The 72,089-nt window shown below is 32.3% G+C and overlaps 1 protein-coding gene across 2 annotated transcripts; it reads right to left on the bottom strand.

The window, feature by feature from the left end:
• Positions 1 to 17,069: 17,069 nt before the first annotated feature.
• On the bottom strand, positions 17,070 to 51,038 carry LOC127701996 (calcium-activated chloride channel regulator 1-like). 2 transcript variants are annotated; one of them, XM_052205971.1, is made up of 14 exons: positions 51,022 to 51,038; positions 47,156 to 47,262; positions 43,641 to 43,923; positions 36,631 to 36,754; positions 33,367 to 33,529; positions 30,762 to 30,894; positions 27,920 to 28,029; positions 25,401 to 25,622; positions 24,348 to 24,635; positions 22,479 to 22,697; positions 21,616 to 21,889; positions 21,097 to 21,261; positions 20,612 to 20,821; positions 17,070 to 19,595 (listed from the first exon to the last, which is right to left on the bottom strand). In XM_052205971.1, the coding sequence occupies exons 2-14, from the start codon at positions 47,249 to 47,251 to the stop codon at positions 19,189 to 19,191; spliced, it is 2,694 nt and encodes an 897-aa protein (XP_052061931.1). In that variant the 5' UTR covers positions 47,252 to 47,262; positions 51,022 to 51,038; the 3' UTR covers positions 17,070 to 19,188. The 2 variants fall into 2 exon arrangements, with proteins under 2 accessions (XP_052061931.1, XP_052061930.1); XM_052205970.1 differs by lacking the exon at positions 51,022 to 51,038 and having other exon boundaries at positions 47,156 to 47,465.
• Positions 51,039 to 72,089: the final 21,051 nt, after the last annotated feature.

The following is a 72,089-nucleotide window of genomic DNA, read 5'->3' as shown; positions in this document are numbered from 1 at the left end:
TAAACTTATACTAAAATTATATACTACCCCTACCTCCACTTTTGTACCTCCTAAGAATTAAATTTTAGGCGCTATCATTTTTTTCTATACTGGTAACATTCTCAAGTTATGTCTCTATGAGATGATATCTGGAAACCAGTACGTTAACAAATTAACATATCTATGAATATGTTACATCTCCCCAAAAGATGCGTGGCTTGTGAAACAGCTGTATTTACAAAGTGCAACCTAGAGTTAGATACATGTATTAAAACATTATTTACTATGGATGCTGCATCACTACTCTATATTCATATATGATTCCTTTCGCCATTTTTTTTAAGAGTTAAAGGGTACTGATTGGTCATATACCAAAGCATTATTTACTGTACCGAATCTAATTTACACTAATTGGGCACCTGAAGTTCTTTTTGTGTTTATCATACCCATCGAAACAACATCAGATACAAAAATTTAATAATACTTTTAGATATTTGGATGATATATTGACTCTCAATAATGACGACTTCAGTATGTACACTAAAGAGATTTATCTTGCTGAATTGACTTTGAATAAAGCTAATACTAGCAATGAACACTGCCCTTTCCTGGATCTTGATATCTTTATTTTTAACGGAAGCTTAATATTATGATTTACGATAAAAGAGATGATTTTTCATTTCCTATTGTTAATTATCCATTTTCAGATGGTGACGTTTCCTTGGCACCATTCTATGGTGTTTAGAATCATGTGCAAAACAGTGTAGCCGAGACCATTGATTGGCGCGCTAAAATATCCCATTGACTGGGTCAGATTAGGTGAACGTTCGTCTGTAACGCCCACAACTCACGACGTATTTATTATAGACATTTAAACTGTGGGGTCACCAAAGGGTCTCAACGCCTAAATAAAATAATTCGAAAAACTAATCAGGAATAACCTTTGTGTTTTGATTTATATTGAATACTTAAACGTTCTTTACTTGTGTTTTTGTTATGTTTTGATAATGAATTTTTATGATATCGGACGTTCTTTCAGCAAAAAAGGATTTAACTGGCTTTAAAAGTTACAATGGATGTGTTGATTATTATCTTTTTTTCGGACGTCAAAGCGATTTAACAATTGCGGTTGTCCAATTATGTCATCTTTTAACTTTTATCTGGTCAAAATTTTATTTTAGAACGAATGCATGATCAACTTTAAAAAGTGTGCAAACACAATACATATAGACAAAATATACTTTTTTCCTGTCTTTTTCGTACTTGCAAGTTATTAGACAGTAAAAAGGCTATTTTGAAATTTGCATTTACGTTTTTGTATAGTTTGGTGATCTTTTCTGCTAACTACTATACTTGTGAAAAACCCTTGGCAACAGAAACATATTCAGCTTTTTTTTAATCGACCCAATTTACATAGTAATGGACGACTTCGTACATTTTATGATCGCAAATAAAATATGTATATAAAATACTGTGCACTGTAGTTCGTATATATACTGAGACCCTTTGGCAACCCCACAGTTTAAAGTGTTTATAATAAATACGTCGTGAGTTGTGGGCGTTACAGACGAACGTTCACCTAATCTGACCCAGTCAATGGGATATTTTCGCGCGCCAATCAATGGTCTCGGCTACACTGTTTTGCACATGATTCTATATATCTCAACTTGTTCGATTCGCTCGCGTATGTAACAACGAATTTGATTTTAACGAAACAAAATATCTGTATTACTGAAAAATTATTACACTAGGGTTTTCGATATGTCAAACTTGTCAAAACATTTACTAAGTTTTATCATCGTTACAAGGACACCATTCGTAAATATAAGCCAACATGCAGACATCTTATACATTCAGGTATTTCACATCCCATCTTTTATGATAGTAGTCTATACAAAGCACAAACATGTCGTTATTCACCAAGCTAACCAAACCTTTAAACAGACTTATTCAGAAGGGATATAGTTACGATACTGTTGTCAGGTTATTAAAGATGGCATTTTTGGGGAATTAATATTGATTCACTCATAAAGTCTTTGCATCGGAAATAAACACATTTATTCTAAAACCAGTTGTTGGCATGATACGGGATATGTTCTTCTCATATATTTTATGATTGTACGATACTGAACCCCTAACGGGAGGGATTGTGCTTGATATTCATATGATGAAGACATACTCTTTCAATCAGTTTAATTGAGGTCTGGAGCTGGCATGTCAGTAACTGCTAGTAGTCCTTTGTTAATTTATGTTAATTTAAGTTTTCTATGGAGTGTTTTGTATTCCTTTGTTTGTCGTTTTGTCGTATTTTCCGTTTTTTTTACCATGGCGTTGTAAATTTCTCTTAGACTTATGAATTTTGAATGTCCAATTGCTATCACAAAAGCTAAATTGAATATTATGTATAAGTCAAATTGAGCAATTCTTCTCTTAAAAAATCCACCGCTTTTTCTTTTAGTTAAAAAGGGTAATTCTACGACTGTCTCTTTTGGTGTCAACATTTTAATACAAATCAGCTACAATGATTTTTTGAAGTTATGTTTGAGATTTTGAGTGAGCCATTATTGATACATTATCACACTACTGATAAGTTTTCATGATTAAAAAAAGCATTTGCCATAGTATGTTATTTATACACTTATATCTACAAGATAAACAAATCTGAAAATATCGCACACATTAACTCTATATGGAGTAAAATTTCATAATAGCAGAGGGACTTTCTGCAAAGCACTTCGGCTAGGCATACTTTGTAATACAGATGTAACATTTGCTACCAGCTGTTCAAATTTTCGCAGGATATTATTGGCGATGTAAAAGAGGCAATTGCAACAATAATCAAAACAGTCTTTCCGGACCATAGCTATGTTTGAATAGCAAGATTCAGTGACAAAGGTAAATTACTGAAAGAAAAGACAACGATAACCTCAGATTCTGATCAAAATAAGTTGACGACTAGTTTACCCAGCACAACGAGCGGGAAGGTGCGGGATTACACACATGCTATCAGGTAATTCAAGTTCATGACAACAAACAAAGTAAAACCGTAAATAAAAAATAATTTAAAAGGCGTTGATAATAGAAAAAAAAGAGAATTGGGTATATTTTAAAAGAGTAAATGTACATATCTACGATGAGTTTATTCATATGTAAAAAAATACGTCGTGGCTGTGTTACACAGTATGTTATCCGAGAATCAGACAGAGGTGACTGTGTTACACAGTGTGTTATCAGAGAATCAGGTAGAGGTGAAGGTGTTACACAGTGTGTTATCAGGGAATCAGGCAGAAGTGGCTGTGTTACACAGTGTGTTATCAGAGAATCACACAGAGGTGACTGTGTTACACAGTGTGTTATCAGAGAATCAGACAGAGGTGACTGTGTTACACAGTGCATGGAAGTATTATATTGACAGGAACTACAACGATTAAATAGCATTTATTTATAACCCGGGTAGCCCTGTAGAAAAGATATGGAAACTGTCTTATTAGGACGCTGTCGTTAATTTCTTTTGTGACTATCTGCGATGCCGCGGTCATAAATTGACCAGAGGTACTTCCTATTAATCACGTGGTTATTATCGAGACAGCTTAACATCATTACCTGTCGGAAAACACCTAAACTTATTTCAATCGCGTCGGTAGACCTTTATTCGTCAACAACTTATTCAAACAAATCGACTGATGCATAAAAAATAAAAATCGGCCCAGAATTAATTATTCTACAACGATTTGAAATGGTGAGTTACATTATTTTATTAGTCTGTGGGTTAAGTTTAAATCGTGATTAAGGTGTGTTCCGGTTACCGCCGGTTAACAATACATATATTTGATAAATATTAAAACTGTGAAGTTTCGAGTAATATATATTGTTAAGTTACTGGATAAACCTGGGAAGTAGAAATTTCCAGTTTACAATACGAAAATTAATCGAGCAAGTAACAATCAACAAAATACAGCAGAAGAAAACAGAGATCTAACTACGTGATATAGCTATTTATTTAATACATCTCTGTCCCATAAAATATGTTATCAATATCTGTCAAAATGATACTGGTAAATATTATTGAACAAGTCGCACAAGGGTTTGTATAGTGTCACTATACAAATCCTTGAGTCGCAGTACTAAAAAAAATTCAACACATTGGGATTCAGCTGAACATTCGTATATACCAACCAATGATCTTACCCTGGATTTAGAGCGAAGCTTAATAATTCCTACATTGATCTAAAATCTCTTTGGTCTTTTGTTTTTATCAGAACAATCATTTACAATCGTCTTAAATATGCAGGAAATGTGTGCCACTGGAGTAAACAGTAGTTATATCTAACATTATATCTGATCCAACATGTAAATGTGGTTTGGATATTGAGGACATGAACCTTTTTTTCTTTGATTGTCCTTTCTATCTAAATGAAAAGCTATTCTTTTTAATGGTCTCAACTGGCTTCCCGACGGCTGCGAGTTGGACTTAAAACTATTGGTTTTTGGAAAAGAAACTCTTTCCTATGATCAAAATGTGCAAATTGTTAAACAAGTATTCAATTTTATAAAGCGATCAAAACGATTCCTCGTAGTATAGTATCAGTATAGGTAAAACGCAAATCATCATCATTATCATCATCATCCTAATCTCTGTCGTTCTTTCCTCATTCCCTCTCCTTTTTTCAGTATAGTTTAGTAATATTTATGTTGTTTATATTATATGATGCATGCTCATGGTCAATTTGTATTGTTATATATATATTGTTTTGTGGAGAAGACTTTATAAGTATGTTTTACTTGTGTCTGATCCTGTTTTGCTTTGAGCAAATAAAATATATTTAAACTAAGTACTTATATAATCATATAGTGCAATTTCTACCGAAAAATAAATCAATAAATTTGGTACATATTTCCATCGTCAATGTGTTTTTCTATAGAATTAATGATGACTCGCATTAATCCATCAATCACTCAATCGGCACACATATGCAGATGTAGGTAACGGAATCTGCCGAGGTTTGCCGATTGCTGTTTCCTAAGAATTTATAACAACTTTCGATTTCTTCGTTTATTTCCGTAATCCCGAAAGCAACCGAGAATAACAATATTGTAGGGCGCCACACGCTGGTGTGTAAATAATGTGCCATGTTTCAAGCTAATTAACATGTCATTAAATTGCACGCGGCATCGCAGATGAAACGTTTGTAGTCGGGTCGTAGTAGTTCCTGTCAATATAATACTTCCATGCACAGTGTTATCAGAGAATCAGGCAGATGTGTCTGTGTTACACAGTGTGTTATTAGAGAATCAGGCAGAGGTGGTTGTGTTACACAGTGTGTTATCAGAGAATCAGGCAGAGGTGGTTGTGTTACACAGTGTGGTATCCGAGAATCAGGCAGAGGTGACTGTGTTACACAGTGTGTTATCAGAGAATCAGGCAGAGGTGGCTGTGAATTATAAAACAATACGTCGTGGCTGTGTTACACAATATGTTATCAGAGAATTAGGTAGAGGTGGCTGTGAATTATAAAACAATACGTCGTGGCTGTGTTACACAGTATGTTATCAGAGAATCAGGCATCATTACTAAGTACACAATTGTAGTTTTAATTGTCATGCAAAACCTGTCATCTGGTGCATTCAAATTGGTACCGTTTATGTTATCCAATGCTCTAGATGGCCTGGCTTTGAAAATGCACACATTGTGTTGGTGTTTTATCAGTTTAACCAGCGGAAAAACCACACCTTTGCTTAGGTTTGAGTATTCTAAATATTGGTAGGATGTTTTGTTCTCTTTGTTTGTTAGTTCCCAGATAACAAGATAATATTCCAGTATTTCATCTAATTGAAACACAAGTTTCTATTTTTTATAAGTACAAATGTATAGATACAGTACTGTAAATTAAGACACAGTCAAGTTTATATTTTCATAAGTATAGATATAGTACTGTACGATGTTAGTCAAAATAAGAAGCAGTACAAAAGATTGGTGTACACTCTAATTGGTATATAAATATTTTACCTGTTACAAAACAATGTTAACAATGAGAGAGAGAGAGAGAGAGAGCGAGAGAGAGAGAGAGAGAGAGAGAGAGACATTGTGAATTGATTTTATATACTGTGAGCGGATCGGTCATTTATCTGGCAACTGATGGGAAAGAAAATACATCACCATTTATCAAAGACTTCCTGCGAAAAAGGAATAGTAGTATTTACATTGGCAATTGGTAACTCGGCAGATGAACAATTGAATAACATATCAACTATCACAAGAGGATCCAGCTATTATCATTCAACTGTTATAAATAATTCAACAGCATTAGCTGATGCCATTATTGAGCCTTTTACAGACTCTACAAAAGATAAAATTATACGAGTAAGCATTTAGTTGGTAATATATTTATATCATGTCAAAATAACAATAGAGGCAACTATAATCAAAAGTTGTAAAAGGACAAAGGTATAGTGTTGTGTCACCATACTTCATTAGACAGCGAGCAAAAAGTCATTAAGGAAACAATATGAGTCCTTTGTACAATGAAAAAAAAAGATAAGAAAAAGAAATCATATTTGACACTCGTGTTCATGTACAGAGGCGGTAAAACATTTAATAAAAAAATTACCTGTATACTATAAAATATTTGCCCTAAATGTTTTGTGTTTATATGACAGAAATGATTCCAAAAGAATATTCCTTATTCATTCAAGTTGTACGTGTATTTGGGTATGATCCAACTTTTCACATTATAAAGATTCGGTTTTATAAAATATTTTTTCGAAATAACAAGTACAACCAAAATAAGTTCTTAATATTTGCGTTCAGCAAAAAATGACGAAGAAGAAATGTTTCACGACTCTGATGAACATAACTGAGAAACAAGAAGCCCACCAAAAATCAGATGAACTTTTTTTTGGTCCAGAAGACTCACTTGCCCTATTCTTAAACAGAAACTGTACGCAGCTTTATTCAAACAGAAGAATGAGATTGTTTCCAAATTATATTTGAGGTTAAGTTCTCCTCATTTCCTTGTATTCAAGCTTTTCTAATAGTGGCGTAGCGAAGTTCTGCGTGCTGTGCACGCAGAAACCACTTGCAGGGGTCTGGGGCCGCCTAAGGCCCCCTGCGGGTCAAGGACAGAGCCCTGGAAAGCTATGAGATTTAGCAAATACACAAATTGATCCTTATGTTAGAAATTTATCTGTTTCATTACAGAAGCTCAGCCAAGTTGTACTACCTTAATTTAAAAAAAAATTTTTTTTGCAAGTTGGTCGTGTTTCAAATCCCTCGATAATCGAACATGAGTATTTAGTTTTATTCAATCCCGACAGTTTATATACAAACAGTAGAATATTACGTATGCTGGTAATTTGCCTTTTGAATATACTAGAGTAAGTAAAAATAATATTTAAATAATCTTTTCAAACAATGATGTTTTCGTTTACTTGTATATCATATGTTTTTTACGAGCCGGCCTTACAACTTGGTTAATTCACATTCTAAATTGAGACAAGCCTCCCAATTTTGAATGTCAATTTCAACTGATAAAAAAGCAAATAACAACAATTTATAGTTCAAATTTATGCAAGAAACATTTTTCTGTTTTTTTGCATTGTCAAATATGTCAATCACTTCTTTCAATTTTATATCAAAAGTCAGAATGAATGTGCAACAATGCTAGTGAAGATAACCGTTCTTGTCCCATTGTTGATCTCAAATAATTTTTAAAGCGTTTCAGGACGCTGTAAGATCGTTCAGCTGTTGTGGTTGTAGGAGGCATCGTTAGAAGTATTTTCAGAATACAGTAAACATTTAGATAAAGTTCTTTGTTCGTCATTTCTAATGTTTCACAAAGTTTCAAAATCCGATTTTGTAATAAAAAAATCTGTTGGTCGTTCGATTTTCTCCTCATTTCACAGAAACAACTGCAATAATACACGGGTTTCGTGCTGGTCGTACTCAAACTCGTTGTTAAAGTATCCAGAATTACTGAGAAAGAATGTACCTTATATATATTAAAATTTTTGTCGCAATTTACGGACTTAACATGAAGTAGTTCTGTAATTTACTCGGAGAAAAGCTTGACGGACAAGATGAATGCAATATACATTGTATCCCAACTCAACTTAATTTCACATTAATATATATATATATATATATATATATATATATATATATATATATATATATATATATATGTATTTATTTTATGGTTGTCGCTTGTTACTGTATTTCATATTTGTGTTCGTTAATTGTTTTGTATATATATAAATCTGGCCGTAGGTTTTCTCATCTGAATTGTTTTACACTGGTCATTTTGGGGCCCTTTATAACTTTACTTTGCAGTGTGAGCCTAGGCACCGCGATGAAGATCGCACCGTCACCTATGATTACTTACATCAACGACATAGTGTTGGTCTTAGATAGCGAGTTGTCTCATTGGCAATCATACCACATTTTCTTATTTGTAGATGTATATATATACATATATATTTGACGGTCGTTTATTACATAAATCATGCATTAACTACATATTTGAATGGCATGTAAAACAAACAAAATTTTTTTAGCACGAAAGATTGTATTGAAATATATATGTCAGATTCAGTAAATGGTTTGCACTGTCTACTTACCAAGTGTCTTCCTTTTTGAAACTCGTATTGGTATAAATCGTTTGGGTTTTTTTTTTCAATTTGTAAGAATTGATTTAGTATTACACTTGTCATTTGACCGTTTATAAGTTGCTAGCCTATGCGGCGTGAGCCTTGGCTGAGAGGTGTATTATATATACATTTTGATAGTTTAACTTTACTAACAGGAAAGGGGAAATCGTCTACATTTTCCAATTTTGTCTAAATTATATTTATTTTTAAATTGTTGTCTCTTATCATGATTCCTCTGTTAAGATCACCAATATCGTAATCTTTATGTGGTGACTCAACCGTATTATTAACCTCAGTTTCTGACGCATCATTTTCACTAGATTGTCTTTTCCGGAAAAAAAAAAAGAATCAGTGTTTTGACACGATGCAGCAACTTTCTTCATATTGAATGTTAGCGTAAGTCAAACTTTGGAGTATTATAATAACGAATTGATATACGTATGTAACTAACAGCCAATTATGGATTAAACAATGTTTTTTTATTTATATATTCTTTCTCTCCCCTTTTTCATCTTTATAAAAAAAAAAATAAACAACATTTTTTTCGATATTTTGAGTTGTGCACGCAAGTGCGTCGTTGCGTCAATGGTAGATACGGCACTGAAATGTCCATTTTATAGGTAAAACGGATTTAAAAAACAACCACAAGACCAAGAAAAACAACATGAAATAATACCGCATCAAAGAATGCTCTAAGTTACTTAACACAACCGCAATTTGTTTGACTTAGAAATCATACCCTTTTAACGGTAGATTCGATGGCTGTACTTATCTGTTTTCTGTATCAATTTCAATCTAAGTTTTACTTCGTCAAGGTTTCCTACAGACACCTTGATAACAGAATGTATTTTGCCATTTAGTTTTTGTTATTTCTTTTATTATAAAGACGTACAAAAAAAAAATAAAACAGCAAAATTACCGAACTCCAAGGAAAATTCAAACGAAAAGTCCATTATCAAATGGAAAAAGCAAAACCTCAAACACATCAAACTTATAAAGTGTCACTAAAGTTGGCGTTAGGGACTATCTTGATCTTGCTATATGGTATAACCCTTTTAGTTCATCGTTGGAATAATTGTTTTTTTTTTTAAATATACCGTGAGCACTGCTCAAAAAGACCCCCCTAAAAAAAAAAATAACCGAACCAACAAAACAAACATGCACACACAGTGGTACTCATTGACACAAAAACATGATTAATTTTGCACTTTTTAGACTACCTCAAATTTAACTAAAATGGTGGCCTCGATTTTTGAATAAATAAAATTCTATAATCATCCAAAGTGTGACAGTTTTCAACGAATAAAGTTTCATAACTCCGCAATGTCATATCAGATATTTATAAAAAACAAAAGGGAGCTTAATATTCAATAGATATAAACAAGCCACCAAATTTTCATGAAAACTGCTCAAATCATTTTTGAGTTATTGTCCGAAAAACTGGAAAACACCCCTTTTTACGAATAAAGACCCAATACTCGAAAACGTAAAATCAGAAAATTTTAAAAATCGAAAGGTTACTTATATCAATATATATATATAAACAATTTATTAGCTAACGTAAACCTAGAATGTAATATAAAAGCATAATTATTGCGTGATTGATATTTTATTATTTTTAATAGGTTTTGTCAGGTACTGGCGGACGCCTTTAAATAGATGTATAGAAGTTTATTTCTGACTAATTATAATAATAATGCATATTAATCCATCGAAATACATTTTACTGTGATTTTGTATTCACGATTAATGTTGGTGATAAAGAAACCTCTTTTTATTTATGGGACTCCAAGGGTCGACGTGGGTAATACTATACATTATGGTCAACTGAACTTTAACTTTTAGTATATTAACTGTTAAATATTTTTGTTCTGAATATTAAATATTTGTCACTTGACGTTAAGCAACAACAATCAATCTTTTTTTCAAGATTTTATGCGACAATTATCTGATGTTTTTACAATAAAATGTCCTTTTCTGGAACGCTTGTTTACAACGGGAGAGCCTATTGTGATGAAATATTTTTTAAGATAAGCGTTTCTGACCATTAACGAATATAACAGTTAAGTTGCCACGACCCTCCGTATACGATTTCTTTAACATGCATTTAGTAACACGATATATAGCGGAACAGCGGAGATTCCGCTAGGGCTCCCCCTCGTGGTTAGGCAGGAGAAATTCATTCACCACAAGAATTCGTACACGTTAATACCGAAAATATACCACTATACGATTACGTGTCCATTCTTATCTTTTAGAGTACATACAAACTAAGACTCTTTCATCTTGCAATAGTATTAAAACATTTGACTTTTCTACACTTTACACAAGTATTCCCCATTCCAAACTAAAAGACGTATTGAAAGAGTTGGTCCTGCTTTGTTTCATAAAAAAGAATGGCCAACGTAGATAAAAGTATCTTGTCTTAGGGAGGGATAAATCATACTTTGAAAAAATCACTCTGATTCAAACAAAAAATTCTCTGAAACTGACATTATCAAGATGTTTGATTTCTTGATTGACAACATATTTGTTATGTTTGGAGGAAGTATTTTTCAACAAACAATCGGCATTACCATGGGAAGAAACTGTGCCCCTCTTCTTGCCGACTTGTTCCTTTATTCATATGAAGCTGACTTCATACAAGAACTTCTTAGGAAGAAAGAATAGAAGTTAGCAGTATCCTTTAACTTTACTTTCCGCTATATAGATTATGTTCTTCACTAAATAATTCAAAAGTTGGTGACTATGTTGAACGCATCTAACCCATCGAACGTGAGATAAAGGATACAGCAGATACAGTTACGTCTGCCTCATATCTTGACTTACATCTAGAAATTGACAATGAGGGTTAGTTGAAAACAACACTTACGACAAAAGAGATGATTTCAGCTTCCCAATTATGAACTTTCCATTTCTATTTAGCAACGTTCCAGCAGTGCCTGCATACGGAGTATATATCTCCCAGTTAATACGATATTCCAGGGCTTGTATTTCCTATCATGATTTCCTCGATAGAGGGTTGCTGCTTACAAGGAAGCTATTAAACCAAAAGTTCCAAGTAGTGAAGTTGAAATCATCCCTTCGTAAGTTTTACGGACGCCATCACGAGTTGGTTGACTGTTATGAAATATCCGTTTCACAGATGATAGCGGATATGTTCCTAATGTCGTAACTACAATCCCGTCCCCTTTTCCCGAATGTGACCTACCAAATTAAACTTATTACCGGTTTTGTACTAACATGAGCAACACGACGGGTGCCACATGTGGAGCAGGATCTGCCTACCCTTCCGGAGCACCTGAGATCACCCCAGTTTTTGGTGGGGTTCGTGTTGCTCAGTCTTTAGTTTTCTATGTTTTTTTTTACTATTGATTTTCTGTTTGTCTTTTTCTTTTTTAGCAATGACATTGTCAGTTTATTTTCGACTTATGAGTTTGAATGTCCCTCTGGTATCTTTTGCCTCTCTTCTATGTCAGCGCAAAAAGTAGAAATGGCTTTTCAAGAGGATGTAGCTAATGTATTGAAGGGATTAGGATTATCCGTTTGTTTACAAGATATGGTTCACGCAATAACCGTTGAAAGTTCGTATTAAGTTTTTAAGGTAAAGGTCAATTTAAGAGATATGCATACAAATTTGTTATTAGAATAAAAGGATATTTTTGGGGTTATCTAAAAGATAGGATAAGTTATGATACAAGCTTAAATATTTATGTTTAAAAATAAAATCATTTGTTAAAAGTTTGAAGTAGCTAGTGTTTCGTTTAAAAGTACATATGGTAAAAACTAAAATATCTAATAGTATAACATTTTTTTCTCATTAATAATGGTTTTGGTTCATATTTTGAACTGTTTTCTAACGATAAATTCAATCATTCTAGAATATACAAATTGTATGTAAAATGAGTTAAGCACGGTATATGAAGATTGAAATAGAACCCTTTTGATGTGGTCCGTGTTGCTCAGTCTTAAGTTTTACTATGTTGTGTTTATTGTACTGTTTATTGTACTGTTGTTTGTCTGTTGGTCTTTTTCTTTTTTAGCCATGGCGTTGTCAGTTTATTTTCGAGTGTAAATGTCACTTTGGTATCTTTCTCCTCTCTTCTGTAGATGAAGTTAAGGGTACATATGTTTGCGATGTCATAGCCATTGTTGATTATGGTTTACGCAGTTGGGAAGTGCTTTAGCACGTTTGTTTAGAGAAAACAAATAATCTATATATTTAGAATCCAACCCCTTCTTCGGATGATTATCATAAGTGGTGTTAAGTAATGAAAATGATGCAGGTTGTTGAATGGTGTTAAGTTATACCTTTATTACATAATGTTTAATGAATAAGAGAGAATATCTTCAGAAAATAGCACATAATTTGTAAAAATTGATATGTTTGGCCCTTAAGGATTTTAAGTATGTAGGTGGTAGATTGATATTTGTAACCAATGAGAGACATATTAGAACTTCAAGTATAATAACAAAGTGTAAGTGAAACGGATAATTGATATAAAATGAAACCTAGCATGAAAGTCAAATGGAAGTTTTTGTCATAAACACTTGTGAGGTTAAAATAATAAGAATAAAATGGATAATTTAGGATTTATGAAATGAATTTTAAGAAATGTGTATTATTCATAAATGAGCATATTAACAACAATGAATTGTTTTAAAAGATGTGAGATCAGTTTTAGATAAAATGATTAAAAAAAAGTTATTACAGATACATACTGCAATTTATAAAAAGGATAGGCAATAAGTTTGTAAGTTTAATGCAAATTTTAAAAAGATATATAAAAAAGAGAGGAAAATTTCGGAATAGGAAGACGATATATCATTAATAGAAATATTTCAAAAGGATTTTTTTTGCACAAAATGATGTTGCAAATAGTGTTGTGCAGGACGTAGTTTAAACTTTTATCACAGGAATCTGAAGTTTTAAAGATTAATGAAAATAGATATGTCTATTAATAGTGTTAAGATTAACGAAAAACAAAAATGAAGAAGTAAACGTACTACAATGGGTAACAAAATTTAGTGACACATAACTTTTAGTAAAAGTTTTTGTGTAGGTGTAGGGTTCGGTTAAATGTTTGAATTATCTTTTGCGATTGTAAATTTATATATAAAGATATATCTTAGTCTTGTATAAATAAATACATATCATTGTTACATGTAGGATTGCTCAAAGGGACGCAGTTGTATAGTTCATTATTTTTGTTAATAGATTTTTTGACACTTTGTTTTTCTTTTTAGTCTAATCATATAATTCAGCATTAAAGAGATCATGTTGTTTCCTAAGATTAAAAATAAAATTTCATTAAAATAGCACTACAAAGTGAACTAAAGGCGATTAAACAAATCATTATGGTTACTTAAATTGTGAATTTGAAAAGTTTAGGAGAATTGAAAAAGTATAGTTTTTCCAAATTGGGATAAGTTTATCAGTTGGGTTAGGTGCGATCTTTATTGGATAGCCAAATTTTTGTACTGTTAATATAATAGAAATAATCTTGGTTAGCGAAAATAGAAAGATGTAGGTTCGAGTTCTGATGCCACAAACAATGGGTACCATATAGTATCAACTCTAACTGTTGAGATAGATGTGACGGATTCCAGACAGATGTGTCCTCTGCACCATTGATCAAGGACGAAGTAAACTAAAGACCAATACTACGAGTCTATTGAGAAACATGTACCAAGGGCTAATTACGTTGACAACTTAGTAGTTGGACTATATTGTTTGACCATCACAACGTTGCAGAGAGAACTAACTAGCGTAAGAAAAACCTTGTAAATAAACTGTGTATATAAAATTGAATTGCGAACCTTTAGAAAAATATGAACTGTTATGATGGTCGCGGAAGAATTTTTACAAGAAACTTCCCAGATATAACATTACTACTTATAACCGTATACATGTAGGAAGATGGAAACATGATGAACAGTAAATTTAAAACCAAACTTTCGTTCTTGTTGCAATTGAATTTAACACAATTTGGATTCGAGCAATACTCTAATTATTACATACATACAAATGTGTATTTCATTAACAGACTTTACATTTTGTTACACAATCATATTTGACATTCGTACATGTATTACCTCAATTACTCTGATACATGTATCCTGCAGCAAATTAATAACCTTGTACAAACAAGGAAGATTGAACAGTATATAAAAACTAGGAAAGAAATAGAAAGAGGAGATTCCGGAAGATATCTTAAACTGAACATGTTTAGTCCGCCGTAGGCTCATTTGCCATTTTCCAAAGTCATGTCCGTAATCACTGCCTAGACTCAGACGTATAAGAATTTTACATATGGTATAGACTATGGTCATTGAAAACCTTGACATGACTTTGTAATTATGTTCTCAATATTTGTCTTTACTGTCTCATTGTTATTGACTAAACATGTAACTCATTTTACGCAATAAAATGTGTATATTTATTTCATGTTATTTGCTCAAAACTTTATGAAAATTAAGTGATTTTAAAAGTTCGTGGTGTAATAATTTGTACAAGTGCTGATTTGTGCTTACAAGAAAACAGCGTGTCTGCATAAATTTAGAAATAAGTGCGTACAACAGATATCGGGATTATGTTAGTCACGTAAAAAAAGATAATAAATATATATTTACAATTAAAAAAAAGAGCCCAGTAAGTTTTATTAGCGAAATTTTAAACCCGAACGTTGAAGTATTAACAAGAAATAATATATTCCCGAGGTACATAAGTATAACGACAATTGAATGTCATTTGCGCATGTGTAATACATGTGCATGTAGACGTATTCATTTTTAGTGCCAAAAATTTATGTTGTAAAGCGACGGCTTCATGTATTTAATTCTAGTCTGTACTTCATACTGTAAACATCGTATTCTATGCAGTACTCGAGCTGGTCAACAAACAAGTTTGTGTTGTGTTTTTCATTCAGTAGTTTGGTTTAATGTATTTAGTGGAAAGAAGACTAAGTACAATACCTTAGAGAGTCGATTTCATTATAATGGTCAACTGCGTGCTTTCTATTGAAAAAGAGAAAAAAGCTAATTTTGCTGAATTAAAATTGCAACAAACGTCAAATCAAACAGACAAGTCTGGAAAACGTAATACATTTTACTACTTAGCGGGTTCTCGGCTGACTACTACACTTTATTCGTAACGTAAATGCAAGCGGATTCCAGTTTATCTAACTACCGACAGAACTTGATAAAATTCCGCACCCGATTCAAGTAATTTCAAGAGCAAATAATTCGACAGTCAGTTAACACTTTTGACGGTCCAGTCTATTATTTTTGTAAGGTTTATAGTGCTTTTAACCCTGGTTATTTAATCTTATTTTCTTTTTAACAATAAGCCTGTACGGTTGAAATCATGACTATACGTTCTGGTGAGGAAATTTTTTCCGAAAAAAGTTAGTTTAAATGAATTTTGTTTTCTTTCAAGTGTACCCTGAAGTAGTTAAACTTATCACATTGATCCCCACCCTCTAATACGAGATTGATGTGTTAACAGTTTGTGATGGTTGTCCCTTTTCCTTAAATATCACAGCGTAGACCTTTCCTATTTTCAAAAACAAAACTGTTTTTTCTTCTTTGATGAGTTATAAAAAGCTGTAATTTCAAAAGCAAGACCTCATCATTTTTCTTAATCATGCCATTGTCCCACCATTAAATATTAAATTTCATGTATTTTGTCCGATGTTTATGATAGCAATTGTTTAAGTTGTCTAAATGAATTATGTCAACCTTTACGTAGATTAACAGTTCCACAACTCCATTTTTGTGAATTTTATAATACCATGGCTGATTCTAAACAGTTGATCAAGTTATAAATGCAAAAACCTCAAGTTTGACAGACTTTTGAAAATTACATATGAGTGTCTATCCAAAATTCATAACCAGAACTAAATTTATGTTGGAATTAAAGTTGTATATTGTCTTTCTGATACATATTATTTCATTTGATTACTGAATGACGCCCTTCGGTACATTTTTTTACAATAACATTAAAATGTTGTATCAAAATGACTTCAACAGTAACACTTAGCGCCGAATTCCTTTTTGATTTTATTGAAACATATTGAAAATTAATTGAAAAAGTATATGATAATTATATAGACACTCCAATATTCAAATTCCAGTATTTTTTTACAACTTTCAGATTTTGACTTTGTGAGTGAATCAAATTCAATCATATATATACAGTGGAAATATTTCATATTCATTCTTTAAGTCTCAAGTCAATTTTTGCATGAGCAATGTTTAAACATAATGTTGACAGAATTTGACGTAAAACTTGCACATTAATAGCAAAATGAATCGTTACCTGAAACTATCGATGATGCCATGTATAACGACTATACATTCTATGCACTAAAAGGTGAATATATCTATTGACAAGAAAATCCTTTCAAGCATTTGACAAACAAAAAAAAAAAACAACAAAAAAATAAGGAAAAGACAACACTTTATTGCTGTTTTATATATGCGTTTATAAGAAATTATTTTTTAATAGTTATCAACCATTTCTTCTATACAATAATATAATAAGCAAATTGTGCATCGGACTCCGTGTATTTAGTATATTGTACGTTTTATCTCAGTTGTTCATTGGTCGGAATTCAATTATGACGTCAGATTTTCTTGCCTTCCTCAGATTTTACCAGTCACGTTTTTTTTTTTAAAGATTATTGAATATTACAGATTATTGAATATTCATGATTATTGAATATTAAAGATAAAGTTCACCTTTATATCGTCTCAAAGTCGTAAGAGAAAAAGTTTCCACAACCGAAGCTCGTGCAATACGATATTTCTCCACTAACGACAGTTAAATTTTAATCGCTCGACAAGCCTCATGTTAAAATTTGAAAAGGAGAAGGTCCGGTAAGTGTCTACTTCAGTCGATTCAATTAGTTTATGTAAAGGATTTGAACTGATTTGGTCATTAGAGAAGCTCAAATTCACGCTTTAATTTGCAAAATCTATCAAAAATGCCATAAAACGTCATTTTTCAGATGGTTTTTGTCTAAAATGGAAGTGGCCGCATTCGTGTTCAGTCTCAACCTTTATATATGTTATGTATTATCATCAAATACAACATATGTTTAAATATTAAGACTGAACACAAATGCGGCCACTTCCATTTTAGACAAAAACCGTCTTAAAATTAGCACAAATGCTAAAATTGTGAAAATTTCAGTAATAATGGATGAATGATGCTATTACTTGCTGCATGTGCATTGTATTGTAAAAAAACAGCCCATATTTATGGAACAGAAGTATTCTTCTTTCCAATAAATAGCTAAAAGTTTACATTTTAACATATTGGTAAAAATGCTATATTTTGGGGCCAAAAAGGGGTCTTACCGGGCCTACTCCTTTAATTGTTTTGAGTGGAGAAATATCGTACCACACTTGATGCGTTGTATAATCTATATATATTATATATTCTATATAAGAATATATTTACACAAAAACTACATTCAAGTTCATATATTATTCCTATGTAAACCATAATAGTTCAACTTTATCATTTATCTAAATACTAAAAGCCAATGATTGATCGATTGATCATGTGACATAACTACTGATGGTTCCGTAGCCTTTAAACTTTGACTGGTATACGTCATCAAATCAGGAATTCACCTGCGTTCACAAATATTCATGATTGGTTTATGTTTTTCTCACAACAAAACATGTAGATATTACAAATAAATGCTCATTATTTCAATGAAATTTCATTGATAAGATTAATATATGAGCTTCTTCGGATAGAAATCGACATTATGCAAATGACTATCAATATGTTTGTTATTCTATTCCAGGTTGACAAAATCTCTATGGAAAGTCTGTAACTGTTTGAAAGTTGAGTTGTTATAAGAACTCTACAAAACAGACCACAATTCATCTTTTATTGCGTATTTGAATGTTCCAAAATCTACTACATGTACATGTATATATGCACTTGCATAAGGTCGATTATATGAATAGATAAAGTATGCAATTTTGTACTCGATAGTGTCAGGGTATGTATACAGTAAATACGTTTCAAAAAATCGGAGTCATACAGAACAACTCAACCTTCAAATAGCTGAAATTTGGGGAAAGCATAACTACGAATTTCATACTCGTAAACATTACTCATCTGTTAGGCATTGTTGAAACGAACATATTTGACAGCATACTGTCATGGAATGTAATAGATTATTGTTCTAGTCTTCAGCTAAGCATTGCATTCGAATTTACTTGGTCAAGAATCAATTTAATTACAAATCATAGATCTGGAACTTTAGACTTTTTTATTGATAAATGTTTAGTCGTAGTTTGGCTACAAATATTCTTATAATAATAATAATAATAATTATAAAAATAATAAAAAAAAAAAAACCAAAAATTAAACAAATAACCTTGATTTATATTAAAACTCATTAATAACTAATCTAATCTATCTATTTTATATGAGAAAAAAAGAAATCGCAATTGCCGTTAGTAATGTTTTCTGTTTCAACGGAATATTTCTTAATTTATTTGTGTTATTTTTAAGCTGATGGATAAAACTTTCAAAAACTATACTGGTCCATTAGAGCTTCCGCCGCCTCTTCTTTTCCTAACAAAAGTAACACAGGACACCAGGACAATAATCAAAATGAAGGCCACGCCTGCCGATATACCAACAAGAAATGCACTCCGAAATCCAGAAGACCAAACACTTGGTTTTTGTTTAAGCCAATATGGATCAGTGATTACCGAAACAGTAACAACGTTCGAAATATCTCCGGTATTATTAAAATCATCAATAGCTCTTACAATTACAAAGTAGGTTGAATTTGTGCCTACGGTGTTTAGTTTGAAAGTGAAGGACTCCCCACTTCCGGCCTCGTTTGGGATCTGTCCTGAATGTAAAACTACTTGTTGATCTGGAATGGTTGTAATTTTTGTGAAGTCTTCGGAAATTCGTAAATCATATGCAATTGCTGAAAAAATAAAAATATAGTGTTTTTAAAATGGGAAAGGAGTAGGTATGATATGAGCCGTTTTTGTTTCAAATCGTAAAATTTTCAACGTCTTTAAAAATAATTTTAATTATTATTGAATAAGATGGGTGGTAGTGTCTAATATTTTGTTGAGATTTAACATTTGTGATAACATTATAATGTTATAAACATGTTGGAACTGACATAATTGACCTAAAACGTGCAATTTGCACAAAATTCTTGTAAAAAATAAACGATAGTAACAGCTTTAACCTTAAAGATAGTACACCATCCTATTGAAAAATATACTTTTGGACAAAGCTGTTCTCATTTTTCTCATTTGAATGACAATATCACGGAATAAGGCTATTTTGACAGTTTCTGTAGTTTCCTTAAAATTCAAGAAGTTTAAAAGGACAATGAAAAGCAAATATGTAAATATTTAATGAATATGAATAACAGAATTATTTGTTGCTAACATCTGAAGTGTATTTTTTGATGGATTTATAATACATTTTGAGATTCGATTTCAAGGGATCCTTAAAGTGGCATTTTACTTTCTCCTTTCAAATTGATGACTTTACTAAATCCCATGCAAAACGTTCCTTAAATGTAAAAACGTCAGACTGTAACTTGCGTTTCATGACGTGTCATTTTGTTGAAAGTTAATATGAGATTAACACTGACTGGTACATTTGATAACTTGATAAAACTATGAAAATATAGGAAAATTATTGGAATCATCACTAAAATCACCTTTGATAAGACTAACCCAGTTGTACAGTCTTTAGTTTTCTATGCAGTGTTTTGTGAACTAGTGTTGTCTTTTTGTTGTCTTTCGTTTTTTGCCATGACGTTGCCAGTTTCTCTCAATGTATGAGTTTTGGATGTGCCTTTAGTATCTTTAGCCTCGCTTCCAATACAACGGTATAAAAATTCTTAAATTACATAAATAAATATGGGAAAGTTTCATTAACGAATTGATGGTAATAGGTGCAATTATCAATCAAAGATACCTGTCCCAGTATCAAAATCATCACCAACTGCCGTCCATCCTAATGTGAACATGTTATTATCAGTATCTACTTTACTGAGATGTAACGTCAGTATTGGAGATGGTGGGATGACATCAACATCGCTGTCAGATTGGACATAGTTGGAGACAACAACTTCATTTGCCAAAGTAACTCGCATAAATGGACCAATCGACTCCTCTTTTAGTTCCACTAAAGAAAAACAAAAATATTCCCGTTTACCAAAAAAAATAGTACAACTGTGATCAGTTTGAGAAAAAATCCCTAGTTTCCAGTTTTAAGAAATCCTAAAGATTAATTTAGTTATTCTTTTATCCTTATTAATCTATCCACAATAACATTTGTATTTTACTATATATAATGATCCAAAATGAATTCACCGTCTATTTGTTCGATGTTAAATATCAACGACTTAATCAATTCTGACTATATACTTAAAATTGCATAGGAACATAAAACAAGCAGACCTTCTTCATAGGCTTCTGAGAAAGCCGTCGATACAGGTTTAGAAATAACGACAGCTGCATCATATCCTTCTGTAACTATTTTAATACTATGTCGACCGTCGGCTGTGATAAGATTTGGTAGAATGTATCCAGAATAAATACCATCTCCAGCTTCAACATCTGCACCTATAAAAACATCGTAAGAAATTCTATAATATGATGAAAAGAATCTACAATTTAGAATACAACCTAAAACACACCGTTTCCATTCTACAATCTATTAAAATCTAAATCTGATATTAAAACGAGACAAGGAAATAAAATATAATAGAATCAGATCAGATCAATACATGACTGTTTTCATATCAGATGTCACAACAGCCCTAAATCATGGTATCAGCCCAAGAGCTAAGGCCTATTTACTCAATCTCATAGTTATGTCTAGCCTTAATAAGGTGATTAGTAGATCAGATCAGTGTTTCCTCAACTTATTATATTCGGGACAATTAAGAGCTTCTTGTTTACAGTTTGAACACTCACCAACAGCATTATCCTTCAACAGCAAAGACGATGATTGCCCATTTTGATTTTCAATGTAAGCTATAACAGAGGCTCTGATGATTGGGTTAGCTCCCCTAAGTACAGATACATATAATGGAAACTGTAGGTTTGATGTGAAATTAAAGTTGGATTTTTCAGTCATTACGTCTGTTTGTAGAACACCTGCATTAATATGCCTGGCCCTTGATTGAATACTTATCGTTCCGACCACTCCATTGAAGCTAGATGTAATCCATACCATATATTCACCAATCTGAAAAAAGTCTCGTATAATTGATATTTACTCACTCTCAACAAATGCAATAAAACAACTGTAGTTAAGTGGTTGGTTCACTCTACTTGCATGAACAACTAACTTATGAACCCAATACATACTTAATCGGTTGTTCAATCATACAGAATAAACAAAAGGCCGAACTCCAAGTTAAAATAAAAAAACAGAGGGCAGTCCATTTAACCTGACAAAACGAATGAAAAAAATGATTTATATTGACCTTGGTTTTATTTAACTATTAGAATTAAACTTGGCAAAACTGATCACCATTACCGTGAAACTAACAATTATTTATCAATTTAAAGTCGTGGTTTTAAAACAATACAATATTAAAGTTTAAGCTGGAGTCAATATTCAAGATAAAAAGTTAGTATGGTTGAAATCACAACGTTCATTATCAAATTATAGGAAAGAACCGAAAGCCTAGGATTTAAAGAAAGATTTAAGATTTAAAACAAGGTGAAAGTTTAGCATCCAGGAAACACAAACAGCAATTTTCTATGTTATTGGAAGATATTCTGCTTTTGCTGTACTTGTTCGTAAATGTATAAGTTTGATAGATACCTACCCCTGCGATACCAGGAATCTTTACGGCAATACCACCTACATCTGAAGAAGCACCTATAATTGTATATACGTCTTCCTCATGGGAAACAGTCAAATTCACATTACGTAAGTTCTCTGCAATCATCTGAACTACAGTTTCACGACCTACTGTTCCATCAATATAAAACTTTTCTTCAAAAACGTCATTTTGGTCTTTTGTGTCAACATGAACACTTTTGATCTAAGAACAAAATCTTATTATGTTATCACTTAATTGCAATTTTTATTATTAAAAGAAAGAAGGAATTCATATTAACTCTTGTTCTTCCAATGAATTAAAGCAATCTCCAGGCCGGAGCATGTAAGGAAAGGATATGAACTCTGCGCCGGAGATTAGAATTAAGGAAGTTGTGGGGTATACGCTAATGAAACAGCCACCCAATAAAACAATACACAAAAAACTAACTCACTGAGATCAAGGATTTATGTAGTATGTCTTACTACAATGTATTTAAATCATCGCTGAGATATAGCTGAAGCCCGCCTCCGGGTGCGGGATTTTCTAGCTGCATTGAAGACTCATTGGTGGCCTTGGGCTGTTTTCTGCATTTTGGTCGGGTTGTTGCCTCTTTGACACATTCCCCGTTTCCATTCTCAATTCCATTCATTAAACCTTTCACTTCTGTTTTGTTCAAACTCTCAGGAATTGTAAGAATAGTTCTTTTCACATAATTTATATATCCAAAGTCCAAATACCCATACGGATTTTTAAACAGCAGTGGCTTGTGTACTGGGTAGATAGTTAACATACTTAACTAAAGGAACGGATTTAACAGTTTTGCTGGAAAACACGTGTCTCAAACAGAAAGAGATAAATTTTAGATTGTGCAAGTTGTTCTCACATTAGCATATAAACTCTTACAAGCATAGATCTGTTTTGTCTTATTTACAATTGCATTTTCTATGCACTTTGGAAAAAAGTAAATTCTCCCATTCATAGAATTATTGAAAATCCATGACGTCACAATATTAATACTAGATACTTATTGTAAAGACGTAACAGTTGTGTTTTATCGTTATTTAGTCTGCAACCTAAACCCGTCCAGAGCCTTTTGTATTCTAAATCAACAATTATTGACAATGGACAAATTCGGAGTTTTTTATTCAAAAATAGAGAATGACTAAGATTATATTCAAATTTAAAGTGTTCTTAAGACTCGAGCTTGTGCGTGAAACTTTTCGGTATTGTAGAAACTCTTTTGAATGATAATGTATGATAATTATCCATACTTTCCAAAGACGCAGGCTCTTTAAATAAGGATAAGATATTGTTTATATAAACCTTTCATATAAAATCCAAATTCGTCTTGGTTTTCCAACTCGATGAAAACATTTTTTGTATAAACCTTTCCACATTTTATCGAAATCCGTAACGAATTGCAACGACGAGAGCGCTTACATGGCATTTTTTCAATCAATAATATTTGGAAGGGTATCAACTACTTTAAAATTCTTGATAACCACTGGTTTTAATTTAATTTAGATCGAGATGTTGTCGATATAATTGTCACCAAAATTCTTCATAAACTATAAGAGTTTATAGCCAGTTAATATTCCCATAGCGCATAACCCCATATTTGTTTTCGATTGGCACTTGCGTTTTGTTTGATTGATATATTGTTGATATAAACCTCCAATATGTATACTTTTTTGTCTTCAAAATCCAAATAAACTGTAAGAAAAAGTTGGCAATAAAGGTTAGCTAAGCATTTCTTTGTCCTCGTTCCGCTTTGCGGCGATGGACAAAATATCCTAATTGGAAAAATCCTTTTTAAATCGCTTTTAAAACCCATTCAAATAAATCAAAACATCGAAATCATTTCATAAATACCCGTATAATAGCATCACTCGATAAATCCTTAAACGGCTCAGTCAATGCATCTAAAAGCGCTGTTGAATTATCCGTTGATGCTGAATAAAAGTAACTCTTTCCGCCAGTTGCAGAGGCGAGGTCTTGGATTTTTGGATCTGCATCATTACTTATTGCTAAGCTATGAATAGTTATTCCATTCGATACCAAAGTTGGTTGCACATCCGCTATTAATGGGGCTTCATTCTCTTCACCATCTGTAGCTAAGTAGATAATTGAACCATTTGCATTGCCAGGGCTTGACAGTGCCTTAAATATCAGAATATTTGTATCAAGATTATGTATGAATAAACTCTTAGGGAAGTCAGTCATAGAACAAAAGCCAGTTGCAAATTCACGCCTGCAAATTTGGACACATCATAGACAACATTCTGTACACGTTTCTTTCTGACCCAAGACATAAGCCTTCGCTGTCAAGTATATTCACACTATTTGCATCTCCAAAGTCCAAATATATATAAAAACTACCGATGGTATTGGTCACATTACCAAGGAAAATCATATATACAGCATACCATTACATAACATTAGCTAGGTAAATGTATATTTTCGAAGAACCCGTTTTATATTTCTGAAAACTAGTTATTTGTATTTAACGTTATTTATACTAAATCTGTTAGTTACCACCAATCCACTGATGACTGATCTTATTCGATGATACAACCTGGAGTAGAAACCTTAGTTCTAGAACATTTTACATAATTTCTTGAGATTTATTTTACAAGCAAAATGTATAAGTTGATATTTGTTAAAATAAGCTTAAAGTTCTTAAATCGTTACGCTACCTCTCACTATCAATACTTGTTTTACCAAAGTAAAATAGCATTATAAAAAAGACAAACAAAATACCTTTTACATAAGAATATGAAAAATGTGGTTTGTTGAAAGAAACAAGCTTGTGAGTCAATTGTCAGCATAAGATCATGATTATTTGTTGTTGGAATATGAATTTCGCGTTTTGGTTCAATTATACTTTCATAAACTACACCAAACTATGGAGAAACATGTAAATACCTGATATGCTGTTTGCAGACCTGCGCCTATCGATGTTGCCCCTTCTGCTGTCGTTGGTAAGTATGATACGAGATTAGACCTGTCATCATCGGTTGATATTAAAGTAAGTCCTTTCACCAAAGATCCAGTATCACTGAACGTTACAATACCAACATAACTGTTATTTGGGAGTCCATACTTAATGAGTGAAGCCATGCTATCCCTTGTGTTTATTATTTGATCCTTTTAAATCATAAAAAAATGTTTATCAAATGGTGAATGTTTCGTTTTGTAGTTTCAATGAGTTAAGCAGATAGTTAATACACATTCTAAATTTGTTCATCTAGGCTGGTGTCATTTCCTTTTCGTGACTAAAAGATTTCTTAATCTTTCGTGATGTCAAACAAATTTTTTTTTGAAATTAATTCGGAGCTGCTGCTAAACGACTGTCAATCCTGATATTACATGTAGCGAGGAAATCGACTTGTTTTACCTTTATGCTCATAACGATTTATTTCATGTTTCTCCGGATTTCTTTTACAGACGATCCTGCTGAAATTTATTCCGGAGATCCGTGTCGTGTTAATTCAAATTAGTGTCAGACTTTCGTTCAGTTTTTGCGTCCCAAAACATTATAATCAGGTTTAGAATATACGATAACACGACCATGATGTCTCATAATGATAAAACAACAAATGATGACTATTGAAACTTCTTGAAGTGATTTTTTCAACATATTGTAATTGAAAACCTTCTATTCTACATTGTTACCGAATTGTTTTCAGGTTTCTCATACTAACGGCTAGTTATATCTGTAAAAGTCAGCAGACCTCTAAGTCTTCTATGCTAACATTTGGCAACACCTCTCGATTCCGGGAGACATGCGTAAAAATTGAAATATATCCGGAGTACTTGATTTCATCCGCGAATCTTATTATGCATTTTTGAAAAGTTGTATGTTCGTGAAATGTTTTGTAGACTCTATGTTGGTCTTTTGAGTCTGTTTTAAAATTTAACATGAAGTAGCATTTCCCTCTTCGATTTATTATTTTGTTGTTGTCCCTTTGAACTTTGTGTTTCTTTTCAAAGAATTTTCTAACATTTTATTTCATTCCAATTTTGTTTTTTTTATGTTCCGTGAGTCCCTTAGTAAAGCATGGTCTTTGCCATCTCTACTAAAGAATATAGACCCGCAACTTATCCCAAAGCACGAACACTTTAAAAAAAAAATAAATATATCATCTGAAAGAAAAAAAAAACCACCTTGTTCAAGCCATACACATTGAAATTAATATTTTATTTTGTTTCGTTGATATACATTTTATTGGTGCGAAAAAGATTAATTTAATTCACAGAGTTAGTTTGCCCAATGTAAAAAATACATTGTAAAGGACAATTATTATCTTTTTGTTTAAAAACATTACAAAAGATTTTCTTTTACTGACTGACGTGTGGTGCTTTTTTCTGTAACGTTGCCGGGATATTGGTTGGTTTTCATTTTGTCAAGGCGTGACCAATTGCGACTCAGTGTCAAATCAACTGTCAAATCAAACACTGTTTGCAACGCGGGGATGCTCATTATAGGTTTCAGAACGAGTCAGAATAAGATATATTGCTTGATGTAAACTCGATGGATTTCATTTCAATGTAATAAAAACGAGCTTTTGGCTAGTAGCTAGTTTATTAGTAGTATCATTGAAACCAAATAACGAGAGTTGATATCCAATTACCACGAGTTGTCAAACCTATTTCTCTTATCGTAAAATTATCTTTATCCTGGTGAAATATTTTCGATTTCACAAGCTTCATTGCAAATATAAGTCCGCTTACGGTATTTCGAATATTGTGTCAGTAGCCCAGACTACTGTTAACATAACAGACATTTTCAAGCTTTGTATACGCTTCAGAAAGGAATCAAATTTGACAAATATCATATTTTGAGGTGTTTTGTACATTATTGAAAAAAATTAAATTCTCAACCGACAAGGGGGAAATGTGACCTATGAAAATCATCATTGACCTAACGAACAGACAATGCAAATGCCGCAATGTCGTAATGTATTGCAGGATAGGCAATCCTAATTAAAAAAAAATTCGTATCACTTCTCATACCACACTCCGTTCAGTGTGATACAAGAAACATCTCTTTATGAGGGAAATAGATAACACGCCAAAACCATAAGAGAATACAATTTACATCATTATGAAATATGACCAAAACAGTCATGATTGTAGAATGCGAAGTCATAAAACGTTGATTTTGACAATATGAAATCGAGTTTAATTGATTTGGTAGTAAAGTGAACATTTATTATTCATTAGTTCACAGGTTACGTATAAAATACATTATGAGGTATATAAAGTAAGTTGCAATTTAAGCATGGTATCTATGGTGACTTTATTGTACTAAATATTTACTGCACTGAGATTGGATAGATTCAAAAAAGTTAAAAAAACAACATCTGAGTATATGTTTTAAACACGTGCATGACAAGGAATAAATATAATGAGTAAACACATTAGTCAGACTACACACTTACCCTCATACTTCCTGAAACATCAATTACAAGGCATATTTTGTGTTGTTGTGTCACTTTCAAAATACGGAAAGTTGGAACAGTATTCGCTGTTGCACTTCTAGGTACAGTGTCTAAAAGAACAAAAGTTTAATTGGATATAAGAAGATGTGGTATGAGTGCCAATGAGACAACTCTCCATCAAAGTCACAGTTTTTAAAAGTAAACCATTATAGGTCAAAGTACGGCCTGCAACACGGAGCCTTGGCTCACACCGAACAGCAAGCTATAAAGGGCCCCAAAAATGACTAGCGTAAAACCATTCAAACAGGAAAACCAACGGTCTAATCTATATAAAAAACAATAAACGAGAAACACTTATGAACCACATCAACAAACGACAGCCACTGAACATCAGGTTCCTGACTAAGGACAGGTGCAAAAAAATGCAGCGGGTTTTAACGTTTCAAAAGACAACAACCTTCACCCTACCTGAAACAATAGTGTAACATCACAACATAGAAAGACACACTAAAACATATCATTTGGAATGGCTTAACTCAATCAAAAGACATATTAACAAAAACAAGTGAACATACACTGAACGAATAAATTTGATCTATGACACAATGTAAATACAACATAGATGAAACAAGGGGGTTAGATGTAAAACAATATCAAAAAGACAACCATAACTTTGGACAAAATGCCGCCAAATGAAATAACGTACACAGGTAAATAAAAATAATTTTCTAGTAAGGTAAACATGGAGAACGGAAATAATTTTTACAAAATAAATAATTTTGTTGTTCCTAGTAAGAGATCAGAAGTGAAAATTTATCGTCATGCTAAACACTTATCAAAGGTGGTATATATTAAAAGTAGTGAGACTAGATATAACACTGAATAAGTAAACATAAAATAACAAAAATACATTACAAATTGTATAAACAGGTCAAATTAACACGAAAGTACGATTTGAGAGTACTCGCAGTTACTGAAAGCTAGATAAAAGCCAAAAACAATTAATAATAAAAAATCATGCAGCAGAGACTAAAATCAACTAAAACACATCCCAGGGATTTAGTGTTTTAACGTCATGGACAGTCAAAGAAGACATGACTTGTGCAATGCCAAAATAAAAGTATCGACAGGGCAGTAGGATATTTAGTGGTACCTGTTAATACAAATGTATAATGTAATATATAGATAGAGTAATCTCTATATAGAAAATGAACGTGGATGTGTTTTTATACATCCCAAAAAACCGTTTGAAAAGAATACAAATTTAATTATGTTTTAATTTGCTGATTACAAAATCGATATTTGTGCCAATGTAAACTATATTCAAAGATCTAATTACAAAATTGGTAAGATAACTTTTACTAATAAGTTTGTTTAAAGGTTCGATGAGTTTACACGGATTACATAGTGATTTCCGTGCTTTTATTATAATATTACCGTAAAATTTAGGATGTGAAATACCACTTTAATAAGTTTTCTACAGGTACAGCCAAATTTACTAATCAAATCTTTGTATCTATGAAAGAAGCATATTTAGCATTGGTCTTTAGAAAGTATCGTAGGATAAGGTAGCAGTTCACATACGAATGTGTTTGAAATGCCAAAACACAGTGAAATACGTTTAGGGATGTACTCAGGTCAGGTTTAGGAATTTTTGTCAATGATTGGACTCATAACACCCAATTTTTTTCATATAAGACTTCAATAGCTGATAAAAGGTCATGTACCAAAATTTAAGCAGATTCTAGATTTCTTTTCTTTCTATTTGAGACCCAAATAATATCAAATGCAAATATAAGGTAAGTCCGAATCAGCCTTTTCCCGTAATTATAAAAAAAATAAATATCTCGAAAAGAAGCTCCATGACCTATCAATATTTTTAGCTTATTTTGTTCCTTAACTAATGCTCTTCTGACTTATAGGATCAATTTTAAATTCTAGATTTTTTTAATTTCACCTAAGTACATCCTTAAGTGGATTTATTTTGCTTCAATAGGAAACATGGACTTTTTTCAAAACCAAAGTGTTAACGTAGGGTCATATCTGGCATGTTTTTGTTCAGTTGGTTTAGCGGTAACTGTTGTTGAGAGGAAGAGTTCTGAAAATCGGATCAATTAAATCCTTTTCTTGAACTCTTGATACCATATAGATTGTTTTTCATCAGAACAAAAGTAAATCATTTCGTATTGAACAGATTTTTTTTTCACTCCAAGAAGAAGCAAAATTTAATATTCCTCAGGGTTTAAATGTTGACTTTGACCACCGATGTCGGGCATTTTAAAATCTCGATCGACACCACAGTAACAACACTTGTCAAGGAACTTCCAAGTAATATATCTGTCAAGTTTGGTTGCAATTGTCTCAGTGATAATTTAGGAAGAACATCATTAAAAAATCCGACTAATTGGACCACTAATTGTCCCCTTGAAAACCATATCGGACTTTTCAGCGACGCCTAATTAATTACATTATATTCCTGTATGGTGATTTTATTATTTTTGATTCCTCTGATCTTGAAAAAAACTCCATTTAAAAAAAATCATATTGTCACACGTCTAACCAGACAAAATCATATCCAAATGAAAACTCTTTTTGGCGTTGTACTAGTAACCAATCGCCTTTAATTCATACTTTTCAAGCACATATGAAGCAATAATTGTAATTGCCCAATCAGACCGGAGTTCATATTTATGCACTATTCATTATCCTTTAACGGTCTAGTAACATTATCTCATTTGTCATTTATAATCTAATTTTCAAGTTAATTTGTTTGAAGATAATATGACTTTGAAGGATTTTTTTTAAGGCAAGCTATATTAAGCCTTACAGAAAAAAAACTTACTTTTAAAGTCGTTATGCTGCCGCATTATTTCCCATGCACTCCTGCCAGCACACCTTGAATTCTGTTTATTTGGAGCCAAATGATTGTGGTATGTTGTTGGATCAGAACTTTCCCCATCACAAAACATCGACATCTTAAATGAAGGCAACACAAGAAATTTAGTCGGATTTCTTTATTACAATTCTAAATTTGATTACGTTACTCTTATTACTCAAATATATCAATCAAAGAGGACGCTTACATTTTGCATACATTTTTTAAGGGACGTGTGTTTATCAAAGATCTGAAGTCGTTATTGAAACTCATGAGGTAAGACACATGGCTATTGTGAAAGAATGTGAAGACCTGGGAATGAATTTTGTCTCATTGCATGACAGCATGTCTTATTTCTATGTCTTGAATGTCAGTAGAGGGGACATATTGTTGTCAGGTCGGTTCTTTATAAAGTAAGGAAACGAGGTATGATTGCCAATAGACAACTATCCACCAAAGTTCAAATGAAGTGGATGTAAGCAATTATAGTCAACCGTACGGCCTTCAACAATGAGAAAAACCCATACCGTATAGTCGGCTATAAAAGGCCCCGACATAAAAAATATGAAACCATTCAATTGAGAAAACTAACGGCCAAATGTATAACAAAACAATTTACAAAAAAAAATGACCGACATGAACCAACGACAAACACTGAACTACAGGCTCCTAACTTGGGACAGGCATATAAAGAATGTGGCGGGGTTAAACATGTTAGTGAGCGCTCATCCCTCCTTCTTACCTGAGACAGTGGTGAAACACTACAACATAAGAACAGACTATAAAAATCAGTTGAAAAAGGCTTAACTCATCAATTCGATACAAAGCAGAACAATCAAACAAAAACACAGACCGAACGTGGCAGGACATTTATCCATCCTTCATCCCTAACAACACAAAGGACACTAAGTATAGATCTGAGAGTTCTCACAGTTACTGACAACTAGTTCAAAGCCAATAACAACTTATAATAAAATAAATCATGTATCTAAGACTAAAATATCAATCAGCACACATCCAACATCCAATGGATTTAGTATAAAGACGTCATTAACAGTCAGAGAAAAACATGACCTTGTGCAATGATAAAATAAAGCTATCGACAGATTGTAGTACCGTTAAAGTGCATAAGTGAATAACAAAACTATTTAGTATGATTTTAATTTACTAATAACAAAATCAATATTTATACCAACAAAAACAATTTTCAAAGATTTAATTACAGTGTTGAAATGGTAACCTTTTAGAATAAGTTTATTTAAAGGATTGATAAGTTTACCCGGATCGTATATAAATTTCCGGGCTCGGTAAACAACATCACCGTAAAATTTAGGATGTGCTATTCCGTCTTAAATTAGTTTTTTTTTACAGGTACAGCCAAACTTGCAAACAAAATCTTTGAAAATATTTAGTTAAGGTTTTGATTAATTTGTGGTAACGAAATCCCTGACTTAATAATTTACCAGAAATACATAGATTACGCTCTTGAAATCCAAAACGTCACTACAGACACGGGCATAACGAACGAACATCAACGTCCAAAAAAGGAAAATTAAGAATAGGGAAAGAAAAATCACCCCTTTTATCGTAAATTGTCTGTTCGTTTGTCCGTCCGTATCAAGTTAAAATTTATGTGATTATAGAAATAAGGAGATTTAGTATGATTACTAATGAGAAAACTATCAAACAGAAAAAAAGGACGAGAATTTAAACAACTATAGGGCACCGTATGGTCATGAAGTTATGGTAAGATCAACTGATTACACAGGATTATCATAATTTAAACATCTTAAAAACATATTCCTAATTAGAGTTTAGACTCATAAAAATGTGAAAGTGTGAACAGGGCATGGTGTCTTCTTCTTTACATATTTTTTCATCATTCTATATTCCGAAAGATCAAATTGATTAAAAAAAAAGTGAGAAAAAAAAAATCAAAGGAAAAACATAAATATTAAATAAGAAAAAAAAAATAAGAGTAGCCAATAGCTCACAAGTTTACAGAGAAAATGAAAAGACTAGACAACACTTAGGCTACCCCCCCCCCCCCCCACCCCCCCAAAAAAAAAAAAACAAAAAACAAAAAACAAAAACAAAACAAAATCAAAACAAAACAAAACAACTAAAAAACTGGAATGAATTAAGGTGTTTTGACATAGATAAAACAAAAGCAAGAAAGACAAACAAAAGACTAACGGCACTATAACTGTTGTTCATGACATCCACAATTCCAGATGTCATATTTGGCGATTAATCAAAAACAAGTGAATTAAGATAGAATGATCAAAAATATTCTATATCGATCAATAAAATCATAAAGGAGGCCGTGCACCTTATCTTTACCATAAGGAACACCGTTTCTTAAGCACCTTTTGAAGTGTCAAACCTTTATCAAGGAAATCCTTATGAGAAATATTAAGATCGCTTTTTATATTATACTTTGTTATAAGTTTACATGGATTGGTCAAAAGCGGAACAATATTTTCTTTTTTAGTGTATACAAGGAAGCATATAAAATCATATAAAATGTATTTTTTATACATGATTCTTGTGAAAAAGATATTATACTTACTGTTTTTACATATGCATGGCCCATAATGGATGCCTTAGATGTTGCTCTATGGTCATTATGGGGTCTAAAGTGGCAGTTATGATCGGGTTTACCATTTTTATCAACAGAACACTCTCCTTTGTATTTTAAATCATATATATCACCTTCCATATTTGTTGTGCATCTTAAATAAATGTATTTAATATACAGACATTTTTGATAAATTGAAAGTCGAGAGTCGATTTTTGAGATATTTTACATATAGATTATTTCAAGCACAAATATTTGGTGGACTTTATCTATATATCTTTTTATTGAACTGATTTATGGATATCCCTTAATAAAAAGAGTACCCTTGATTCAACAAATATTTTGTATATCCCTAAATGATTAAAGGATATCAGTTATGAATGACGATATTCCTAATAAAATTATTAATTGATTGATTGTTGGTTGCTTAACGTTCAGTGGCAAATAAATTCATGTAATGTAAGATAATGAATTAACAATACATACAGGTATATTATTTAATATGTTTTTATTAAGAAAGCCTTTAATTTATTGATGAACATATTTAATTCATTCAAAATTAATACAATTAACTTCAAAGGATTTAATAATATCAATGAATCATATAAGGATATCCTTAGATCATTTAAAGAAAGCCTTAAATCAGTCAAGAACGTCTTAAAATGCAGATTATTACGGATATCCTTCATTGAGTTATTTATACACATAATTAATTTAAGGATATCAGTAAATCATATAGGGATATCACAAATGAGGTTATATTTCTTTTAGTTCATTGAAGAATATCCATAAAACATTTAAGGATATCATAAATTCTTGCTTAACTATTGATATCCTTATTTCATTTATTGATATCATATATTTATCAAAGAATATAATTGATACAATTAAATTATGGATAATGAATTATTTTACGATTTTCTTAGCGATATCATCTATGAATATCAATCAATCGTAAAAGAATATCATGTATTCAATAAAGTTTATCCTTCATTAGACTTTAATGATATCAAACTATCAAGATAGGATACCACATTTAATTGAGTTGAAAATATCCATAAATAAATAATTAAATGAATTAACTAACCATTTAATAATATGCATTTCTTATTTTAGGACATCATTAAAAAATAATTCAATTATAAAAATCTAATGGAGAATAATACTCAATATCCCTATATGAAAACATATAAATCATTTATTCATAAACGGATATCGCTTATTCATTTGAAGATATAATTAATTCTTTTAGTGGTATACTGTTATCATTTCAGGATATTCTTTTCTAGCTAAATTGTTTTTTGATATCCCTAATTCAATCGTGGACTTGCTTATATCTAATAAGGCTATCTATTAATGTTGAAGTGACATGTTGATATTTATTATTTATTTAAGGATATCCTTTATTCATTTATGGACTTCATTAAATCATTTAGGATATTTTTATTCGATATCCCAGAATGCCACATATAAGCGATATCCTTCATTCGTTTAGATGTAACCTTAGTTCGTTTAGAGATAACCCTAATTCATTAAAGATATCCATCAACCATATAGGGATATCCCAAACTCATGTTGGATTGTGGATAATTTATTCTTTGTTAATGGATTTAAACTATGAATAAATAGATGAGATGACTAGGTAATTTGTTGATGCTTGACTCCTTATATATTCTTATTAGCAAGTTTGTTGTAAATGTTTATGCGTATTGTAAAGCACAATCAAATAGCCCAACCTAAAATCACGTTTGAGAGGACCCATCATTTAAATATTTCAACAATCGACTTTCGACTCTCAATTGCACACTGTCATTATTTAGATAATGAACTCCTTATAGAATATATTGCCATAAAATGAATTTTACACCGACCCCCCTCCCCATTCTTAGCTTTTATCTTGAGTAGTATAATAGACATAGAAGAACAGTTAGAATTACCAGCAAAACAAGTTTACAAAGGTCAAACATGACTAAAAGCATTCATTGACTCTACATATGAGCTAATACCCATTTAAAAAAGATATATTCAGTCAATGTGGAATAACCTAGGGCGCTGTATTACAAAAAGGGTCTCAAAAGGATAAAAAAATATCAGAAAACAATGTAAGGTTAATTTTCTCTGAGGCATTTTCGTACCGTCATTGTCATTGTAAATGAGCAATATATAAACTGTAAAATTAGAAAATATATTTATTTCAAAACTCAACTATTGTGTGAAAAAAGCCCTTGATATGGCTCTAATAGAAATGTTCTAAATCTTTCGGTACACTAAATGTACATTTTCTATATAATTTCACCAGGCACGTTCATAACAAACATTGGATCATTACATTAAGAATAAAACCTCACAGATAGCTTTATAATCAAAAGGAATTAAAAATGCATTAATTTTATTCAAAATATAAAATCAATCTTACCTTACTTTTAATTTATGTTCACCTTACATTAGATACAAGAAATACTTTATATTATTAGTAAGGGATTTTTAAAAGGGTTTACCCATCGTATACAGCTCATATTCAGAAGGAGGCGAGAAATCATTGGTCCTGTTATTTACATAAATATAGAATTAAATTAAATCAGTTGCAAGTTTTTTTTTTGTCACTTGCAAATATAATATCCATGCAGTTAATATTGTACGAGGAAGTTGCTGTATTTGTTTTGTTTCTTTTGTTTTATTGGAATTAAAACAGTTTCAATGACATTTTGTGTAATCAGTTTCTTTAAAAAAGTTTAAATCTTCTATTCAAAAAAGATAATTTAAACGGTTTTTACATACTTATTGCAATATGGGCATTACTCTTTTTTAAAAGCTTTTATTGTTTTCATCATTAAATAAAAACATATAATAATATTACACAAAATTGTAAGAACATTTGTGAGTAAATAAAGGCAACAGTAGTATACCGCTGTTCAATAGTCATAATTCGATTAAGCAAAAAACAAATCCGGGTAACAAACTTACTCTAATATAGATAGCCGTATTTCTATCTAGATATCAAACACAAACATCAGAAATCCCGACTTCGTATAATGACCAAATAAAAAACTAATGGGTAGTCAATGACATTATACACCATAAAAAAGGAAAAACAAGATTTTTTATTTCAAAATATTGCCAAAATGTGTTCCGAATGCTTCACTTCCGCAGAGATCATTGCCCAGGAGATCATAATTAAAAACTTATGGATATTACTGAAAAGACTAGTGTTAATGTTTTTCTTAAATCATATCTTCTGTTTTAATAGAACTTTACCTTACAGGTTCATATTTTCCATCGTATTGATAAAACTTCACCAACTGGTCATTTTCTATTACAGTTGGGTATTCATCATAAATGCCCCATCTGTAGTGTCCCCATTCGTGAGTAAATACTATGCCTGCAATATTAAACGAAGTAATGACAAAATTTACAATTATTGTATCAATCATATTTTTGATTTTGTGCTTTAAACAAATGCAATGCAGTAGTAATTTGTTTTGTGTGTGTGCTTTAAGATTAAGTTGCGACAGAAAACTGTTAGTACATCTTTTCCTGTTTTTTTCTCAGAAAGCCGAAAACCTTGGTATGGGTTAAACAAAGAAAACATAACAGGTAGAGTAAACCCGAAGGTTTGGGCATGTACTTTGGTTCAAGGCGGTGCTTCATTATGATTTGACCGAACCAATTCGCCTAATTCTTATGAAATATTCATCGCAAAATCTGAACCAACTCCGTCAAAACTCACTGTCTTGACCATAGATATTCTTGACATCTGACCTTGACAAAGTTAGAAGATCAAAGTCAATGTTACCATGAATTTCAAACGTATACCTTGTAATGGGATGAATTTAGAAACCGGAATATATCTAAAGAAAAAGTGAATGGTGAAAAATGTTTATGACAGAATTGTCTTAAATTGCTATAACTCGGCAACTTTTAGTCATTAGGGACCTAGTGTATTCCTCTTTGGACTTTTTGATATATGATCTAAGGAATAATTAAAACAAAGTATCAAGGGCCAAGGTCATATATGTCGAACCGGAAGTAACTGTTTTCCGAAAAGTACCACGCAATCATATACTATGGGACTCAGAAGGACATATGCTATCAATTTGAACAATTTTATGTTATCATATGAATTTGGATTATGTCTCTTATTTGTGAAGATACACGTGCAATACCTTTTGCATAGTTTATCTGAAATTGATTTTCTCATTGACAAATATATCTCCGCTATTTTTCATACTTAGGTAAATGATGAATATCTATTAAAAGTTGAATGTAATATGTTTAATTTAATTAATTTTGATTATTTGTTTTTCTTTAATTAAAGAAAATACTTTATGCACATTTTAGACGAGAAATTGGTAGCCATATATCAAATGTTAGGATCTTTAATATATTGACCGAGAAAAGAAAGAGGCAATAGATTTTATTTAAATGAGGCATTTATACTAGTATGTTTAAGGCAGATTTTTATTGTGGCCAACTCCAAATACTTGGAGTATAACGTTACCAATAGGCATAGACTCGGCTGCGTATTCATACACAGCAGCAAAATGGAGATTAGTTTGAAGTCGGTTCTTTTAAAAACAAATAGAAAGATTATTACACGTATATGTGAATTTTTTTTTAAATCCCAGAAATTTCAAATCCTTGATTTTAAATAGGTATGTTTTTTTACAAAATCAATGAAATAAATGAGAGCCAGTTTTTGTTTTACAAATTTACAAGTTAAATTCAGGAATGCAGAAATGTTTTTAATTAGATTATTTTTTATTAGAATAATTTAGTACTACACCATGGTTTCTAGTTTTTTTGGACTTGCTCTCCAAAGATTTTATTCAACTCCCGATCGCTCTTGTTCATCGTACCCATACAAATAAGGTATCGCTGGTATTGTTATACTGGAGACCTTGGCATCGTGAACAATGAACAACTTAGAGAGTTGTAAGCCATAGATCCGACATATCAATTCCCAAGCTCATCAATTTGAAAAAGAACCCAGGTTACTGATTGATGTAGTTGAGGACTATGACACAAAAATGATAAAAGCGCAAGCCAGATGAACTAAAACTAGACACATTATTTAAATAGATTAAAGATGTTCGGTCACGCATTCAGAAGCTCATTCAATATCTACGATGTACAAGAACAAATGGGTTTCTGACCCTGTCAAGAAGCAAGAGGTTGTGGATGCTGTGTCCTCTCTTCACAACACATATGTTGTTGTTCCAGAAGATAAAGCCTCACACAATGTTGTTTTATACGTAAAACATATTATTTGGAATGTCTAACAAATGCAAAACAAAGAATCCCAGATATACCCTTAAATCATTCAAAAAAGAAAAGATTTTAGAAATCACAAATCCGTCCTTCTCTCCATTGGTAATAACATCAAAAGGACGAAGAAAATCTCCCCCTTTTATACTGGATACCTAAAATTCACAAAAATCCGTATGTGGAACGATATATAACCGGTTTGTCAATACATTGTATGTTCAACTTAACAATTTTCTAAACTTCTTGTAACCTTGTTTTCTAAAGAAAATATTGTGGTGAGCTATATTCAACCAATGGTGTCATTCAGATGTAGAATCGTAAAAATTCTAACGATCTAATCAAAAACCTTTAATCATAATCTTTACAATTTTGTAGGTTTTTACATTTTACACTTCTGTTTCCTGTGTAAAACTCAATAAACGATACATCAACCCATTAACAGAACTTTTTTCTACAAAAATGGGAATCGTAGATAAAAATTACTTCTCATGAAAAATCTTACTTTGTGTAGAACAACACTGATTCCAACAACAAATACACCAAAGATAATATTTTCAAAATGGTGGACATTTTAAAGGAAAACATATTTGTTGAGTTTGGTTGATATATCAATAGACAGTCGGTACTCTAATGGGGAATAATGTTGCATCCCTACTGGCCGATCGGTTTTTGTACTCAAATGAAGCAGAATGCATACAGAACTTTCTGAAAGACGAAAAGAAAAAAAAAACATGTTGCTTAGTTCTTTTGTTTCACCTTTTGATTTATTGATGATTTCATTTAACTGAATAGTCTTCATTTCACCTAGTGCTTACATCTCATTTACCTAAGTGATCTTGAGATTGAGGATGCTACCTAAACGAGAAGGTCTGTTTCATATCTAGATCTTTTCTTTGATACTGACAGTGGTGGACGATTTCAATCTAGAATCAATAACAAACTTGATGATTTCAACTTTCCAATTGTCAATTTTCCATTTTATACCAGCTAACTATCCTCTAATAAAACCGTACGTCATTTATACAGGATGAGCAGTTATCCACTGTAGCATTTATTTGACACATTAATATTATAAAATATAGTCACAGGACACGTTGACTGTAGATTTCGCAAAAAAAAAAATAACCTAACAGATCCACTAATGCCGAGGTTGCTGTTAACATCCTCCATCATCAAAGAAAGATCTGAGTAGGACATCTATTCCAAGTCAGCTCAACTCAGCTAAAAAATGTCGAAATTTTGCATTTTTCCTACAGCAAATATCTGTTCATGATTAAAATCAAATTTACCAAGTGGTCTGTAAATTCCAGGCATAGATGGTCTTTCACAATAGAAAATGTAAATACCATACATATAAAGCTCTTAATGACAAGAATTAAACAAAGTAACACATACTACAAAAAGTGTATTCAAAGTCCAAAGTTCCCCATCAACATTAACATGTTGCAGGGTTACAACTAACCATATATATTATCTCGATCACTGGATAAATAACGGCTACAGAAAAAAATCAAAGTAAAAAAGGATTTTAACTCTATTTTGTCGGTTATACAATTTGTTTACCGATACTATGTATCTGTGTCTCAACTTAAATTTTCCCGATCGTAGATCATAAGATATCAAGAAATTTGTCTGATTTGAAAGTTGAACGATTGTGCCCTATTCAATTCCACCAATCGTTTACCGAGTCTTGGTTTGTCAGCGGAGGTTGATGCATTCATAGCAAGAGACTCTTTCACTCATTGGATCTAGTTCCGTTTGGAGTTCATAGGACCCCACTTAATTTGGTATATTGAAAACAGATTTTTATTGATTTGCGTCTAAAGAACATAAGTAAATTATCACCTCTTATTAAGTGAGAACAAAATATGGCGGTATGATGCGAATGTTTCAGGAGAATCATTTTAACACTTATACGCTATGAATCATAAAATAAAGACAGGTTTAAGAAACGCAAAACTGAATAAAACCATATAACTGAAAGTAAGCACAGGGTACTTAATATGGTAATATAGTAGTCACACTGTCTTACACTTTAATGTCAACTACTGTACTTCGAAGTGTTCCAACGTAATTTACCTACAGAAAAAAACCACGGTTTTGTACTACAATGCCATTTGTGTGCAATGATCAAAGCAACAGTAACGAAAAGTTGCGGTAATACGAATTCGTATATCATTTCTCATTGAAAGTTCCGAAAAGTTGTGCCAAATAAGGATTATGCAATCTATGTTTTTGAAAGGGGAAAGGGGGGGGGGGGGGGTGGGGGTGGGGGGGGGGGGGGGGGGGGTGGGGGGGGGGGTAAACCTTAGTGCCTAAATTCAACATCTTATATACACTAAATTTACAAAAATTAACATATTAATGATATTCGTGTCAAGAGAAAAGTATTGACTGCTGGACCGGTGATATCATCGGAGAGGAAACGACCACCAGCATTGGAATCAAACAAGTGGTTAAAAAACTCTTCAAAGATACACGGGTTTTAATTTGGCACACAAGACGTGCGTTTCTTGTACATAAGAGTCATCAGTGGCGCTCGAAACAAACCAGTTAGAAGGCCAAATGGACTCAACAGATCGCTAAAAAGCACAAACAACAACTAAAATAAAACAATAGACACAAGCACGGATATAAGAGTAGTCGCAGTTACTGAAAGCTAGTTCAAAGCCAATTTCAACTATAACTGGTAAATCATTAAGTCAGAAATATCCTTGCCTCAAATTACTCAAAACCTTTACTAAATTCTTTCAAGGATACAAATACTTGGTTTGGAAGTTTTCTATTAGTTGTTAATGGCTTTGAACTAGCGTTCAGTAACTGCGAATACCCTAAAATGTGTACTTTCTGTCTAAGTGTTTTGTTAGTTTCGGGTTTATATGATCCGTTCATCCTATTTTGACTCTTTCCAAATTCAAGAGTCTATCCTAAATTGAGGTAAAATATATGGCCTTCCAAATACCGTTTCGATTCCTAACATCACTGAAGAGACATTAATTGTCGAAATCCGGATATGGTGTACAAATTTTTTCACCTCATGTTTGCGGTATACCATCTTTTCCGCAAGTTTTTTGTTTTCTGTTTTGTAATAAATTAATGATAAGATCTATTTTTTTAACATCAGTTGTTCGACCCGCTAGTCAAATGAGTTTTGTTAAAATATACCTTTTCACCCATTTGGTCTTTTGGAAAATGTTGTTTGTGCAGTTTTTAGACCCCTCTAACAAGAAATTTGTTTTGCATGCACACGTATAAAAATTGCGGTTTTTATCCAACGCAATCATAGGTTTGAACGTTGTTTTCAATTTAGACTTGTATATATATATATATATTTATCCAACGCAATCATAGGTTTGAACGTTGGTTTCAATTTAGACTTGTTTATATATGTATATATATATATATATATATATATATATATATATATATTGTATATATATATATATATAAATATCAGCTATAGTTAGTTGAGGGGATAAGGCGTCTGCGCAATGCTAGGCAGTGTTGTCGTAGAAGTAAGAAGTGAAAAGTACAGGTTCCAGCCCCGCTCGGGGAGGAAGTAAAGAATCAGATCTACTCTAACATTGTTAGGTTGATTTTAGGCACTTTATATATATAGAATTCAATAAAAAAAAGATGTGGCTGTTATACGTTAATGAGACAGCAACCAACGACAAAATAATCCAAAGTCATCTTAAGGGCAACATACAGTCTTCATAAATATTATGTCATGCTCAAAATTTGGTGTAAACAAAGGTTTCCCGTTCAACTATCACTACTATTGACGAATAAACTGTTTAAGTATATAGTACTTTTGCACTTACTGCTTTTGAATCCAAAAATGTCCAGTCATTGTGACTAATTCATAAATACTGAACTTAAATCAACAGTTACAAACGTTGGTTGCTTTCAGTCTAAAAGACAAATTACACCATGTGCACACAAAATCCTATTGTAGAGTACTGTTAAAAACATGTGAATAGCATGATGAGCTGAAGTAATCTGCTAATAATGGATATTACATCTCATTATGATTTTTGAAGTATAATAATTATTTCAAGGAACAATTATATAGCTCATGAAAAACAAGTATTTATACATCCCCTGCTTTCAAGGTTTTGGTTTTGAACGTTGAATATTATTTATTGTTAACACATGGAATAACCTCTTTTGTATGAACATATTGCACTACAAAGGTGGGAAGAAAGTTATAATATAGAAATAAGGGATGAAAAATGGAAAAATATTTATTCACTGGCTTTTAAATGTACTATATATAGAAAGAAAACTTCAAGCTTTCCAAAACAAAATTTTACTTAGAATAGTCTCTCATAATTATCTTCTTGAAAAATATAAATTTTCTGCTACTAATTAATGTGCTAGTTGTAAAGATCTAGAAACTATAGAACATACATTTTTAATGCACAGAAATAAAATTTAGAATTTTCTAAGTGGTGGTATTTTGTTTTTGGAGTAAGAAAATTTTTTAATAACCACAGCGTAATTTTTGGCGTTTTGAATTCTGATAACTTAGTTTTAAATTATTCTACAGGCAAAGTATTACAATAATTATGTAAAGATCTCACAATTAGACAGACTGTTAATATTTGTGCAAGCTTTCCTTAAATTTTTGAAAAGACGGTTGGAAACTTTAGAATATTTATATCTTTCTGAAGACAAACACGAGTTATTTGTCGACAGATTTTTTTTTTTGGGGGGGGGGGGGGGGGTACCATACATATACTGTACATTCAAATCGTAGACTTGTAAATTTTTAATATTTTAAATAACAATAACAATGTCATCAATTTAGTTTTATTCACTTATGTATGTATGCACTGTAGTTTGAACACCAAAAAGATCAATTAAAAAAAAAGAACAGTTTACTAATTTATTTATCGAGCTATTGATCTAAGAATTGATCTCCGTCATATTCACTTATTCTATTTACATTGTTACTAACTAATCGCGTGTGTAGAAAAAATGACAAAATACCTTACCTAGATTCCCATAATTACCACTGTTTCCCGCATTGAGCACATCAGTCGTAAAATGAATAAAAATTCCTTCAACACCACATTTACCATATGTCCTTGCAAATGGATTTTTCTTATCTGGATACTCTCCAATTTTCACATGGGCATTTTTGGCTATAGACGAACTAATAAAGCTGTAATCGCCAGTATTTGACCATGTAGACGGAATGGTAATAGTTATCTCCTTTAAGTACACATGATACTTTGTAGCAATGTACATTTTGTGTGATGCTTCAGTCAACCAGTTCTGTCAAAATTAGGCACAATTATAAGTAACAGTAAACATATTAACACATGATTGAAGGTCAATTGAGTGTTCAAAATATCCAAGTCTTGATTTTTATCCATACTTCTAATATATGGAATTTTAAAGTTTTGTTTTACCTAGAAAAACAATATAAAAGAAATTTTTAAATGTTACTTCTTTTCAAATCCTCCTTATTGTCCGTTTTCAGATTTTTCATAGTATAAAAAGACAAAAATCAGTACTCATATTTCTTTTCAATTTTGCAAAGAGATATTATCTATGCAGGGTTAAGACAAGACTTGCAAACAAATGCAAGGAAAATAAAGTTATGACTGCAAGGATTTTAGTTTATGGTATGCAATTGGCTAATTAGTTTATATCTATCACAATGAAAATTGGAAGTGCAAGTTTATTTTAGTGCATGGTTTAATTTTTAGGATATAAATTCCTCTCAACAATGTAACATATCCAACGTGCTGCAACTTATATGTTATACGTACAAACAAAACGAGATGTGAGGTATACGCCAATTAGACAGAAACCTAACGACAAAAAGAACCAAGAGACATATCGATGTCGACTTACAGTCTTCATCAACAGAAAGTTGTCAATACGACAAGTCAAGCTTTATATCAAGCCAAAATCTAAATATATTGTGAAGACAATTCTGAGGCTATCAAAGACCTTCCATATGTATTTGTTTAAAAACTTCTGTTAAGAATATGGACTAGGTACATGTAGCTTTAGAATATATATATACATATTTCTCTAATTCTTACCCGATTTATCCTTTTCCTGACCTGTTGATTATTTTTATTTAACCAACGTGTGGTTCCTTTGATCTCAGTTGTTCATTGGTCAAAATTCGATTATGACGTCAAATTTTCTTGCTTTCCTCTGAAATTCCTAATGTGACGTCATGAAAAAAGGCGACCATGCCTGATGACGTCACATAGAAAGAATACATCTTTCTGCAAGTCATTCAAAAAGAGGGATTAAGATTTTCTGCATATCGTCTAAAAATCATTAGAGAAACAGATTCCACCACCAAATCTCGTGCAATACGATATTTATCCACTCTCGACAGTTAAATTTTAAATATTAAAAACGGTCGGCGAGCCTCGCGTTTTAAAATTAAAAATTTAACTGTCCCGAGTGGATAAATATCGTATCAGACTCGATGCAGTGGTAGAATCTATACATATAAACTCAATAATTTACAAAAATTTAAATAAAGAGTTTTATGAAAATAAGGAGATGTAATATGAATGCCAACGAGAAAATTTCCTACCAGGGACCAAATGACGATGATGTTATATACTATAGGTCACCTTACGTAAGACCTTAAATAAAAACAAAAATCCGTTTGATCTACCATTTGTGATGTAGTTTACATACGTCAATTCACAATAGATATGCTCTGTAAAAGTTGAATGTGAATGTCTTAGATATCATTCAATTTTTGCTGGTTTCTTTTTGTTACATTATTTGTCATTTGAATATGATTAAGAATTATTAAGAAACTAAGGTCTCAACTCCCTCAGGCAAAGATGACCTTAGATGGATTTGGCTATAATAAAAGTATAAAAAAAATACCGAACTCCAAGGTAAATTCAAATAGGGGGAAGTCCATATCAACTGACAAAATCAAACGTTAATCTTTATCAACCAACGGAACGAATGGAACACAACTGTTTAATTGATTTGTTACAGACATATTCCGAAGAAAACTGTGAGTTTAACCTGGTTTAGTACCTAACTGAACCTCTCACTTGTATGACAGTTGTTTATAGTTACAACCCAAACAGACAAACTAGGTAAATCTGATTATAATTGAAATTTAGCAGCCAAAACTGTAACATACTTCACCGACATACAGCACAGCTGGTCAAATAGCTCTCCAAATGTTTCGGTTTTTATACATCTTTGGCTATTCCTGATGAAGGTAAATCTAGAAACACGCTTTGGACGCATGAGATTAATAAAGTGTTGTTTTCATTTTTTTAAATAATATGAATATTAACTTCTCATTCCGCACTTATACGAAATATATGTGCATCGAAGAGGGAGACTTTCCTGTTGTTCTACATCGGGTTAAATCAACTACAGTGACTTTATATTATGTGTTTCGCCCTTTCCTTTACAATTCAATAGAAAACCTTAACCAATTAATGGTTGTATCATCTTATCGAATTATTCATTTGATAAGAAACCTGCTCGAGAAGAGCCACAATAGAAGTCAAAATGTCAGATCCTGAAGAAAAAGAAAGTTTTCTTACAATCTTATGAAACTATGGCTATGTGTTCACCACTACTGGACAGCACAGCCGTTTCCGTTAAATTTTTACAATACAGGCGCCATAGCGGAAAATTAATTGCTGTTTGAAAAAGTAGGTAAAGTATACCAATTTATTCGAATGTTACAAAATAAGCTGGCTTTAAATAAATGAAATACTGCACATTGAAATTGTACTTTCAAACTGTCGACGTCCAGTAACATGAAAGGAACGTAGATATCTTTGAATTGTTATTCAATTATCACATTTAAACTTCGTATCATTAGTTTTGACAAATGTTTTCTCCTATACCAAAAGTGGACTTTTTTCAAACTACTATTCAGTGAAAATTTTAGCTTAAGTTTCTAACGGAGATAATTACACACAATCTATTTCTCCTTTTTCTGAAGAATTATCTCCAAAGGAAGGTTAATTAGAGTATTTCTAGGGAAAGATATATTTCGCTGATAATTTTAATTCTTATTTGGTGCTCAAAACTAGTTACTAACATCTACGTCATTGGGCTTTTGGTGGATACCTGTCTCATTGGCAATGTAACCCATTTTAAAGGACAAAAAGGAGGAAGAAACCACATAAGTAACAAAAGTGTTTTTACAAGTATGTACGAATAGAGATGATATATACATTCACAAATATTTGTGAAAGGGCAATATGTCTTTGTATTACGCGAGGCAATAACAATGTACCCTTAAATATCTGACCAGTTAAACAGTCAAACGTCTTCTAATGAAGAAAGTCTATCAAAGATTTAAACTGGTCCCTAAACACTTTTCCTGAGTAGAAGTAATGCAATTGGAGGGGACGAAATTCAAAATCTATAATATAAAATGACTGGTTTTTAATTTTTTACATGTTGACTAAAAAGGGAAAAGGAACACTAACCTAACGTTTAATAAATTATTATTATTCATCCAAAGACACACAAATATTCATACCTGTATTGTAGTTAATAAATGCTGATCTTCCGGAACCTTGTCGGAAATAGAAACCACAATTCCTTGGTATCCATTTTGCTGAATGTGTATTGTCATAAAGACAGAATCTATGAACAAACCAAAAACTATAATTTGAATGGTTCGGACGCAGCAAAAAAATGTCATCTTTAATTTAAACAAATAAGAGAGACACACAGAAAGAATGCTCTATATAAGTGTACTCTCAACTAATACCGACACGCACATTTTTTTGTTTTTGTTAAAAACGCGTTATCGAGAAGGATATCGCTAAGTGACAAAACACTGAAAGAAAAGATTAAGGATTGCCCATTCATTTAAAAAAAAAAACCTGTGCCAAATTTCTTTCGTAGTTTATATCACAAAGCAAAGCTATAAATATCGACAACGCATTTAGTAACCATGTATGACAACGAGTGACGCTTTGACTACCTACCTTGATTTTTTGTGTTTTTCATCCGACCGATCATGTTTATAAGTAAAAGAGAGACGAAAGATACCAAATGACTATTCATACTCATAAGTCGAAAACAAACTGACAGTGCCATGGCAAAAAACGTTAAACGACGAAATCACAAAACACAACATTGAAAACTAAAGACTGAGCAACACAAACCCAACATTAAATCCGGTGGTTTAAAGTATATCCATTTGATTTATACCAACCCTAGAGTAGGTATTTTCACAGTTGCTTGATGGATGAACTTATAAATTAACTGATGAGAATCAAGGATTACCTTTTGATAAATTATTTAGTTGAGTTTTATATCAGAAATGCACTTACATAATGTGAAACATTTTATGTAATTATCTTAGCTTATTTTACGGAAAATTAACTTCGTTGTCGACAATTGTGTTGTATTATAACGACCTGATATAAAATAATAACCCCAATTACAAATAATACAAAGAAAGACATTTTGTAAAAGTAATTAAAAAAGTATTTGACACTGTTCTTAATGTGCTGTCAAGCATACTACCTTAGCAATATCACACGGAAATACCACGTTAGACGTTCATGTCTTACCTAAGCTTAGAGAAGGACCATTGTAAGTGTATTTTGTTCTAATGTGTGCCTTGATAATCCTATATTTCTGTTAAAAATTCGCAATAGATTCGATTATTTAAACTATTACAATTATTGTCTTTGGTATCTTTGTAGATACACCCTTAAGATAAAAACAATTCAGATAATGGATAAAATTGATTGATTGATTGGTCCTTGATTAACGTCCACCGCCAAATATTTTTTACATATCCTTGACGAAAAAAAAAAATTAACAATCAATCCAAAAAGTGTGTTCTACAAAGTGGGTCGATCGGTATGAAAGGATCATCAGATATAACGTCTCCATTACGCATGGACGTGACTGTGTATTTATACACACCTATAATGGTTTACTTTTATAGATTTTGACTTGGATGGAGAGTTGTCTCATTGACCTACAATGGTTTACTTTTATAGATTTTGACTTGGATGGAGAGTTGTCTCATTGACCTACAATGGTTTACTTTTATAGATTTTGACTTGGATGGAGAGTTGTCTCATTGACCTATAATGGTTTACTTTTATAGATTTTGACTTGGATGGAGAGTTGTCTCATTGACCTACAATGGTTTACTTTTATAGATTTTGACTTGGATGGAGAGTTGTCTCATTGACCTATAATGGTTTACTTTTATAGATTTTGACTTGGATGGAGAGTTGTCTCATTGACCTATAATGGTTTACTTTTATAGATTTTGACTTGGATGGAGAGTTGTCTCATTGGCACTCATACCACATCTTCTTATATCTACACACAGCTAAACGGACACCCTCTTTAACACGTGTGAACCCTCATGGGTTGTACTGCCGAGGCTAGTGCAGATGGCAATATTTCTTTACTCCTGACTACAATTGGGGGATACACTTGGAGTTGTATTGGTATTTCTGATAAGGTTCCGGATAACCAGAATCTTTTTACAATTAAACATTTTTAAAGATATTTCATACTATATCAAGATGACCTTGGATGGTTGTGGCTATTCTGTTTATGCTCTTTATGATCATATAACTCTTTAATTATTGATAAATCCCCAGCTTTCAAATGTATTGTTTTACGCGTTCCTGATGAAGGTAAATCCAGAAAGCGTTTCGAACGCACACTATCTTTGTTCGTATAGTATCAAAGTCTCACATTCATTCTAGTACTACCCTTTTTATTATTGACCTACTAGGATATATTTAAGGGACCAGAAAGTATACAACTTGTCAATTATCGATATGTATAAAATCCTGGATTCTCCACAAACAAATGATGATTGCATATTTTAACTACAATAAAATTGTTATTTCCTGATAAGGAAATATTTCTCTCAACATTTTAAAATTAATTGAATATGTCTATCTCCATTTTGACCCAGCGTTTGAAACAGCATAGTTTTTTACCATGCACAAAACGACCAATTATGTTCTATAGGCAACTGTGATAAGTCTCAGCGTAAGAAATTTAGATAAAGTATTTAAAAGACCAGTTAAAAAAAATGTATTTTACGGTGATAGAAAAATAGAAAGATATACAATAGTAAATAATCTAAATCTTTCGCCGATGTAATATTTTGGATCCTCAATGCTCTTCAACTTCGTATTTTATTTGACCTTTTTTATCTTTCTTGATTCGAGCGCCACTGATGAGTCTTTTATAGACGAAACGAGGGTCTCGCGTACTAAATTTTAACCTGGTATCAATGATGGGTTTATTTACAACCACTGGGTCGATGCCACTGATGTTGAAGGTTCTCGCCCGAGGGTATCACTTCTGTTGACATGAATTATCATCAATATGGTCATAATTATAAATCAACAAAACTATGAATTTTCGAAATACTAAGGATGTTCTACCCCGGAATAGATTACCTAAGCTGCATATGGCAAATCCTTTCAGAATTGTGGGTCCTCGATGCTCTTCAACTTCGTACTTTATTATGGCCTTTTTCACTTTTTTTAATCGAGCGTCATTGATGAGTCCGTCTGGTCAAATTAAAAAAGCATTATTTTAAGTCGGCAATTTAAATAAGAATACAACATAAGCTCTAGGCGAGGTTTTGAACCGAAAGACATAATAAATTAAAGACATGCATATACTATACAGTGCGTGCAGACACAATAGGACAACACCAGACGCAATAGTTTACACATAAACAATTGTCACATAAAAGAATTAGTCAAGCATACACGCATATATAATTAAGTTAAGCAAGCACATACAGTAACAACTTAAACTATTAGCATTTAAAATAATCAAAACTCTAGAAGAAGAATTTCTGGTTTAGAAAATTTTAAGCCTGTTATCTATGCGTTTATATCGATTAAAATAAAACGGCTCAATAGGAGACAGCGAAATAAATATACATACAATTTCAATGAAATTTTATTCTTGTCAGGAATATGTATTTTGCGTATTTTTCTTTTTGAAGTCGTGTTTTTGAACCCAAGAATTTCGGGTTAAAAATATAACTAAATGTTATACATTATACATTATACATTATGAATTATATGTTTTTATCGGAAGGAAAATACTTATTGGGGATGATAAAGCCATAAACTTTTATTATATTTTCAAATATTAAGTCGTTATTAATCAAATCCGACTGTTTTTGTGTTGCCAAATGTTATGTACATGATTATAAGGATTAAAACAATTTACTTTTAAGCAAATTGTAGCCGGGTTAACGGATTTAATAATGATCACAAATTTACAATTTGAACAATTTTTTTTTTACATGTTTCTTTAAATCTTATTTACGTCGACGAAATGTTATGAGGAAATTTCTTTGAATATTTAGGTGAAAAGAACAGCACATACCTCAAGCGTGTTTACAGGGATGCATAGAAAGTTATTATTTTAGAAAGTTATTATTTAAACGCTATTGTAGATGTATGACCAGGTTGTTGGTCACCTCTGTCATATTTATTAGTTTCGGGGGAAACTAGCGGTATCTTAAATAAAGTCCAAGTCGCTGGAAAGTTTACATATTTATTTCGCATCCATATATTTCAATCATTAAAACATAACTGAATAACAACATAGAAACAAATCTAAAATACAAATTCAAAAGACTGATTGACCTGCGGAATATCAACCAATCAAATATCTTTTCATTAAATAATATTAATTCGCGTTTTGCCGAAAGCGGGGATTACGGATTAAAAACATGCTTCGTATAAGTTTGTCAAGAATGGCTTTCGGCAGTTATCACTTAGTGTCAAATTATCTATGTTCTTTGTTACAGAACCTTTTATCTTAAAGACGGATATAAATCTTTGATAATTAATCTGAATGAAAGGATTATAGTTAAGTGTAAAATACAAGTAACTTTTGAATAGCGTAAAATACAATAAACTTATAAATTATTAAAACGCAATGAGGACTCGGAATAATAATAAAAAGCTAACATTTATAAAAATATACAAAATCCTAAATGTGAACTTTGAACGAACAATTGTCGGGTCATATTACCCCGTCGCTCCTTATCTGATACTCCCGTATCAGCATGTGTAAATTATGAACGAATAATAATTTAAAATGCATAGAGGAGAAATTAAAAAGAGCAAAATTTATTTACATTATTTACAAGCGCGCTATTACGAACATTTGTCGTCTAAAATTTTCTCTCTCAAAATTTCTTTAAAGTACATGTAATTAAATCTAAGTGTGTCTAAATACCAACACGAATAAATCACGAATCAATATGTATAAAACGAACAGTCTGTAATATTTGCCACCATGCAAATAACAAATGAACACTGTGTCTCTTTCACAGAAGTTCGATACTTGAATCTATATAGAAATATAAAACAAATCAGTAATATGTATATAAACATTGTTATTGCATTAAGTCATTGTTTTGTCAAATAAATCTGTTTTCCTCACCAACTCTATTTCCACCTGGAATGAACACTAAGAATATCCCGGAGATTCTCTTCAATCTGAATTTTGTTACTACATATTTTAAGTTTCAGGAACATTTGTCCGAACTAGTTCTGTAGCACTATATGCCTATTTATGTACACATCTTTGTACTAATACATCGAACACATCTATGTGAATGTAACCATTTATCAAAATGTCGCTTATACCTGATATCTGTTTTAAACAAAAAACGAAAAGTGTAGATCATTTCGATACTTGAAAAGGCATTGTATGGAACATCGCAATACTGATTGTAAAGCTAAAAATATATATTTGCAATTAAATAAAATCTCAACATACTCATCTAAAAATATTATGATAACTTGGCTACTAATATGAAATGCTGGTAAAAAAGGGGGGGTCAAACTGTTGAACTTCAAATTGAGAAAATAAGACATAAGAACGAAATACGTATAAAATTCAAGTGTAAAAATCTTTCTGGTTGTAAACGTGCTGTGTATTTTTTTTAAAAACAAAACAGGTTCTAATGGAATTTTTAAGATACTATTTTGTCTAAATAAAGCAATTCCTACTTATATTATGATAAATGCAAATGACATTGTGTTGTGGTGTCGTTTAAAAAAAATGCATGTTTTGAAGTAAAATACATGTTTAACAATGGTTTCTTAAAATGCAAAAAGCAGTTAAAATGATTTTTCAAGATTTGATCGTTTCAGCATAGGATCGTCACTCCTATATTGAAACTCCTTTGAACACGAATTGGGTGACGAGTCCAAATCATGCTCGAAAGGGGTCGAAAGAAATGCCAAACGTTTGGTACGCCTGTACCCATTATACCATTGTTAGAACGTGAAAATAACACCAATTTTGTTATTGCTGTTACTTGATGTATGAATTGTCACTGATGGTTGTCTGATAATACGACCATTAGCTTGTGTAAAAACACTAGGTCCAAACTTACGACAAATATACTGTGACAACCCAATATGAATTTGAATGTTGTTATACTAACATTACTGTTTGAGAATAAAAAATATGACTTGTTTTCTATATATATTTCTTGATTATGTTAATATCTATCAAACTGTGAGAGAGAAAAACGGCTTGTGTGTAAGTTTTGCTATTTGACTTGAAAAGTGATGTGTAATTAAAATGTGTAAATCTACAGAAGAATAAGGAGGGGGGGGAGGCTATTTCTATCTCTTTGTTTTACGTGCTTTTATACGTTTAGTTTGATCCATGCGAACTTTAAATTCGTGTCTTAATTCTGGAGGAATATTTTCTTCCGGTTCCCATGAATTGCTTCTGTTACCAAAACCTAACCATTTTATGTAATAATGCATTTTATTGTTTATACGTTTTGCTTTTACTATCCGTTCTACTAGATACAGATCTGAATCATCGTTATTTCGGTCATCATTTGTGTGCCGTTGTACCTGGGTATCGTTTCGTATAGGGTCATTAGAGTCTGGCTGTGTATCAGTTTGAACAATTTCATCGTCATCTTCAGCATTTTCCTCTTCATTATCTTCATCGTCTGACATTTCGTCGTCAGTTGGAACATCTACATTGTTTGTAGGCCTGTCTTGTGGATCGTGATACTGTTTCAATCTGTTTGCGTTGACGGGTCCTTTAATTGGTACATCGTCTGAGCAGCGCCGTAGTTTGTATGTGTTCTTTCCGGTTACCTCGGTTATGTAATATGGACCTTGCCATTTATTACAAAGTTTTCTTGAATAGCCAACTGGCGTAGTCTTTGTATCCATCCAAACTTTATCTCTAATCTTAAAAGTTGCCTCTCTCGCATTTTTATCATGTTGTGCCTTGTATTTCTGTTGTGCCTCAAGTGAATTTTCTTTGGCTATCTCTCGGGCCAATATGACATTCCTATGAAGTCTATCGATGAACAGTCTTGCGTCTGGTCCAACATTTGTGGGTTCTGTCAAAACTGTATCAATCGGCGTTCTGCATTCTCTACTAAACACCATGTAATACGGGGTATACTGTGTAGATTCTGTACATACGGTTGTGTTCATTGCATGAGCAATACTAGACAATTTATCCGGCCAATCTAATTGGTTTGCGGCGATGTATGTACGAAGTTTCTCGGCTATTGTTTTATTATTCCTCTCGCAAGTACTGTTTGTTTGGGGTCTGTAGCTACTGGTTCTCATCTTTTTGATCTCGAATATATTGCAAACCTCTTTTAATATATTAGACATGAAATTTTGTCCTTTATCTGTAAGAATTGCATCTGGCGCGGAATAACGGCATATCCATTGGTTGTAAAATATGTTAGCTACGTCTTTTGCACCTGTATTCTTCATCGGAAAGATTTCTACATATTTCGAGAACGAGTCTACGACAAGTAAGACATGTGAATATCCATCTGGACTCTTTCTAAATGGTCCTAAAATGTCCATATGAACCCTTCTGAAGACGTCTAGGATTGGAAGTGGCTGTAAAGGTGTCGGGCTCTTTGACACTGTATACACGTCTGTACGTATTGTTGAATGTCACTGTACATACCAGGCCAATAGTATTTATATCTGATGGTATGGTAAGTTCGTTCAATGCCACTATGTCCACCGAGTAAGCTGTCGTGGTATGACTTCAGGATATCGTCTCGTAGGGTTACGGGTACTGCTAATCGTTTAACTATCCTATCCGCTCTGTGACCTTTTCCTTTCGGTAGTATAAATGAAATAATACGTCATCGTCTATAATATAATCTTGGGATTCAATAACAGTTTTTCTCGCTTGTCTGGTCTTGTCGGGTAATTCTTTATCTAATATGTATTTAATAACATCTTTGAAATTTTCATCTATACGTTGATCATTTACGACTTTTTCTTTTGGACTTGTGGTTATTTCGCAAATGGACGCATATGGGTCTAACTCGATGAATGTGGCTTCTGTCTGTGTTGACGATTCGACTGTAGCTGTTGTAATAGTAACTATTTCGGTACCATATGGTCTTCTACTTAACGCGTCAGCGTTACCATTAGCTGTTCCCTTTTTGTGGATTATTTCATAATCATAGCTTTGCAGGAACATAGCCCATCTTGCAAGTCGGCCTGTGCTTTTCTCTTTCGTAAGCTTCTGGATGTATTGAAGTGCTATGTGATCTGTATATATTCTGAATTTTCGGTTAGCCAAATAAACATGATATTGCTTAACTCCTTCAACCAAAGCTAAATATTCAAGATCTCTGATACAGTAATTCTTCTCGGCTCCTCGTAACGATCGTCCACCATACGCAATGACTTGTTCTCTACCTTTACGGTCCTTTTGTCCAAGTATGTAACCAATAGCGATCTGTGAAGCATCTGTGTACAGGATAAAGTCTTTTGAGAAGTCAGGAAACGCAAGAATTGGAGCTGAGATTAAAAGTGTCTTTATTTCATCAAATGAATTTTGACAATCATTGTCCCATATAAATTTGGCACCTTTAACAAGTAGTCTGTGTAATGGGCTGGCAATTTTGGAAAAACCTTTCACGAATTTTCTGTAATAGTTCGCAAGTCCTAAAAATGCTCGCACGTCTGTTATATTTTGTGGAACTGGAAATGTTTTAACAGCATCTATCTTTGTTGTGTCGACTGCTATGCCATCTTTTGACAGAACATGTCCCAAAAACTTAACTTCTTTTGCGGCGAAAGTGCATTTTGTTGGTTTCAATTCAAGGTTGACCTCCCGTAGTTTTTGAAATAAAATTGTTAAGTGATGTAGATGTTCTTCGAAAGTTTTTGAAAATATTAGTACATCATCCATATATACCAGTGCGCTTTTCCAGTTTATACCACGTAAGGCTTCGGACATTACTAGTTGAAAAGTATGAGGACTATTTGACAGGCCAAACGGTAATCTGTTAAACTCGAAGACTCCCTCGTGACAGGTGAAAGCTGTTTTATGTTTAGTCTCCGGATCTAACTTTATTTGATGATATCCATTGAACATATCGACAGTGCTGTAGAATTTCGCCTTCGCCTCGCCTAACATATCTACTATATCATCCATCTGAACAATTGGGTAAACGCGTTTAACACAAAGCAAATTCAATTGTCGAAAATCAATGCAAAATCTATATTGTGGTTGGTTGGATGCTGAGGATGAAGATGTGGAACCTTTTTTTCTTACTAGACAAACAGGACTCGCCCATTCACTTTGGGACGGTTCGATTATGTTGTTGTCAAGCATTTCTTTGATATGTTTGCTTGATTCTGTTTTCATGGCTGGTGATTGCCCGTAGAACCTTTGTCTTACGGGTGCTGCATCGCCAGTATCGATACGGTGGGGATGAAGATCTGTACAACCAAGTTCGGATAAATTTATAGCAAAAACGTCCCTATTTGTACCTAACATTATCATAAGTTTTTGTTTTTGTTCTGTTGTTAAATAAGAGTTTGAAAAATCGAAATTTAAACTTTTAGCTATTTCGATGTTCTTTGCTTCATTATTATTATTTTGTGTATCCTTATCTATTGAATTTATTTCTATTGTGTCATCGGTGATTTCACTTGAAATCGAGTTCTCTATAATTTCACTGAACTTGCCTATTTTTGTGTGTTTTGATAACCGTACTTTGGCATTTGTAGGATTAAGAACTTGTAAAAATGATTTATTGTTTATTATTTGTACAAGACATGTGGCACCTACAATATTTTGTTTACCAACTAAGGCTGGGTTCGGTTCAATAATACCTATTTTAGATTTTATACTTTTGTCAACAGTTTGAACGGGGATAATGACTTCTGACCTACTGGGAATTACTTCGTCGTTAATTAAAGAAATAAAGCAAATACTATTTTCATTATTATCACCATTAGTAAGGGGAACTTCAGTAATACCAGACTGTAGAACAAGGGTTTTGTCATCAAAATTAAGCCTAGCTTTTTGTTGATTTAAGAAATCTAAACCAAGAATAATTGAATGTGCGAAATTTTCAAAAATATGAAAGGTTTGTTGCATGGTTAAACGACCTATTTCTATAGGGACATCAATTGTTCCTATTCCTCTTAAAGATGCTCCACTTGCTCCTGTTGCAAGAAGCGATGCCTTTTTAAGTGTAACCTTCTTATGCAAATTTGCATAATAAAAATCTGCCGAAATTGCGCTAATAGTAGCTCCTGAATCAACCATAGCCATACCAAAATGATTTGCAACCCGAATTTTAATTAAATTTGATGCTTTTGTATTATTTAAACCTGTTGCCGAAATTAATTTTGTTGGTTGCGCCGAAAAATGTTTTTGTTTTGATCTACACATTTTTGCTTTGTGGCCTATGGATTTGCATTTATTACATTTTATTCTAATAAAGCGACATTGAGATGGAATATGGTCACACTCACCGCATCTGTAGCATGGGTTACGTCTGCGTTGTCGTCTTGGCGTTCTGGTACGATGTTGAACTTTGCGATAATCCAGAAGAGGTTCCACCATTGTCGGACTTGCAGTAGGTTGCTGGAGCGCTTTGCTGTTTACGGCACTTATTTGTTGTAGCATCTTCTCCATTTCCGGTTGCAGTTTTGTGACGATATTATCCTGCATTCTCTTCTGGTCTTCCTCTCGTAGACATTTGGATGTCGCTTCGACTGAACGAAGTCGATTTTCTGCTTCTGCCACTGTCTCTGGCCATTTACCGAAGGCCATTTGTCGCATAAGCTCAGGTTTACATTCATTCCGGAGCTTCCATAAAGTAAATTGTTCTCCATAATTGTGGTTTTCCGATAAAACATGAAGCCGGTTGATATATTCTGACACTGATTCTTCCTCGCGCTGAGATATGTTTATTAATTCGGTACTTGTCTGAAAATTTTGTCCAGAAGAAAATTCGTATTTCTTTAAAAACTCACACTTTAAATTGTTTCGACATTTTGTAACATCTTCTGACAATCTGTTATACCATATTTGTGCGTTTTCTTCTAGAAATAGTGGAAATGCATTACAAAATTTAGATTCATCGTAATATAAAGAAACGAAGTTTTCGAATAACTTCCACCAACGACTTGGGTTTTCGGTAAAGTCACCTTTGAATTTCGCTAATATTTTCGTAGGGTCCATTTTGAAAGTTGTTGTACAGATCTAGATTATATTATTAAAAGTTCAGCATAGTTATGTATGATAAGAATATGTCCAATGTAAAGAAATAACACATTTTTCTCTTCTTCCGTCGTTTCATTTCTCTTGCTGTAATTTTGTTCTATAGCACTAATAACAAAAAAAAAAAACTGTTAATAAAAGTACATTTTGTCACTCACTTGGCTTTTGAGGTACTCTTCTGAGAACACGGGTCGTAATCCACCACATATGACCAGGTTGTTGGTCACCTCTGTCATATTTATTAGTTTCGGGGGAAACTAGCGGTATCTTAAATAAAGTCCAAGTCGCTGGAAAGTTTACATATTTATTTCGCATCCATATATTTCAATCATTAAAACATAACTGAATAACAACATAGAAACAAATCTAAAATACAAATTCAAAAGACTGATTGACCTGCGGAATATCAACCAATCAAATATCTTTTCATTAAATAATATTAATTCGCGTTTTGCCGAAAGCGGGGATTACGGATTAAAAACATGCTTCGTATAAGTTTGTCAAGAATGGCTTTCGGCAGTTATCACTTAGTGTCAAATTATCTATGTTCTTTGTTACAGAACCTTTTATCTTAAAGACGGATATAAATCTTTGATAATTAATCTGAATGAAAGGATTATAGTTAAGTGTAAAATACAAGTAACTTTTGAATAGCGTAAAATACAATAAACTTATAAATTATTAAAACGCAATGAGGACTCGGAATAATAATAAAAAGCTAACATTTATAAAAATATACAAAATCCTAAATGTGAACTTTGAACGAACAATTGTCGGGTCATAGATGCATGGATTAGTCTAACACGGTAAAATAGTGGAAACGTCCTTTTCAATACTTATTCAGAATTGATAAAGGACACATATAGTTTGTGTAAATATAAAGAAATTTTGTTGATTAAAATCTGACAGTCTTAGAATGTCTATAGGGTAATACCATTAACATATCATTAAGAAAAAGTTACCTCTCTTGTACATTTAAAGGGGCATTAGATAATAAGTTGACAAACAAATCAAAATATATTTTTTTTTGGTTTAAACATTTATAAAAGAGGAATTTTGAAACAATATTTCGATATTAGCAGTCACTTTTGGTTCAATTTTGTCAAAATAAGCTAAAAAACCTCGATGTTGTATGCTTGGCTTGCAAGTCAATAATTCAACTCGTTAAAGCCGTATTCATGCGAACTTCTATTTAACCCTTAACTTGGATGGGCTACACATGGGCTTAGCATGTTGAGTTATTAAAAAAGAAAGATATGTCAACATTAAAAAGTGAAACAAGGCAGCCACCGGGAAGATCCTTTTCGTTGATTGATTCTATTCACAAAAATTAATTGAAATACAGGTAAAACAATGATTTACACATTTTTTAATCTATGACATGATGTCAAACAGACCTGTGTATCAAGTTACACTTATCTTTATCTTTACATCAGGTCGTATGACAAACGGAATTATTCGGGGATCATCTCGATGTTTAAATATATGGTGTCTATTATAAAAAAGCAAACGAAATGTTGATGCATCATAACGAGTCCATGCATTGTAAAAAATTTTTAGGACTTTTTGTAATTTGGATAGACGTTTTAGTAAGTTATAAATAAAATAAGAGATTTTGAGTCGACTTGATAAACATGAATTTGACAGCTAATGACTCTTTAATCCTTTTAACTTATTTATTCTCAAATTCTAAGATCAAGGTTAAATATCATTAAAAACCATGTGTCTAATTGGAATATCATAACGAATTTAGCAAAACAAATATCGTCAGAAGTGGGTTTGAAAAATAAATTTAATTCAATAAGTTTTGACCTTTCTTGATTTTCCTAAATCTGACAAAAAGCTACAGAAAATCTGTTGAGGAATATCAAGGTAGTAAGTCGTCAGTGAAACCCATTGTAAATCACATACAAAATACCAGGCTTATAATTTGAACACCAGACGCACGTTTCTTCTACATAAGACTCATCTATGGCACTCGAATCAAATCAGTTAGAAGGCCATTACAGGTACGACGTTAAAAAGTATTGAAAACAAAAAAATCCTAATGGTTGTGCAAATTACGGCTATGGACGAAATTAACAAAGGAATTAATATGTAAATATATGTTTGAAATAGCAGAGTGAGTGGACAGATGTTTTTTTGTCAAGTTTATTATTACACCATTATTAACACACTTTCTTTATTAATATTCTTGTTATGGTTAAAAAATACATAAAATAACACCATTACAAACTTAATACTAATTTTTTTATTCTTTTTTTTATAAATTTACCTGTGACGTCACTTTTTGTGGCGTTGATACATTCGTGTGACGCACAGTTCATAATTCTATCGTGATGTAAATGAGAGGTGTCCGTTGTTATTCTGTGGTTTACATGTTGTAATGTACTATAATATTATTTATTTATGTATGTCTCTGTCCTGAGTGTTCTTGCATTTAGTTGTAATGTATTCCTGTCACGTGATGATTTCTTTTAAGCGGTATTTTTAACATTGCCATATGAGCGGGAGGTTTTGCTAGCCATAAAACCAGGTTCAATAACTGTACTATTGATGAGTTTTTAACTGTTTACGAAAACATGAGAATGGAAAACTAAAGCTACTATGATAGATGGAAGTGATTAATATCTTTTTACTCTCCTTTTCTTATTTGCAATCATATGGCTTTATACAAATCAAGTTCTTATGGGTTTTACAAAGTTTACCTATTGATAGTGGTTAAGTACCCGAATTTTGACAGAAATTAAAAAGATATTTACCATCTCATTGATATTGTTCATATGTAGTATATATGAGCGACTGATTATATATACTCCTATCTATTAGTAAACATGATGTCTTTTATTGAATAGCATCTCATTTTATAAATATTGAAGAAATGTTTGTTCACGTCTGTAATCATTTTTGAAAGGCGTGTCTTTAAATTTATGTTTGAAGGTACAAGGCTAGAAATCAAATAATTCGATGTTAGACAAACAATATTTGACGAAAGAAATTAGGCAAACAAGTAGTGGCATATCATAAATATATAAAACATGAATAAAAGGAGAGGTTGGTGTACGTAGGTGACAAAGCGACTTATATAACAATATAAAGACCAACAGATTATCGTCTGGATTTCAACAGTTTTCGGGTCCCGCTCAGTTTATCATGCTATGAATTACCGCAACAGTAGTCTACCGATGTTCAAATCTCGTACATAAATTATAAAGATACAGATCAAGTTAACAAACAAAGGATTAGAAAATCGCATGCACTCTAATTGGAGCGACACCGCGCACGTCGACAGGGTATGCATCTCCTGCTATGTATGCATCATCCGCCATGTTAAATCAAAAATGGAAAAATCGGGAATAGGTAGGATTCAATCGGTAAAATTAAAAATCAGACGCCTATACTGGAACATGTATCTAAAGATCTAAGATCTCAAAAACATGTCGCTAGTGAGTTAAGACATCGACACATCATTTCAATCGACTATTTCGTGATGGTGATCGTATGGACTTATGTAGTGTCAATTTCAGTCGTTCTTTATCAAAACTTTTTCAAAGCAGTTTGTGTGTAAGAAACAAACCCCTGTTAATGACGTCCGAAAAAATAGTGATCAGGAAGAGAGCAACGCATTAACTGAGAAATGCAATAGCCATACGAAGGACCAGGCAGAGGGAAAATTACTGCTGAGAAATTTGAAGTTGACAATTGGAAAATTGACATGATCACGTTTTTCATAGATTCTAGTTTGAAGTCGTTCATTGGTATCAATATCAAAGAAAATATCACAATATGAAGCAGACCTTCTTGTTTTGGTTGTATCCTTTATCTCAAGTTCACTAGTATATATATGATGTAAGCCCTCATTGAATTATAGCTTATTGAGTGACAGGATATCATCATTATATCTAATAGTAAATTTAAAGAACTTTGCAAGGTGCTTTTTCTTTTTGTCTTCGAGAAGGTTCTGTATGAATTCAGCTTCATATGAGTGCAAAACATGTCGGCCAGTTGGGGTGCACAATAAGTTTCCATTTGAATACCGGTTGGTTGTTGAAATATCAATCCACTCGGTGCAGTTGTTGATGTAATCAGTGGGGTTCTTCACAAAGTAAGATTTTTCAGTATCTCAAACAAAAAAAAATTCATATGTTTTTCGGCTTTGTTGAAAAAGCTCTGCTTAAGGAGACGATGTAGCTGATCTTTCAATTTGTCATAGGGAGTAGTAGTGTAAAGCGTAGAAAAATCGTTCTTTATAAAAATTTATAATTTCATCTAATTTTTTATATAAATCATCAAGTCTAGACATTCGTGATGAAATTAAATACAAATGATCAAATATGCGAAAGTATTGCTAAATCAAATGAAAATGAAAAAAAATATATAAAAGAGAGGCGATTTTACTGAAGGGATATTCAAACTCAAAAAATCGAAAACAAACGGACAATGCCATGGCAAATAACGAAAAACAACCAAAAAGACAAACAACAGTACACAAAACACAACATAGACATGTAAAGACTGAGCAACACGAACCCCAACAAAAAAGAAGGGGTGACATCAAGTGCTCCGGAATGGTGAGCAGATCCATTTCCACATGTGACACCTGTCATGATACTCCAATAAAATACATTATTGCTAAGGTATATCAGGTGATTATATATCACAAAATAGCAAATTGGTATATGACTCTTAAATAACCCTATTACATCACCAAATTCGTGAACCATTGGTCATGTAGATTTGCTAACCATGAAACTTGACCGAACGTGAAATTTTGATATTGAAATACATTTTCATGACAGAGGATAGACGAGACTGTTACCGGTATAAACAACTAAAACATTGAAAAATTAGAAAGCACAGAGATCAAACACATATAACTTAAGCAAAAGGAAGACGAACCAATTTAAGATAAAACTGGGATGATTTCAGGTGCCCTAGAAGGATAAGGATATCCTGCTCCACATGTGGCACCCGTCATGTTGCTAATGAATTCAAAGTACAAAAACCGGTGATAAGTCTCATTCAGTGTGTAACATTCGAGGAAAACAGGACGGGATTGTGGTTACGACAATTGGAACATATCCGTCCTCGTCTGTGAAACAGATATTCCATAGCGGTCAACCAACTCAAAATGGCGTCTGTATAAAGTGACAGCTGCATCAAATTACTTATGCAATTTTTTGAATTAGACAAGCATAAAACAAGAGACGGATTTGCTTTAAAATAATTTGTCAACCCACTCCCTTTTAGACCAATCAAATCAAAAATGAAAATTCTGTTTTTTTTCTCAAAAACTATGGTCAATTTCCCCCATGTTCACTTATCATTCTAACCAGGATACTGGTATGTTAGACAACATATTGATATATTCAAAGGGAAAAAAATCACTATGCTCATAATTTCACGCTCAACACTTAAAGAAGTGACGATGTAAATTTTGTTGTACTCAACCCTTTCCTTTTTATCCTGATCAACAGACAATGAATTCACCTTTATTCAAAAGAATGCACGGTAAACACAAGTTCTGAAAAAGATTTGTCTCTTTAAAATCGGTATTACAGACTGAAAAACAAAATACAAGTAAAACAACATTACATAATAATATCATATGAAAGAGGGATCACAGTTACTGAACACAAGTTTATGGAACGCCTCAGCTGTCTTATGTGGAACTCTGATATTACTTTATGTTGTTTTATTATTACTTGATGATATTTTGTCTTTACTTAATATGGTTTTGACATTACGTAACGATGTTTTGATATAACTCAATATGGAATAGTCATTACTTAATGATATTTCGATATTACACTTAATGGTTTCGTATTGACTTGATATAGTTTTGTCATTACTCAATATGGTTTTGTCATAACTCGATGTGGTTTCACCATTATTTAATGTGGTTGTGTCATTAGTCAATGTGGTTTTAACATTACTTGATGTGAATGTGACTTAACGTTATGTAGTTGTTTCATTACATGATGTGGTTTTGTTATTTCGTAATGATGATTTGCCTATTCTTTATATGGTTTTAACATTACGTAATGATGTTTCGAAATTTGACGATTTTACACTACATGATGTGTTTGTTTCATTATTTGATGTGGTCCTGTCATTCTTTGATGTGGTTATCCCATTACTTGATGAGGTAATATCACGTGACCAATTCGGAAAAAAACCTGTTCTATTTTAAGATAGATTTCCATGTTGTATGTGCCTTGGATGAGTGCGGCCATCCATCGAATTAGAGTTCAAATTAAAGTTAGGGTTACTGTTTGAGTAGAACTTTGAGTTAGTCTCCGATTCCGAATTCAAGTCATTATTAGAATTAAAGTTTTAGTTAGCTTTGAGTTTCGAGTTGGACTTCAAGTTTGAGTCACATTTAAAGGTAGAGTTCTAGTTACACCATTAAATTTGAGTCACTTTTTGAGTTTGAGTAAGATTCGAATTTAAGTCTCATTTAGATTAATTAAGATTTTGAGTTGAAATTCGTGCTATCTTATATGAGTTTGTGATTAAATTTTCTATCGCGGAACAAGGACTTTTGCTCGGGATTCCAAAAAGAGGGCTCCGGGGTATGCGTACAAAAGATAAACAATGTTACAGTATACAAAACGCAACATAGAAGTTGAAATAAAGTTAGATGTGGTGTGATTGACAATGAGACAACTATCCACCAGAGTTTAAATGCAGTGGATGTAAGAAATCATATATAGGCAACCGTACAGCCTTCAACACACCATATAGTCAGCTATAAAAGGCCACCATGCACCATGTGAAAAAATTCAAACGAAAAAACAAACGGTCTTGTTTATATTTAAACAATCTACAAAAAAAAAAAATGACACACATTTATACAACGACAACAATTGAACTTCGTGCTACTGACTTGGAGCAGGTACATAAAGAAAGTGCACGTGGCGGAGTTTAACATGTATGTGAGCGCTAAATCCTAACCTTACATCGGACTGTTACACTTGTGTAACAGCACAACACGAGAAAAAAATGTAAACTAGACAAAGTGATGCCCCGCACTCAACTCATTTAAGCGCTTATACCCCAAAAATGACAAAAAAAAAAGTTCAATTATCTCCCAAAAGAGCAAAAGATAATAAAAATAAAAACCCTGACCACATGCACACCTTCAATATATGTACAAACAGCCAGCAGAGCGAAAACTTCCTAGCATTCAAACTGTAGGAGGAGTTATGCGGAATAACTATATACCCATAATAGGACGGACAGACGGACGGACGGACGGACAGGGGTAAAACAATATCCCCCCCAAACTTTCAGTTGCGGTGGCATACAAAACATTTTCATTTGGCTGACTCGATAGATCGGTATGACTGGGTAAATAGTCCATCGGGGTGCTCTCGGATGCTCCAGAAAGGCACCCGCCGTGTTATTCGAGAAAGTACAAACCCAGTGATTTGCTTTTATTTGGAAGTTCACATTCAAGAAAAAGATGACGGTATTATGGTTACGACCACTGAAACATGTCCGTCGTCACATGTGAAACAGATATTCCAAAAAGTTTATTTTTCAATTAGTGCGAGGTAGATCAGGGAATTCAATTGATTACAAATAAAAGATTGATATTTGTATAAGTTCAAATGATCATTTACGCTAAAAAAAATTCGGAGAATTCTTATTTTATAGTGTTGATGCTTTGTCGCTAAGTCCGAGCCCCCTCCCCCGTTTCCCTATAACTTTAGTGTGAGTTGATTTGAAGCGCTTCATTTGTTTACATTAAAGTTCAAGTCGTTTAATTTGTGTCGAGTCTGCGACATCAATGTAGCGGCAGTGAGACCCAACAAACCTATATTTCGTCGTCGATAGTGGCGTCGGCGTCTCCATCTCAATTCTTTTTTTATTTCTATTGAGTTTAACCTTTCATTATACATGTTACTAAACACGTATGCCATTATAATTTTGTACTTTTAGAATATCATACTGTATTTGTTTACCTCAACTAATGTATCTGTATTTATATTGTATGTTTCTCTGTAAACTTGTAATTAGTTTTTAGAGAATAAAGTATCTATCCATCTATCTATCTATCTAACTATAGATCGTTTTAAAACTTGTATAGGAGTATAGGAGTTATTCTTCAATTTCAAGAAAAAGCATCTACAGAAAAACGTTTTTTTTAAATTTTGTTTTTACCGATAAATGTATAGATAAATGTACAGCCGATCAACATGACGCTTTTACACTTACAGCAGCAATATCAGGCGAGACATAGGGTTCCGTGGAATATTTTATAAATTTATTACAAAAATACTGCTTCCGTTTGAGAACTTAGGATAAAAACAACAAGACAAAGTGGTTTGGGGATATCCCAATTATGTAAGAAATACTGTAAACTTTTTTTCTTATTATTGTCTGCCGGTTACCTTTTTCATGCTAAATAACTCTGAACAACCACTCGAGCTTTAATTTGAACTTTAACTCAATGGATAGCGATACCCATCCAAAGCACATTAAACAAATGATATATTGAAATTTGTTTAAAAATAGAACATATTTTTTTCCGAATTGGTCACGTGGTTTTTCCTCATCAAGTAATGGGATAACCACATCAAAGAATGACAGGACCACATCAAATAATGAAACAAACACATCATGTAGTGTAAAATCATCAAATTTTGAAATATCATTACGTAATGTTAAAACCATATAAAGAATAGGCAAATCATCATTACGAAATAACAAACCACATCATGTAATGAAACAACTACATAACGTTAAGTCACATTCACATCAAGTAATGTTAAAACCACATTGACTAATGACACAACCACATTAAATAAATGGTGAAACCACATCGAGTAATGACAAAACCATATTGAGTAATGACAAAACTATATCAAGTCAATACGAAACCATATCGTGTAATATCGAAATATCATTAAGTAATGACTATTCCATATTGAGTTATATCAAAACATCATTACGTAATGTCAAAACCATATTAAATAAAGACAAAATATCATCAAGTAATAATGAAACAACATAAAGTAATATCAGAGTTCCACATAAGACAGCTGAGGCGTTCCATACAAGTTCATAGTTCTCAATCGGCTAACATAGAACTTATACTTTCATAAACTGTAAAACCTTCGTAAATTTCAATGTATTTTAACGAAAAAAAACATGACCCCCAGCTTTAACATTGAAATTTGAAGAAAAAAAACATTGACTCCAAAGAAAAATCTATCATCGAACATTTAGACTAACCCAGCTAACTTTAAGGTACATGTTGTCAATAAATATTAAAGAGTGTCCCTTAATTCGATGTTGACAACATACAGAGTAGCATACCGATGATCTTAACAAGTAAATATATTTAAAAATCAAGATACAAAAATGCGGGAAACGCATCAAATCCTAACGAAGCTCGACCTGGTGCGTCAACAGCGAAAGCGTCTTCAGTAATGCTTTGATTACTCGTCATTCAAATCCAAATCCGGTGAAAATGTTGCACATTCATGTACTCAAATCATTTGATTTAAATCTGTGATGTTAAAAGTTTTTCTAGATAACTTTTTATCACGAAAACCTTTGCCCTTTCCATCGTTACTGTGTCAGAATAAAGTTCGCATAATGATTATTACATAACAATTTGATAAAAAGATATTTTTCGGATATTGCACTTTATCTTATGTCGGCCGAATAACGTGAGTACTGTTTTATGAATCATTAAAATGAAATTTTATTTTTGTTAATTGACGAAATTGATTGATTTATTATTTAGCGTTTGACGCCACTTCCTGGACTATTGGTTATTTCGTGGCGACCAGTTTTTTTTTGGTGGATGAAGCTAGAGTCCCAAGAGAAAACCACCAACCTTCGGCAAGAAAACTGAAAATCCGAATCAATAAAAATTATGTATATGTATATGTATATATAGTGCTTTACAAAAGCACAGACACACATCAATACCTCGATATCCGTTCCTGTTATCCTAACGATACGAAACGCAAAACTCCATTCTGTCTTGCACAATAGTACCAGATGAAGATTTAAGGAAATTGTGATTAAGAGAACTTCGTAGCTTTCTAGGAAAGCTGAAAAATTCAGAACAAAAAATTAATATTGGAATTGAAAGGGCAAATAATATACCCCTGACGGAACTCAGGACCACCAAAAATCGAGAACAAATTCAAGAAGATGAAATTGTACCATTCGTAAGCACTCATAACCCATGTAACCCGGATATATTTAATGTTATTAAAGCAAATTTACCGGTACTATATAAACATAGTATCTTGGAGAATTTTAACTCGTGCCAAATTTACGGAGAAAATCCCCTCCGTTATAAAGTAAATGTGTGCAATGACTCAAGATGAGGCCTATGCAAAACTATATTTGTTGGTTCTAGCGTTACCTTACAGAACTGCAAAAAAATCACACCAAATAAAGACCTTAATTGTAAAGCTCAACACCTTACATATAGTTTTATATATTTCCGATCCTAGCACCCGAAAAATCAGTTTGAGTGAGCATATAGAAAAATGCAGAAAAGGACAATATACGGTTGTCCCATTCTATAAGATGCCGTCACCAGTTTTTTTCAGGAGACTCTCCACGGAAAGACATTTTATGAATATATTTCACCCGAAACTGAACTGTTACTGTTAAATATATATTTTTAAATATCCCCCACAGTTGTATCTTAAAGTCCCTATTGTAATAGCGTCATCTAACGCCACCATTGATAACGTTACCAGGGATAACATTCAACAGCCTGGTGATTGTCCAAGACGACATGAAAACGTTAGCTAAGAAGAAATAGACAATATTTAATGTATCATAACTATGAAGCCATTCTATTATTTATATTTTCAAAATTATATATAGGCATTTATATAATTGGATTTAGTAACTGCACCAGTTTATTTTCAAACTGATCTACGCCTAGATAGACTGAAGGTTGATAGTAGCTATTTTTAGACAATATATATATAAACAAGTCTAAATTGAAAACACAATCATATTTACTGATGAAGGATATCTGTTATCCGAAATATTTATAAATAATTACATTTATAGTTCCTTTTTTTGTTATTGGTGTTGTTGTGTACACTTTTTAGGCGTTTATATATATATATATATATATATCTTGGAATGACTCAATAAATGTTTAAATCTTCAAATATATTACTGGTACATATTATCCATATTCGTTGTAAAAAATGTTGTATTTTGAAATTTAGATAAAAACAAGATAAATAAGAGATCACCAGTGGATTACCTATGTTCAAAACTTAAATCAATAAAATTGCACAAGAAATAGATTTTCTGGTGTGTTTAGATCGAAAACCGCGCAAACATACCTCTTGAAAAATGATATACACAGAGACATCATATCGGTCAACTAATTGATGATACTAATCGAAAACAACTTGCAATATATCGGTTTCAGTCTTCTCCCTCATAAACTGCCAGATGAGTGTTGCGTACATAATAAGATTAGATATGTTAAAAGATATGTAAGTGGGGAAAAAAGAACCGTGAACCTGAGAACTAATGACACGATAAAAGACCAAATGATTAATAAAACCAAATAAACAAATAGCTGTGCTTTCTAAACTGATTTCATTGTTTCTGAAAGGTTGTATTAATTATCTTAAATCACCTTTTTAAGAAATTAGAAACAGCTATTCAAAATTAATTATCATCAGGATCATGAAAATGTACAAGGAAAAATTTACCACTTTTGTGATTCTATTACAGGATGTCCGTAAGAAGTAAAGAAGAAATTCTTTTTCCACTTTTTATTATAATATTTACGCTGCACCTAACCAATGGTTATAATTGGGCAAATGCGTACGACAAACCATTTGAATTTTTATGTCCAAACGGAACAGCTATCTATGAAATACACAGTGAACACAACAATCATCACGAGGACCGTATATTTGCATTCCAGTGTCGATTAACTGTAATACATCAACACACCTTGTGCAATTGGTCTCGTAAGTTAAATAAACAAATATTTCAGAAATAGTACTTAGCAAACCGTTACTACTTTGCTGAGACAGGCTTAAGAATAAGTCTGTTCACAATTGTGAAAGAATATATTGCAGGGGCATGGGGCAATATTGCTTAATATTCGTGCAAGTTACCTTTTACAATATAGTAGCAAATATTTCATACAATACGCCAGTAGTTGATCACAAGCTTGTAAAATGAATATAGTTGCAGTTTACATAACGTCATAGAAGTCATATAAACTTTACATTTCGTAAATGATCGAACACATGTTAAATAAATTAAAGAGAAAAAAAATCAGCCGGGTGCACATACGATATAGTGACTGTATCACCAACCCAGTAGTCGTAGTCAGCACTTCTGTATTGACATGAAATATCATTAATATCGTCATATTTATGAATTAATTGTTTACAAAACTATGAATTGTTCGAAATACGAAGGAATAGATGACCTTAGCTGTAATTGGTAATACATTTCGGAATTTTAGGAACGTAATTCTCTTTAACGTCTTACTTGATTTGGACTTTTGTTTTTTCATTGGAGCGCCACTGACGAGTTTTAGAAGACGAAACGCGCGTCGGGCGTAAAGTTTTCCTAAGACTACGAATCAGGAAGAAAAGTCATTTTAATTTAAAACTGTAACCTGTTTACTTAACCTCCTATAATGTAGCCATTTGTTGCAAACCCTTGTTTTAGAAAAATAGAAGGCAATTATAGACTTCATTAAGTTGAATCTTTGCATTGAAATACCAAAACGATGTTAAACTGCCACTTTTCCATACAGGAGTAGTAATTACTTTGCTGAATTAAATAATTTTACAGAGTACGCCAACGAATTTGACCAGTTTTTCAGTTACCAGTGTGTTAATCATGGATTTATCACTGGCATACAGAGTTACCATAACAATGATCATGAAGACAGAAAATTCAAATTCCACTGTTGCGAAATCCAAGGTATAATATTGTTGTTAAAAATGTTTGGTAGAAAATGGAAATCAGTTGATAAAACTTAATTAAATTATTAGTACGTCTAATAAACATTTTAGACGATTGCAAAAGCAGAGAAAAGGAACAATTACAAATATAATATTCATAAAATCGTACGCAAGTTGCAAATGTGTTGTCAATTTGACATTTAATATTTATTGGAAACCGGTCGATTTAAAAAAAACTTTCTTTCATTTGTAGAAATGGATCTTTCAGATTGTTACTTCACCAATCCAAACCCATTTGATGCTACCTTTACGACAACAATTCCAGAGAATTTAGTGTTCCGTGGTGTAACAAGTGTGCACAACAATCACAAAGACTATGCATAGTACACTGACCAACTCTTCAAAAGCAAAATCCAGCGCTTGTAGTTAATCTTACTATAATATAAACAGTAACACATCATTTAATCAAAGGAAGCCTCGTCCCGTAAAAATAAAAAGCAACCACGAACAGTAATTTGTAAAATGAAAAATCGGCAAAAATGAAATGTGACACAATGTAAACAGTGTAGTGAGTGCCAATGAGAGTTGTCTCATTGGCACTCATACCACATCTTCTTATATCTATTGTACAGAGGCGTTTGAAAGGAGTGATGTCGAAGTTATTTAGGGGAAGTCAAATCCATTCTTCACTATCTTTACCTCCTCCATTATATACAAATAATTGATAACTGAACAAAATAAAATACATGCGAATAACATAATATACAAAATTAATATGAAGACATACAATGAACGAGATTTGAAATGACGTGGATCATAGATTTCTAAAAGTCGAGTTGACCGTAAATTTACTTTTCAAAAACCAAGTAGGATGTTTTAATCTGGGAATAAGTATTCACTTTTAAGGCAAGTTTTTATTTTTTAAGCAAACAAATTGTTGTTGTCAACAAGTAGAATATT

The sequence above is a fragment of the Mytilus californianus genome, unplaced genomic scaffold (assembly GCF_021869535.1).
Source record: "Mytilus californianus isolate M0D057914Y unplaced genomic scaffold, xbMytCali1.0.p SCAF_5, whole genome shotgun sequence".
NCBI classification, from domain to species: Eukaryota; Metazoa; Mollusca; class Bivalvia; order Mytilida; family Mytilidae; genus Mytilus; species Mytilus californianus.
Note: the sequence above shows the minus strand (reverse complement) of the source record. Positions and strands in the feature narration are given on the sequence as shown.

What these genes read in the sequence shown, in the direction of transcription:
- LOC127701996 (XM_052205970.1), bottom strand. Translation starts at nt 47,320, where the DNA reads ATGACATTTTTTTGCTGCGTCCGAACCATTCAAATTATAGTTTTTGGT. An exon ending in GCAGCATAACGACTTTAAAA is followed by an intron (nt 28,030 to 30,761) that starts GTAAGTTTTTTT and finishes TTGTTCTTTTAG; the next exon opens with ACACTGTACCTAGAAGTGCA. An exon ending in CTCAGAAGCCTATGAAGAAG is followed by an intron (nt 20,822 to 21,096) that starts GTCTGCTTGTTT and finishes GTTTTTCTTTAG; the next exon opens with TGGAACTAAAAGAGGAGTCG.